The sequence below is a fragment of the Aegilops tauschii genome, chromosome 4 (genome assembly GCF_002575655.3).
Source record: "Aegilops tauschii subsp. strangulata cultivar AL8/78 chromosome 4, Aet v6.0, whole genome shotgun sequence".
Classification (NCBI taxonomy): domain Eukaryota; kingdom Viridiplantae; phylum Streptophyta; class Magnoliopsida; order Poales; family Poaceae; genus Aegilops; species Aegilops tauschii.
The window spans coordinates 106945734-107017021 of NC_053038.3; the positions used below are offsets into that span (position 1 = coordinate 106945734).

Below are 71288 nucleotides of genomic sequence, written 5' to 3' on the forward strand. Positions count from 1 at the left end.
GTCGGTATCATCATACCTAGTTCAATCTCGTTACCGGCAAGTCTCTTTACTCATTCCGTAATGCATCATCCCGTAACTAACTCATTAGTCACATTGCTTGCAAGGCTTATAGTGATGATCATTACCGAGATGGCCCAGAGATACCTCTTCGATACACGGAGTGACAAATCCTAATCTCGATCTATGCCAACTCAACAAACACCAACGGAGACACCTGTAGAGCGTCTTTATAATCACCCAGTTACGTGTGGCGTTTGATAGCACACAAGGTGTTCCTCCGGTATTCGGGAGTTGCATAATCTCATAGTCAGAGGAACATGTATAAGTCATGAAGAAAGCAATAGCAATAAAACTCAATGATCATAATGCTAAGCTAACGGATAGGTCTTGTCCATCACATCATTCTCCTAATGATGTGATCCCGTTCATCAAATGACAACACATGTCTATGGTCAGGAAACTTAACCATCTTTGATTAACGAGCTAGTCTAGTAGAGGCATACTAGGGACACTTTGTTTTGTCTATGTATTCACACATGTATCAAGTTTCCGGTTAGTACAATTCTAGCATGAATAAACATTTATCATGATATAAGGAAATATAAATAACAACTTTATTATTGCCTCTAGGGCATATTTCCTTCTGTCTCCCACTTGCACTATAGTCAATAATCTAGTTCACATCGCCATGTGATTTAACACCAATAGTTCACATCACCATGTGATTAGTTCACATCGCCATGTGACTAATACCCAAAAGGTTTTACTAGAGTCAATAATCTAGTTCACATTGCCATGTGATTAATGATACGTCTCCGTCGTATCTATACTTTTTGATTGTTCCATGCCAATATTCTACAACTTTTACATACTTTTGGCAACTTTCTATACTATTTTTGGGACTAACATATTGATCCAGTGCCCAGTGCCAGTTCCTGTTTGTTGCATGTTTTTTGTTTCACAGAAAATCCATATCAAACGGAGTCCAAACGGGATAAAAACCGACGAAGATTTTTTTTGGAATATATGTGAATTTTGGGAAATGGAATCAATGCGAGACGATGCCCGAGGGGCCCACGAAGGTGAGGGGCGCGCCCCAGGGGGTCAGGCGCGCCCTGGGCCCTCGTGGCCACTCCGTAAGGAGGTTGGTGCCCTTCTTTCGCCGCAAGAAAGCTAATATCCGGATAAAAATCATGTCCAAATTTCAACCCAATCGGAGTTACGGATCTCCGGGGATTTAAGAAACGGTGAAAGGGCAGAGTCAGGGAGCGCGGAAACAGAGAGAGACAGATCCAATCTCGGAGGGGCTTTCGCCCCTCCCATGCCATGGAAGCCAAGGACCAGAGGGGAAACCCTTCTTCCATCTAGGGACCAGAGGGGAAACCCTTCTTCCATCTAGGGGAAACCCTTCTTATGTTGCTGTCCTTTGGTGCCCATCATATGAGCGCGCGCGTGGATCACACCATAGGGTTAGTTGTATGTTGATAGGACTATGTATTGGAGGGCAAGAGTGACAGAAGCTTCAACCTAGCATAGAAATTGATGCATACGGGATTGAAGGGGGACCAATATATCTTAATGCTATTGTTGGGTTTTACCTTAATGAACATTAGTAGTTGCGGATGCTTTCTAATAGTTCCAATCATAAGTGCATAGAATTCCAAGTCAGGGATGACATGCTAGCAGTGGCCTCTCCCACATAAAACTTGCTATCGGTCTAGTAAAGTAGTCAATTGCTTAGGTACAATTTCGCAACTCCTGCCACCACTTTTCCACACTCGCTATACTAACTTTATTGTTTCTTTATCTAAACAGCCCCTACTTTTTATTTGCGCGCTCTTTATTATCTTGCAAACCTATCCAACAACACCTACACGGTACTTCTAGTTTCATACTTGTTCTAGGTAAAGCGAACGTTAAGCGTGCGTAGAGTTGTATCAGTGGTCGATAGAACTTGAGGGAATATTTGTTCTACCTTTAGCTCCTCGTTGGGTTCGACACTCTTACTTATCGAAAGAGGCTACAATTGATCCCCTATACTTGTGGGTTATCAATTAACACCCAAATAGTACTAAGGTGTGATCATGTTTTGCTTGTGAGAGAATTTTAGTCAACGGGTTTGTCACATTCAGATCCGTATGTATTTTGCAAATTTATATGTCTACAATGCTCTGCATGGAGCTACTCTAGCTAATTGCTCCCACTTTCAATATGTATCCAGATTGAGACTTAGAGTCATCTGGATCAGTGTCAAAGCTTGCATCGACATAACCCTTTACGACGAACCTTTTTGTCACTTCCATAACCGAGAAACATATCCTTATTCCACTAAGGATAATTTTGACTGCTGTCCAGTGATCCACTCCTGGATCACTATTGTACCCTCTTGCCAAACTCATGGTGAGGTACACAATAGGTCTGGTACACAGCATAGGATACTTTATAGAACCTATGACTGAGGCATAGGGAATGACTTTTCATTCTCTTTCTATTTTCTGCCGTGGTCGGGTTTTGAGTCTTTACTCAATTTCACACCTTGCAACACAGGCAAGAACTCCTTCCTTGATTGTTCCATTTTGAACTACTTCAAAATCTGTCAAGGTATGTACTCATTGAAAAAACTTATCAAGCATTTTGATCTATCTCTATAGATCTTGATGCTCAATATGTAAGCAGCTTCACCGAGGTCTTTCTTTGAAAAACTCCTTTCAAACACTCCTTTATGCTTTCCAGAAAATTCTACATCATTTCCGACAACAATATGTCTTTCACATATACTTATCAAAAAGGTTGTAGTGCTCCCACTCACTTTCTTGTAAATATAGGCTTCACTGCAAGTCTGTATAAAACTGCATGCTTTGATCAACTCATCAATGCGTATATTCCAACTCCGAGATGCTTGCACCAGTTCATAGATGGATCGCTGGAGCTTGCACACTTTGTTAGCACCTTTAGGATTGACAAAACCTTCTTGTTTGTATCATATACAACTCTTCTTTAAGAAATCCATTAAGGAATGCAGTTTTGACATCCATTTGCCAGATTTCATAAAATGTGGCAATTGCTAACATGATTCGGACAGACTTAAGCATCGCTACGAGTGAGAAAATCTCATCGTAGTCAACACCTTGAACTTGTCGAAAACTTTTTTTGCGACAATTTGAGCTTTGTAGATAGTAACACTACTATCAGCGTCCATCTTCCTCTTGAAGATCCATTAATTATCAATGGCTTGCCGATCATCGGGCAAGTCAACCAAAGTCCATACTTTGTTCTCATACATGGATCCCATCTCAGATTTCATGGCCTCAAGCCATTTTGTGGAATCTGGGCTCATCGTCGCTTCCTCATAGTTCGTAGGTTCGTCATGGTCTAGTAACATGACTTGCAGAAAGTATTACTGTACCACTCTGGTGCGGTCCATAATCTGGTTGACCTATGAGGTTCAGTAGTAACTTGATCTGAAGTTTCATGATATCATCATTCGCTTCCTCACTGACTGGTGTAGGAATCACTGGAACTGATTTCTGTGATGCACTACTTTCCAATTCGGGAGAAGGTACGATTACCTCATCAAGTTCTACTTTCCTCCCATTTACTTCTTTCGAGAGAAACTCCTTCACTAGAAAGGATCCATTCTTAGCAACGAATATCTTGCCTTCGGATCTGTGATAGAAGGTGTACCCAACAGTCTCTTTTGGGTATCCTATGAAGACACATTTCTCCGATTTGGATTTGAGATTATCAGGTTGAAGCTTTTTCACATAAGCACCGCAGCCCCAAACTTTAAGAAACGACAGCTTAGGTTTCTTGCCAAACCATAGTTTATACGGTGTCGTCTCAACGGACTTAGATGGTGCCCTATTTAACGTGAATGTAGTTGTCCCTAATGCATAACCCAAAAACGACAGTGGTAAATTGGTAAGAGACATCATAGATCACACCATATCTAATAAAGTATGGTTACGATGTTCGGACACACCATCACGCTGTGGTGTTCCAGGTGGTGTGAGTTGCGAAACTATTCCACATTGTTTCAAATGAAGACCAAACTCATAACTCAAATATTCACCTCCACAATCAGATCGTAGAAACTTTATTTTCTTGTTACAGTGATTTTCCACTTCACTCTGAAATTCTTTGAACTTTTTAAATGTTTCAGACTTATGTTTCATCAAGTAGATATACCCATATCTTCTCAAATCATCTGTGAAGGTCAGAAAATAAGGATACCCGCCGCGAGCCTCAACACTCATCGAACCGCATACATCAGCATGCATTATTTCCAATAAGTCAGTTGCTCGCTCCATTGTTCCGGAGAACAGAGTCTTAGTCATCTTGCCCATGAGGCATGGTTTGCAAGCATCAAGTGATTCCAAAAGTCCATCAGCATGGAGTTTCTTCATGCGCTTTACACCAATATGACCTAAACGGCAGTGCCACATATAAGTTGCACTATCATTATTAACTTTGCATCCTTTGGCTTCAATATTATGAATATGTGTATCACTATGATCGAGATTCAATAAACCATTTATATTGAGTGTATGACCATAGAAGGTTTTATTCATGTAAATAGAACAACAATTATTCTTTGTCTTAAATGAATAACCGTATTGCAATAAACATGATCCAATCATATTCATGCTCAACGCAAACACCAAATAACATTTATTTTAGGTTCAACACTAATCCTGAAGGTAAAGGGAGTGTGTGATGGTGATCTTATCAACCTTGGAATCGCTTCCAACTCACATCATCACCTCACCCCTAACTAGTCTCTGTTTATTTTGCAACTCCTGTTTCGAGTTACTACTCTTAGCAACTGAACCAGTATCAAATACCGAGGGGTTGCTATAAACACTAGTAAAGTACACATCAATAACATGTATATCAAATATACCTTTGTTCACTTTGCCATCCTTCTTATCCGCCAAGTATCTAGGGCAGTTCCACTTTCAGTGACCATTTCCTTTGCAGTAGAAGCACTCAGTTTCAGGCTTGGGTCTAGTTTTGGGATTCTTCATGGGAGTGGCCACTTGCTTGCCATTCTTCTTGAAGTTCCCTTTCTTTCCCTTGCCCTTTTACTTGAAACTAGTGGTCTTGTCAACCATCAACACATGATGCTTTTTCTTGATTTCTACCTTCGCCGATTTCAGCATCGCGAAGAGCTTGGGAATCGTTTTCGTTATCCCTTGCATATTATAGTTCATTACAAAGTTCTAGTAACTTGGTGATAGTGACTAGAGAACTTTGTCAATCACTATCTTATCTGGAAGATTAACTCCCATTTGATTCAAGTGATTGTAGTACTCAGACATTCTGAGCACATGCTCACTAGCTGAGCTATTCTCCTCCATCTTGTAGGCAAAGTACTTTGTCAGAGGTCTCATACCTCTTAACATGGGCATGAGTCTGAAATACCAATTTCAACTCTTGGAACATCTCATATGCTCCATGTCGTTCAAAACATTTTTGAAGTCCCGGTTCTAAGCCGTAAAGCATGGTGCACTAAACTATCAAGCAGTCATCATACCGAGCTTGTGAAACGTTCATAACGTCTGCATCTACTCCTGTAATAGTTCTGTCACCTAGTGGTGCATCAAGGACATGATACTTCTTTGCAGCAATGAGGATAATTCTCAGATCACGGAGCTAGTCCGCATCATTGCTACTAACATCTTTCAACTTATTTTTCTCTAGGAACATATCAATAAATAAACGGGGAACTACATCGCGAGCTATTGATCTACAACATAGATATGCAAATACTATCAGGACTAAGTTCATTATAAATTAAAGTTCAATTAATCACATTACTTAAGAACTCCCACTTAGATAGACATCCCTCTAGTCATCTAAATGATCACGTGATCCAAATCAACTAAACCATGTCTGATCATCACGTGAGATGGAGTAGTTTTCAATGGTGAACATCACTATGTTGATCATATCTACTATATGATTCACGCTCGACCTTTCGGTCTCCAGTGTTCCGAGGCCATATCTGCATATGCTAGGCTCGTCAAGTCTAACCCGAGTATTCCGTGTGTGCAAAACTGGCTTGCACCCGTTGTATGTGAACGTAGAGCTTATCACACCCGATCATCACGTGGTGTCTCGGCACGACGAACTGTAGCAACAGTGCATACTCAGGGAGAACACTTATACCTTGAAATTTAGTGAGAGATCATCTTATAATGCTACCGCCGTACTAAGCAAAATAAGATGCATAAAATATAAACATCACATGCAATCAAAATAAGTGATATGATATGGCCATCATCATCTTGTGCCTTTGATCTCCATCTCCAAAGCACCGACATGATCACCATCGTCATCTGCTTGACACCTTGATCTCCATCGTAGCATCATTGTCGTCTCGCCAACTATTGCTTCTACGACTATCGCTACCGCTTAGTGATAAAGTAAAGCAATTACATGGCGAGTGCATTTCATACAATAAAGCAACAACCATAAGGCTCCTGCCAGTTGCTGATAACTTCTACAAAACATGATCATCTCATACAACAATTTATATATCATCACGTCTTGACCATATCACATCACAACAAGCCCTGCAAAAAACAAGTTAGACGTCCTCTACTTTGTTGTTGCAAGTTTTACGTGGCTGCTACGGGCTTCTAGCAAGAACCGTTCTTACCTACGCATCAAAACCACAACGATTTTTTGTCAAGTGTGTTGTTTTAACCTTCAACAAGGACCAGGCATAGTCAAATTCGATCCAACTAAAGTTGGAGAAACAGACACCCACTAGCCACCTGTGTGCGAAGCACGTCGGTAGAACCAGTCTCATGAACGCGGTCATGTAATGTTGGTCTGGGCCGCTTCATCCAACAATACCGCCGAATCAAAGTAAGACGTTGCTGGTAAGCAGTATGACTATTATCGCCCACAACTCATTGTGTTCTACTCGTGCATATAACATCTACGCATAGACCTGGCTTAGATGCCACTGTTGTGGAACGCAGTAATTTCAAAAAAAAACCTACGATCACGCAAGATCTATCTAGGAGATGCATAGCAACGAGAGGGGAGAGTGTGTCCACGTACCCTCGTAGACCGAAAGCGGAAGCGTTTAGTAACGCGGTTGATGTAGTCGAACTTCTTCGCGATCCAACCGATCCAAGTACCGAACGTACGGCACCTCCGCATTCAGCACACGTTCAACTCGATGCCGTCCCTCGAACTCTTGATCCAGTTGAGGCCGAGGGAGAGTTTCGTCAGCACGACGGCGTGGTGACGGTGATGATGAAGTTACCGGCATAGGGCTTCGCCTAAGCACTACGACGATATGACCGAGGTGTAAAATTGTGGAGGGGGGCACCGCACACGACTAAAGATCAACTTGTCTGTTCTAGGGTGCCCCCTGCCCCCGTATATAAAGGAGGGAGAGGGAGAGGCAGCCGGCCCTAGGGGGCGCGCCAAGGTGTGGAGTCCTACTAGGACTCCCTAGTCCTAGTAGGATTCCACCTCCCACACGGAGTAGGAAAGGGGGAAGGGAGAGGAGAAGGAAAAGGGGCGGGGGGGCGACCCCCTTCTCCTAGTCCTAATCGGCCTCCTACCCAAGGGGGGGGGCGCACCAGCCCCTTGTGGGCTGGTGTGCTTCCCTCTTATGGCCCATAAGGCCCATAACTTCTCGCGGGGGGTTTCGGTAACCTCCCGGTACTCCGGAAAAATACCCGAATCACTCGGAACCTTTGCGATGTCCGAATATAGCCTTCCAATATATGAATGTTTACCTCTCGACCATTTCGAGACTCCTCATCATGTCCGTGATCTCATTCGGGACTCTGAACAAACTTCGATCATCAAATCACATAACTCATAATACAAATCGTCATCGAACGTTAAGCGTGCGGACCCTACGGGTTCGAGAACTATGTAGACATGACCGAGACACATCTTCGGTCAATAACCAATAGTGGAACCTGGATGCTCATATTGGCTCCTACATATTCTACGAAGATCTTTATCGGTCAAACCGCATAACAACATACGTTGTTCCCTTTCTCATCGGTATGTCACTTGCCCGAGATTCGATCGTCGGTATCATCATACCTAGTTCAATCTCGTTACCGGCAAGTCTCATTACTCGTTCTGTAATGCATCATCCCGTAACTAACTCATTAGTCACATTGCTTGCAAGGCTTATAGTGATGATCATTACCGAGAGGGCCCAGAGATACCTCTCCGATACACGGAGTGACAAATCCTAATCTCTATCTATGCCAACTCAACAAACACCATCGGAGACACCTGTAGAGCGTCTTTATAATCACCCAGTTACATCGTGACGTTTGATAGCACACAAGGTGTTCCTCCGGTATTCGGGAGTTGCATAATCTCATAGTCAGAGGAACATGTATAAGTCATGAAGAAAGCAATAGCAATAAAACTCAATAATCATAATGTTAAGCTAATGGATGGGTCTTGTCCATCACATCATTCTCCTAATGATGTGATCCCGTTCATCAAATGACAACACATGTCTATGGTCAGGAAACTTAACCATCTTTGATTAACGAGCTAGTCTAGTAGAGGCATACTGGGGACACTTTGTTTTATCTATGTATTCACACATGTATCAAGTTTCCGGTTAATACAATTCTAGCATGAATAATAAACATTTATCATGATATAAGGAAATATAAATAACAACTTTATTATTGCCTCTAGGGCATATTTCCTTCACTTCTATACGGCACAGAGATAAAGAGAATACAATTCTGGAAAGTTGAGAATACAAATCTATTTTAGTGGGCTCGGATCCCCATGCGACTGGATGCGCATGATTTCAGTGGATGTGGTCGCCGTGTACTCCTATGCAATTTCGGTCAACAAGCATACAAGGCAAGTAAGGTACGTGAATGAATTAACCGCAAACGACTCGAGGACGCGGATTTTGTTGGGGAACGTAGCAGAAATTCAAAATTTTCTACGCATCACCAAGATCAATCTATGGAGTAATCTAGCAACGAGGGGAAGGGGAGTGCATCTACATACCATTGTAGATCGCGATGCGGAAGCGTTGCAAGAACGCGGATGAGGGAGTCGTACTCGTAGCGATTCAGATCGCGGTTGATTCCGATCTGAGCACCGAAGAACGGTGCCTCCGCGTTCAACACACGTGCAGCCCGGTGACGTCTCCCACGCCTTGATCCAGCAAGGAGAGAGGGAGAGGTTGGGGAAGACTCCGTCCAGCAGCAGCACAATGGCATGGTGGTGATGGAGGAGTGTGGCAATCCCGTAGGGCTTCGCCAAGCACCGCGGGAGAGGAGGAGGAGGGAGAGGGGTATGGCTGCGCCGAAAGAGAGACGTTCTCGCGTGTCTGGCAGCCCCAAATACTTCCAGTATATATAGGGGAAGGGGAGGGGCTGCGCCCCCATCTAGGGTTCCCTCCCCAGGGGTGGCGGCAGCCCCCAAACCCATCTAGGGTGCGGCCAAGGGGAGGAGAGGGGGGCGCCACTAGGGTGGGCCTTAAGGCCAAGCTGGACCTAGGGTTTGCCCCCTCCCACTCTCCCTGCGCCTTGGGCCTTGGTGGGGGGCGCACCAGCCCACCTTGGGCTGGTCCCCTCCCACACTTGGCCCATGCAGCCTTCTGAGGCTGGTGGCCCCACTTGGTGGACCCCCGGGACCCTCCCGGTGGTCCCGGTACATTACCGATAACACCCGAAACTTTTCCGGTGACCAAAACAGGACTTCCCATATATAAATCTTTACCTCCGGACCATTCCGGAACTCCTCGTGACATTCGGGATCTCATCCGGGACTCCGAACAACAATCGGTAACCACGTACATACCTTCCCTATAACCCTAGCGTCATCGAACCTTAAGCGTGTAGACCCTACAGGTTCGGGAACCATGCAGACATGACCGAGACGTTCTCCGGTCAATAACCAATAGCGGGATCTGGATACCCATGTTGGCTCCCACATGTTCCACGATGATCTCATCGGATGAACCACGATGTCGGGGATTCAATCAATCCCGTATTCAATTCCCTTTGTCTATCGGTATGTTACTTGCCCGAGATTCGATCGTCGGTATCCCGATACCTTGTTCAATCTCGTTACCGGCAAGTCTCTTTACTCGTTCCGTAACTCACATCATCCCGTGATCAACTCCTTGGTCACATTGTGCACATTATGATGATGTCCTACCGAGTGGGCCCAGAGATACCTCTCCGTTTACACGGAGTGACAAATCCCAGTCTCGATTCGTGCCAACCCAACAGACACTTTCGGAGATACCTGTAGTGCACCTTTATAGCCACCCAGTTACGTTGTGACGTTTGGTACACCCAAAGCATTCCTACGGTATCCGGGAGTTGCACAATCTCATGGTCTAAGGAAATGATACTTGACATTAGAAAAGCTCTGAGCAAACGAACTACACGATCTTGTGCTAGGCTTAGGATTGGGTCTTGTCCATCACATCATTCTCCTAATGATGTGATCCCGTTATCAACGACATCCAATGTCCATGGTCAGGAAACCGTAACCATCTATTGATCAACGAGCTAGTCAACTAGAGGCTTACTAGGGACATGGTGTTGTCTATGTATCCACACATGTATCTGAGTTTCCTATCAATACAGTTCTAGCATGGATAATAAACGATTATCACGAACAAGGAAATATAATAATAACCAATTTATTATTGCCTCTAGGGCATATTTCCAACAGTCTCCCACTTGCACTAGAGTCAATAATCTAGTCCACATCACCATGTGATTAACACTCATAGGTCACATCACCATGTGACCAACATCCAAAGAGTTTACTAGAGTCAACAATCTAGTTCACATCACTATGTGATTAACACTCAATGAGTTCTGGTTTGATCATGTTATGCTTGTGAGAGAGGTTATTAGTCAACGGGTCTGAACCTTTCAGATCCGTGTGTGCTTTACGAATTTCTATGTCATCTTGTGGATGCTACCACGCGCTATTTGGAGCCATTTCAAATAACTGCTCTACTATACGAATCCGGTTTACTACTGAGAGTCATCCGGATTAGTGTCAAAGTTCGCATCGACGTAACCCTTTACGACGCACTCCTTTTCACCTCCATAATCGAGAAAATTCCTTAGTCCACTAGATACTAAGGATAAGTTCGACCGCTGTCATGTGATCCATTCCCGGATCACTATTGTACCCCTCGACCAACTCATGGCAAGGCACACTTCATGTGCGGTACACAACATAGCATACTATAGAGCCTACGTCTAAAGCATAGGGGACGACCTTCGTCCTTTCTCTCTCTTCTGCTGTGGTCAGGTCTTGAGTCTTACTCAATACTCACACCTTGTAACACAGCCAAGAACTCCTTCTCTGCTGATCTATTTTGAACTCTTTCAAAATCATGTCAAGATGTGCGTTCTTTGAAAGTATCATCAGGCGTCTTGATCTATCTCTATAGATCTCGATGCCCAATATGTAAGCAGCTTTATCCAGGTCTTCCTTTGAAAAACTCCTTTCAAACAACCCTTTATGCTTTCCAGAAATTTTTACATCATTTCGGATCAACAATATGTCATTCACATATACTTATCAGAAATGTTGTAGCGCTCCCACTCACTTTATTGGAAATACAATTTTCTCATAAACTTTGTATAAACCCAAAATCTTTGATCATCTCATCAAAGCGTACATTCCAACTCCGAGATGCTTACTCCAGTCCTTAGAAGGATCGCTGGAGCTAGCATCCTTAGGATCGACAAAACCTTTCTGATTGTATCACATACAACCTTGTTTTGACATCCATCTGCCAGATTTCATAAATGCAGCTAATGCTAACATGATTCCGGCGGACTTAAGCATCGCTACGGATGAGAAAATCTCATCGTAGTCAACTCCTTGAACTTGTGAAAATACTCTTTTCCACAAGTCGAGCCTCATAGACGGTAACATTACCGTCCATGTCCGTCTTCTTCTTAAAGATCCATTTATCTCGGATTTCATGGCTTCTAACCATTTGTCGGAATATGGGCCCACCATCGCTTCTCCATAGCTCGTAGTTCAGTATTGTCCAACAACATGATATCTCAGACAGGATCACGTACCACTCTAAAGTAGCACGCATCCTCGTCGTCCTACGAGGTTTGGTAGTGACTTGATCCGAAGTTCCATGATCACTATCATAAGCTTCCACTCCAATTGGTGTAGGTGCCACAAGAACAACTTCCTGTGCCCTGCTACACACTAGTTGAAGTGACGGTTCAATAACCTTATCAAGTCCCCACCATCCTCCCACTCAATTCTTTCGAGAGAAACTTTTCCTCGAGAAAGGACCCGTTCCTAGAAGCAATTACTTTTGCTTCCAGATCTGAAATAGGAGGTATACCCAACTGTTTTGGGTATTCTATGAAGACGCATTTATCCGCTTTGGGTTCGAGCTTATCAGCCTGAAACTTTTTCACATAAGCATCGCAGCCCCAAACTTTTAAGAAACGACAACTTAGGTTTCTCTAAACGGTGTCGTCTCAACGGAATTGCGTGGTGCCCCTTTTAAAGTGAATGCGGTTGTCTCTAATGCCTAACCCATAAACGATAGTGGTAATTCGATAAGAAACATCATGGTATGCACCATATCCAATAGGGTGCAGCTATGATGTCCGGACACACCATCACACTATGGTGTTCCAGGCGGTATTAATTGTGAAACACTTTCCACAATGTCTCAATTGTGTGCCAAACTCGTAACTCAGATACTCATCTCTATGATCATATCACAGACATTTTATCCTCTTGTTCACGACGATCTTCAACTTCACTCTGAAATTACTTGAACCTTTCAATAATTCAGACTTGTGTTTCATCAAGTAAATACACTCAGCATCTACTCAAATCATCTGTGAAGTAAGAACATAACGATATCCACTGCATGCCTCAGCACTCATTGGACTGCATACATCAAAGTGTATTACTTCCAATAAGTTGCTCTCTTGTTCCATCTTACTGAAAACGAGGCCTTTCAGTCATCTTGCCCATGTGGTTTGATTTTTCATGTCTCAAGTGATTCAAAATCAAGTGAGTCCAAACGATCCATCTGCATGGAGTTTCTTCATGCATATATACCAATAGACATGGTTCGCATGTCTCAATCTTTTCAAAAACGAGTGAGTCCAAAGATCCATCTACATGGAGCTTCTTCATGCGTTCTATACCAATATGACTCAAATGGCAGTGCCACAAGTATGTGGTACTATCATTACTATTTTATATCTTTTGGCACGAACATGTGTATCACTGCGATCGAGATTCATTTTAGGTGCAAGACCATTGAAGGTATTATTCAAATAAACAGAGTAACCATTATTCTCCTTAAATGAATAACCGTATTGCGATAAACATAATCCAATCATGCTCAACGCAAACACCAAATCTCGATAGTAGAGGGAGCATGCGATGCTTGATCACATCAACCTTGGAAACACTTCCAACATACATCGTCATCTCACCTTTAGCTAGTCTCCATTTATTTCGCAGCTTTTATTTCGAGTTACTAACACTTGGCAACCGAACCGGTATCTAATACCCTGGTGCTGCTAGGAGTACTAGTAAAGTACACATTCATACAATGTATATCCAATATACTTCTGTCGACCTTGCCTGCCTTCTCATCTACCAAGTATCTAGGGTAGTTCCGCTTTAGTGACCGTTCCCTCATTACAGAAGCACTTAGTCTCGGGTTTGGGTTCAACCTTGGGATTCTTCACTAGAGCAGCAAATGATTTGCTGTTTCATGAAGTATCCCTTTTGCCCTTGCCCTTCTAGAAACTAGTGGTTTTACTAACCATCAACAATTGATGCTCCTTCTTGATTTCTACTTTCGCGGTGTCAAACATCGCGAGTTGCTCAAGGATCATCATATCTATCCCTGATATGTTATAGTTCATCACGAAGCTCTACTAGCTTGGTGGCAGTGACTATGGAGAACCATCACTATCTCATCTGGGAGATTAACTCCCACTCGATTCAAGTGATTGTAGTACTCAGACAATCTGAGCACATGCTCAACGATTGAGCTTTTCTCCCTTAGTTTGCAGGCTTAAGAAACTTGTCAGAGGTCTCATACCTCTTGACGTGGGCACTAGTCTGAAATCCCAATTTCAGTCTTCGGAACATCTCATATGTTCTGCGACGTTTCAAAAACGTCTCTTGTGCCACAATTCTAAACCGTTAGCATTACGCACTGAACTATCACGTAGTCATCAAAACGTGTATGTCAGATGTTTCGCAACATCTACAGACGACGCTGAGGTTCAGCACACCGAGCGGTGCATTAAGGACATAAGACTTCTGTGCAGCAATGAGGACAATCCTCAGTTTACGGACCCAGTCCGCATAATTGCTACTACCAACTTTCAACTAAATTTTCTCTAGGAACATATCTTAAACAGTAGAACTAAAGCGTATGACATAATTTGCAAAGACCTTTTGACTATGTTCATGATAATGAAGTTCATCTGATTATTGAATGAACTCCCACTCAGATAGACATCCCTCTAGTCATCTAAGTGATACATGATCCGAGTCAAACTAGGCCGTGTCCGATCATCACGTGAGACGGACTAGTCATCATCGGTGAACATCTCCATGTTGATCGTATCTGCTATACGACTCATGTTCGACCTTTCGGTCTCTTGTGTTCCGAGGCCATGTCTGTACATGCTAGGCTCGTCAAGTCAACCTAAGTGTTTCGCATGTGTTCCGAGGCCATGTCTGTACATGCTAGGCTCGTCAACACCCGTTGTATTCGAACGTTAGAATCTATCACACCCGATCATCACGTGGTGCTTCGAAACAACGAACCTTCGCAACGGTGCACAGTTAGGGGGAACACGTCTCTTGAAATTATTATAAGGGATCATCTTACTTACTACCGTCGTTCTAAGCAAATAAGATGCATAACATGATAAACATCACATGCAATCAAATAGTGACATGATATGGCCAATATCATTTTGCTCCTTTGATCTCCATCTTCGGGGCACCATGATCATCTTTGTCACCAGCATGACACCATGATCTCCATCATCATGATCTCCATCATTGTGTCTTCATGAAGTTGTCACGCCAACGATTACTTCTACTTGTATGGCTAACGCGCTTAGCAATAAAGTAAAGTAATTTACATGGCGTTATTCAATGACACGCAGGTCATACAAAAAATAAAGACAACTCCTATGGCTCCTGCCGGTTGTCATACTCATCGACATGCAAGTCGTGATTCCTATTACAAGAATATGATCAATCTCATACATCACATATATCATTCATCACATCTTCTGGCCATATCACATCACATAGCACATGTTGCAAAAACAAGTTAGACGTCCTCTAATTGTTGTTGCAAGTTTTTACGTGGCTTGTATAGGTTTCTAGCAAGAACGTTTCTTACCTACGTAAAACCACAACGTGATATGCCAATTTCTATTTACCCTTCATAAGGACCCTTTTCATCGAATCCGTTCCGACTAAAGTGGGAGAGACAGACACCCGCTAGCCACCTTATGCAACTAGTGCATGTCAGTCGGTGGAACCTGTCTCACGTAAGCGTACGTGTAAGGTCGGTCCGGGCCGCTTCATCCCACAATGCCGCCGAAACAAGATAAGACTAGTAGCGGCAAGAAGAATTGGCAACATCTACGCCCACAACTGCTTTGTGTTCTACTCGTGCATAGAAACTACGCATAGACCTAGCTCATGATGCCACTGTTGGGGAACGTAGCAGAAATTCAAAATTTTCTACGCATCACCAAGATCAATCTATGGAGTAATCTAGCAACGAGGGGAAGGGGAGTGCATCTACATACCATTGTAGATCGCGATGCGGAAGCGTTGCAAGAATGCGGATGAGGGAGTCGTACTCGTAGCGATTCAGATCGCGGTTGATTCCGATCTGAGCACCGAAGAACGGTGCCTCCGCGTTCAACACACGTGCAACCCGGTGACGTCTCCCACGCCTTGATCCAGCAAGGAGAGAGGGAGAGGTTGGGGAAGACTCCGTCCAGCAGCAGCACAACGGCATGGTGGTGATGGAGGAGCGTGGCAATCCCGCAGGGCTTCGCCAAGCACCGCGGGAGAGGAGGAGGAGGGAGAGGGGTATGGCTGCGCCGAAAGAGAGACGTTCTCGCGTGTCTGGTAGCCCCAAATACCTCCAGTATATATAGGGGAAGGAGAGGGGCTGCGCCCCCATCTAGGGTTCCCTCCCCAGGGGTGGCGGCAGCCCCCAAACCCATCTAGGGTGCGGCCAAGGGGAGGAGAGGGGGGGCGCCACTAGGGTGGGCCTTAAGGCCCATCTGGACCTAGGGTTTGCCCCCTCCCACTCTCCCTGCGCCTTGGGCCTTGGTGGGGGGCGCACCAGCCCACTTGGGGCTGGTCCCCTCCCACACTTGGCCCATGCAGCCTTCTGGGGCTGGTGGCCCCACTTGGTGGACCCCCGGGACCCTCCCGGTGGTCCCGGTACATTACCGATAACACCCGAAACTTTTCCGGTGACCAAAACAGGACTTCCCATATATAAATCTTTACCTCCGGACCATTCCGGAACTCCTCGTGACGTCCGGGATCTCATCCGGGACTCCAAACAACATTCGGTAACCACGTACATACCTTCCCTATAACCCTAGCGTCATCGAACCTTAAGCGTGTAGACCCTACGGGTTCGGGAACCATGCAGACATGACCGAGACGTTCTCTGGTCAATAACCAACAGCGGGATCTGGATACCCATGTTGGCTCCCACATGTTCCACGATGATCTCATCGGATGAACCACGATGTCGGGGATTCAATCAATCCCGTATTCAATTCCCTTTGTCTATCGGTATGTTACTTGCCCGAGATTCGATCGCCGGTATCCCGATACCTTGTTCAATCTCGTTACCGGCAAGTCTCTTTACTCGTTCCGTAACTCACATCATCCCGTGATCAACTCCTTGGTCACATTGTGCACATTATGATGATGTCCTACCGAGTGGGCCTAGAGATACCTCTCCGTTTACACGGAGTGACAAATCCCAGTCTCAATTCGTGCCAACCCAACAGACACTTTCGGAGATACCTGTAGTGCACCTTTATAGCCACCCAGTTACGTTGTGACGTTTGGTACACCCAAAGCATTCCTACGGTATCCGGGAGTTGCACAATCTCATGGTCTAAGGAAATGATACTTGACATTAGAAAAGCTCTGAGCAAACGAACTACACGATCTTGTGCTAGGCTTAGGATTGGGTCTTGTCCATCACATCATTCTCCTAATGAAGTGATCCCGTTATCAACGACATCCAATGTCCATGGTCAGGAAACCGTAACAATCTATTGATCAACGAGCTAGTCAACTAGAGGCTTACTAGGGACATGGTGTTGTCTATGTATCCACACATGTATCTGAGTTTCCTATCAATACAGTTCTAGCATGGATAATAAACGATTATCACGAACAAGGAAATATAATAATAACCAATTTATTATTGCCTCTAGGGCATATTTCCAACAGATTTATCTCTACTAAGTTCACACTCTTTAAGGAGTGCTAATTGTCATTGAAGGGATGTTGAAGTCAAAGCTCCACAACCACCAAGTGGCTCACTGTATTCTCCGTACGATTCACCCCCAACGAATGAGGCTCAAATCACTCATTGTTGGTCTTGAAGACGACCACCACACCTTTATAAACTTATCGAAGCACACCACACACAAGGAAGCTTACGAGCCTTGACTCCTAACTGACCAGGAACCCAAACTCCAAGAGTAATAGGTGTTGATGAAGAAAATGAATAGGGAATACAAATTGGTTTGGTCAAAGTGTAGAGCAAGTCTTGCTCTCTCAAATCCCAAAGTATCAACAAATTTCGGTGAAGGGATCGAGAGTATTAAGCAAATCAAGGTGTAGCAATGGTGGAAGGCTCACAAGACATTAGGCTTGGGGTTGGAGGTAGGATAAGGGTTTTTATACCCCTCCTCAAGATGTAGCCGTTGGCTGCCTGAGGACCCCGTGTGCATGAGGTATCCAGTGGCAAAACCACTCTACCACATGTGCGCGTGGTGTTGAGAGAGGTCCAGCCCCAACCTGTGTACACGGGGAGGAGGCCCATGTGCATGGGGTGTCCAAAGAGTTAACACTGTCCCCGTGTGCACGAGCCTTGTACCCCATGTGCACAGGGTATGTAGTCAATGGGCACATACCAAGGGAGAGTATGGCATATTTATGGTGGATGAACTTGGGAGGGTTGGTGTATATGTTTGCATGTTTCCACCCTTTTCATCAGAGCATCTCGACCCTTTTAATAACGCGGTGATCATATGCCTCAAATAAACCAAAACAAAACTTCGAGTTATCGAAGAACCACACATTTTTCCTGTTTTGAAGCGACCAATGACCCAGGATAAACCTAGTGATCATCATTAGTCCCACCGGCCATATTGTCATCGCACCAAAAGATCATTTAGGGACAAACGCATTTTCACAGGTCCTTCGTTGGCGTCAGGTTGAACGTCATCGGGGTAGGGGAAGGCAGAAGAGACTTATTTCAACTAGAAGATAACTCATTCATTGTTACAAAAATCTCTAGAAGCAAAAATTCATATTGAGGAGTATGTCGAAAACTCAATCCCCGCGTCACCCTCCCCCTAGAGCGACTCGGGTGGAGCCCAGAAACCTAGCCGCCGCCGCCGCGAACTCCCTCCTCCTCTCCCTCCGCCACCGCCGGAGGACGTCGCCGGGCTAAGCCCGGGGGCTGATGGCGGTGGCGGGGAATCTCCTCTCTCACGCGTCTCCGGGGTGGGGGCGGATCCCAAGGCGGGTGGTAGCGCTGCCGATCTGGGTTCTACGGCGCGACGGATAGCTGCGACAGGCGGCGGGAGGCCGGCCCGTCCTCGAACGACGACGGCTTGGCGCTGCGGGCAGCCCAGTCACGGGCGCAGCGGCTGGCCCTTCAGGCGGCGGCAGCCTGCTTGGCTACGGTGGCGTGCATGCTACATTCAGATCGGCGACGGCGGCATGGAGGGCCTGGTGGTCTCATCGGCGGCACCTCCGATCAGATCTATTCTGACCGGTGCAGTCGATGGTGGTGGTCATCACTTCCGTCAAAGGTGGTCGGCCTGAGACTGGGTGTTCGGATCCCGGGTTCCGTCATCTAGTACTGCCTACAAGTTGGGGAGACGTAGTTGCCGGTGAAAACCGAGCCGACGACGGGTGATGGCGGTGTTCCGCGTCGTTACCTTGATGAAGGCATCGTCATGTGACTACTGTCGACCCACTCGTACTGCTCAGAGGAAAACCCTAGGATCTGGTCTTCCAGATCGAACGATGGTGGCATTGCGGCGTCGTTTCTCTCTTGTGAGCATCGTTTGTGGAGCAGCGCTGGAAGATAGAGGCAGGAGGTGGAGCGGCTTCGTCTTGCACGGAGCTTCGGTGAAAATGTCAAGTCATGCGTGGCCGACAGGTGCTACGCTTTGTCATGCCTGTTCGGCAGGTGCTATGCACGACAGATCTTCCAAAGACTTCAAGCTGTGTCGGCTGGTGGTACTTGGCGGCATGGTGCTGAGGTGTACCGGCGGCGACCGCGACGTGCTCAGGAGTTCGCACGCAGGGAGGTGGTGTCGTTTGGCGCCGTGGTGGCGTCGACGATAGCTAGACCGGGCAAGGTTGATGCGTCAGTACAACTCTGAAGATGGAGTGGTGGCAGTTGGCGGCGGCGGTCTCTGAGAGTGCGCCGGACCAGTTGTGCCTATACCCGGCAAGTGGCTTGATTGGGGCCTCAGGTCTTAGATGATAGGTTTGGTTGCGAGGTCTGTTGGGTATTAGGCCCTGACTATCAGCATCCCTGCATCAACTGGATAGGAGTAGCGACAGTTGTTGCCTAGACGGTGGCTTCAGACTTACTGTTGTATTTCTTTGTAAGGTCTTTGTGAATAATTAATAAAGTGGCTGCATGCATCGTCTAGATGCACATGCCGGGGGTCCTCCTCGTTTTCTTAAAAAATGTCGAGAACTCTATCCAGAGGAAAGAAAACAATGCTTTTAGTTATCACCCTTGTCAAATAAAAACAATATAAACCTTTAGTGATATCTATTCAAGATAAAATGGACTTGAACATTTCCGTGATCCTACATTTGGTCAGAAGATAACTAAAGATATCGATACAATATTAAAGAAAAAGCCAACATTAAGCATGTCATTTGCCAACAACTCTCTTATATTATGGGACGGAGGGAGTACTATTCAAATATTGATTGAAATCACTCAAAAAATGTAACTATGGAAAAGAATAAGCAATTCATCGAGGTTAATGGTAGCACCGTAGACTGCTAAAACATGGCATATTTTATGCCCGCGATAGAAGTTTCTTTACCCGAACATGCAATTTACCGACGAATAATGGTAACACGACATATTGCCAAAGCATGACATATTTGACACCCACAATAAACGTTTCTTTACGAACATGCAATTTACTAAAGAATAATGGTAACACCACATATTGCCAAAGTATGGCATATTTTATGCCCACGACGGAAGTTTCTTTACCCCCACAACTTATGATGACCTCAAAGCATGGGTTTTTTTAAATCATATCCCACTCTTTATTTACGATTCAACCAGTGTTACATCACTTAATAAGAGAGGGATGAGCTCGCTAGGAGACTCAACAAAAAACTATTACAAGACAGACCCTTAACCAAATTTGCTAATACATGAGGAACATAATTAACCTCTCTAGGGCAGTGCACAAATTAGGTATAAGGGAAGCTGCACGCTATATGATAGCAATCATCCAAGATTGCAGCCACTGGACCTGTAGATCGTCCTCCTTCATTCATCGTACTGATAAACTCAAGATTATCTGAATTGACAATAACCTTGTTGCAACCAATTGTTTGTGCTAGGCAAAGACCATATCTCAACACAGTAGCCTTTACTAGATAGCACATCATAATAGAAGTTAATTTTCCACTTCCCTACATTTATGAATTTGCCCCTACCATCTCGAATTATTGTACCAGTTATCCCCTTAAGAAGGTCCGGATCACATAAAGCGTCCACATTGAGCTTCACATGTCGATTAGGAGGTAGCATCCATCCTCCTGATTTCCTCTTGGCTTTTGGTTGCGCTGAGAAAGTGTAGTTTGATGCCAAGACTCGGACCGAAGCTGCAATTTGTTGGGCATTTTGAATTTTCTCATCATGGCGGAGCTTCCTTCTCTCCCACTATGGATACCAACAAGTGATAGCTATTATTTCATGCACTTTCCTTTGCCCTAACACAAATGTCTCCTATTTTTGAAACTCCAAGAGATATCCCAGCACACATTCTCCCGCTCTATCAATTAGACATGCATTACTAATAATGTTATCCAGTCCAAGTTCCTTCCAAACTTGCATCACTGTTGGACACTGAACAATGCGTGTAAAGTAGTATCAGCCCCTGTTCTGCAAGCATGGCATTGTGGTGATACCTTAAAATGCGTGTTTGAAAGATTAACGCCACAAGGTAAAGTTCCATGAAGAGTTTTCCAGACAAATATTTTTACCTTTGCCGAACAGTCCAAGCTCCAAATTCTTTGCCACACACTTCCGACCTGCATTGTTCCTTGTCCATTTGGTCGACGTAGGTTGCCCCCAAATTTGTGACCCCAGTCAACATAATATGCTGATTTCATGGAAAACCTATTTTTTTGTCATACCCCATGCAACAAAGTCCTCCATATCATAATTGAGAAGTAGAATTGCTGAGATTCGGTGAACTTCCACCTGCCAGAAGGTTTTCCTCACTAGTTCCTCATCCCACTGGTTAGTACTAGGATCAATCTTGTCCTTTGCTTTTGATATGATATGGTTGCCATGTACAATAACAACTTTTATGTTACATGAACCAGGAATCCATGGGTCATCCCATATATTGATTTCTGCCCATCACCCGCTCTCCAGATGCACCCATGTTTCAGAGTGTTCACCCCTGCCATAATACTTTGCCTAGTGAAGGAAGCTCCCTTTCCTAATTTATCATTGAGCAAATCTCCACCAGGAAAATACTTTGCCTTCAGAACAGCATCACACAAAGAATCTGGATTATCTATTAACCTCCATGCTTATTTTGCTAGAAGAGCCAAATTAAAATAGTGGATGTCTCTAAACCCCATACCTCCTTTGCACTTCGGCCACACAATTTTCACCATGCCATCCAATGCATTCTATTTTGGTTGTCAGCGTCCCCCCACCAATAGTGCGACATCGACCTCACGTCCACCAGCACAGGCGGTAGACATGTCGCGGACTCCTCTGGGGATGAGTAGGGCGTGTGAGGTGGCAGGGCCTTATGTCCCAAGTGGGCCGGTCCGTCTCCCATGTCCTACTCTTCCTCGCTGGAGACCGGACCTTCACTTCACGGGTCTTAAACCCCGTCTGCGCTCATGGAGACGGTGAGGACGTGGTCGCCGATGTGGAATACAAAGGAAGTGGATGACAGGCGTCGCCGTAGGATAGGTTTAGGTTCGACCGCTCTCTTTTTTAATGAAAAATGTCCTAATCGCAATGAATGTGTTTCGGTTTATATGGAAATTTGCCGGGTTTGCATGAATTATGTCTGGTTTGTTTAAACCTTGTTTGAAATGTATGCGGGTAGCATTGGATGGCTGGCTCCCACATCCATGTCCATGGACTGGTACCCCCTATCCGCGGACAGATGCGGGAGAAAATTTGGAGATCAGCGTTGAAGATGCCCTTAGTGGGTTGTAACTACTCCCTTCGTCCGAAATTAGATGACGCTCAAACGGATGTATTTAGGTGCATTTTAGTGCTTGATACATCCATTTGCGCGTCAACTAATTCCGAACGAAGGAAGTATTTAAGAGGAAGTGTCCTCGTCGCCATAATCTCGCCGACCCCACCACAAAATCAAAACTAATAGCATCTAGAGCAGGACTCCCCAAATTAATCGGGCGGACGTAAGGCCACCGACCGAACATGAGAGAGAAATATTTTTGTTGACCTAACTGGACCCCTCAAAGCTCCTTAAATGCCCGGGTTGTCTGGCCTTCTCATATTGGCCTCGTATATAAGATGAGTATGAAGAGTGTCCTGTCAGTGGTCCTGCATCCTCCTCGTATGATTCGGCCCACCATGGAGCATCCTTTTTCCTTTCTTTATTATTTCTTTTCGTTCTCTCTTTCTTCACCAATCATATGCATGTGAGCGAACCTATAAGGAAAAAAGTGAAAAACATGAGTGCATGGACGAACAAATAGGAAGTCAAAACGAACACACCCGGATACTAACCTGACGGTCCACGGACGTTTGAGGGGCCGCCTAGTCCGACGGCCGTAGATGCCTCAAAAGAAATAAGAACCTAGTAGTAAAACTGAAAATGAAAGGAGTGAGGGGCTGTTTGGATTGTGACTATATGGGGCTGTTTGGTTCTAGGCCTAGGAATGCCACATTTTGCCACACATTTCTTGCCACACTTGCCTAAGGTTAGTTCTTCAAAATAAAAGCCACAAGTTGGCAAGCCTAAGAGAATCTTGCCACACTTTTTGAGTGTATGCCATGTGAGGCCCTAGTGTGGCTAAAAGTATATTGCCTAAGGTAAGGATTGAAGCAAACACCCTCCTAAGTTGATCAAAGTTGCCTAACCTTAGGTGTGGCAACATGTGGCAACCATAGTCACAAACCAAACAGCCCCTATATTTGCCATATATTGCCACATGATTTTTGCCACACTTGCCACACTTGCCTTACTTGAGTTGCTCAAATTGTTAGCCACACTTTGGCTTGCCTAAGGGAATCTTGCCACACTTTTTGTGTCTATGACATGTGGGGTTCACTGTTTATAAAAATATTCTTGTCTTAGGTGTGGCTAGAACCAAACACCTACCTAACTTGGTCAAACTTACCTAAGATGAGGTGTGGTAAAGTGTGGCACTTTTTGTGTCTATGACATGTGGGGTTCACTGCTTATAAAAATATTCTTGTCTTAGGTGTGGCTAGAACCAAACATCTAACTAATTTGATCAAACTTACCTAAGATGAGGTGTGGTAAAGTGTGGTAAGGCGTGGCTGGGAACCAAACAGCCCCTTCCCTGGCTACCTATGGGGTGGGTCTCCACCCTTCTGGCTGCCGACGAGGCTGCCGGACAAGAGAGAGGAGGGAAACCTTGGGTGACGGCTAGTGCTACTGCTAGGAAAAGGCGACAGTGGACACAAGTAGTAGAAGCGTCCGGTTCCCCCCAACACATCAGTTGGTCCACCTGGCCCCCCTGGGTGACTAGAAACAGCGGAGCAAAGCTAGCAGACACGCACAAGAGACAGCCATGTGGGGCCCGGGATGCAGACTGTGCGTGCATCCTTCATCCTCCTCCACCACCACTCCTCCCCTCCTGTTTCCGCTCCGCTCCGCCCCCGGTAAACCCCATCCCGTCCCGATCCCCTCCCCTCCCCTCCCCGGAGGAATCTTTGCTCCCTCCCACTTATATAAACCCCTCTCCGCCACTCCACTCTCCCAGATCTACATCCTCCCTCCACCCCGTCTCGCCGGCCGCCCGGCCGCCCCCCAATCGTGCGTCGGACGAGGTGCGTACCCAGCGCGTCTTGTCTTCGATACAACCGAAGCTCCTCCCACCCTCTTACTATCCATTTCTGTGATCTAACCCACGTGAACATCGCCGGTTGCTCCGGACCAGGCCACGGCGATGGATCTCCTCTCGGACGCCCAGCCCCAGTGGCTCCTCGCCGGCGCCGCGCTGCTGCTCGCCACCGTCGCCTTCCTCAGGGTCCTCCTCGGCTCCGGCGGCCGCGGCAAGCGGGCGCCGCCGACGATCCCGGGGGCGCCCGTCGTGGGCGGGCTCCTGCGCTTCCTGCGGGGCCCCATCCCGCTCATCCGGGCCGAGTACGCCCGCCTCGGCCCCGTCTTCACCGTCCCCATCCTCACCCGCCGGATCACCTTCCTCATCGGCCCCGACGTCTCGGCGCACTTCTTCAAGAGCAACGAGTCCGACATGAGCCAGCAGGAGGTCTACCGCTTCAACGTCCCCACCTTCGGCCCCGGGGTCGTCTTCGACGTCGACTACCAGGTCAGGCAGGAGCAGTTCAGGTTCTTCACCGAGGCGCTCAGGGCCAACAAGCTCCGCAGCTACGTCGACCAGATGGTTGCCGAGGCCGAGGTGAGCTTTATTCTCTTCCTTCCTTCCCCTGTTTTGGAATTCTCAGTGATGCTGTTGTGGTTCAGTGGCGGAGCTAGCATTTGACACCAGGGTGGTCCGTCTTTTTTTTTTTCAAATCAAATATGGCATGTGAGCATTGGAACTAAGGTCATCTCCGAGTGGACGGATACGTGACCGCGTTGGATGGCAAAACACGTTTGAACGGCGCGGTCTGGACGGATATGGGTGGTTTGAGGATCCGCTTTGGAGATGCTCTAATTGAAAATACCACATAGAAATAGATCAATATGATCGTGCAAAACACATTAAAATTCTCATTCAAGTCTCATTTTTCATAAAAGTAGCCTACATAGTACATCATAGTTCTTCATAGTCGGATAGCCTTTTTAAGTTAAAAAGACTGTCCGGTTCTATTAACTTAGAAAGACTATCACTCATCCAAGGCCTACATAGTCTTCTACCTAGAGAAGTTAAAAAGACTATGTTCATGTCAAAAAAGGAAGAAGACTATGTTACCTCAAAAAATATCCAGCTCAATGTATGCGACTAGGCAATCATCCAAAAGACTATCAATCATCTTCAATTCTTCATAGCATGTCTGTGAAAAAGTTTTGAAATATATCCAGTCCTCTTTATTCTTCAATAAATTCAGCAATAAAAATTACTTCACATCAATCATATTGATACAATTGAACAGAATGCTAAAATTCTAAATTATGTGTGTGCTTGTTCATGCTCATGTACTATAGGAGTACTGGACAGTGCACGACACAACAAATAGCGAACCCTAAATGGTTAAATAAAAAATTGGGTAATTGTACCTCAAATCAGGCCGATCCGAGTGCCGGAGTGTGGAATAGGCGGCTGCCACCGGCTTGCAGGGGAGCCAAGCGTCCGGGGCAGTGCAGGGTCGCGGCCGGGGGTGGTGGCGCTGCTGGTGCCGAGCGCTGGGCAGGCTGCGGGCGCGACGAAGAGGCAGGAGCGGAGGAGCCTCTTGGGAGGCTGGTTGGCCGGCGACCAGCCAGGGTAGCGAGGTAGGCGGAGGTGGTTACGGGGCGGCTGGGCGTCGGGGTCTCCAGTGCATGGCTGCGTGTGCGTGGTGCGTATATTTTTTTAGGGGAATTGGGGACGCTGGTTCAGAGTGTTACTGAGCTATACTGGCCCATCTCAATATCCATAGATATATAGGCCTGTACAAAATTCCCGGCCCACCCTGGACAGCCTGTAGCTCCGCCCCTGTTGTGGTTGCTGGTAATTCTCAAGTGAGATGCTTCTTCTTGGGTTTGAACGAGTGTATCATAGTCAGAGGGGAACACCGGACCTCTTATGGCACCTTGCATCCTATTCCTTACTATGGAATGCCCTAGCAAAGGAAGATGTAGGATGTTTGATGTGCCTAATTTGCCGATGCTTATGTTAATCGAAGATAAAATATCAGTGGGGATTTAGATGATTCCAGTGGTCCGCTCGATTGCTAGTATTCGCTTGAATGCAAATATGCATTTCGCGTATGTATAATTAGAACTTAGAATAATGTCTTGCATGCATAGGTTTGATATATCTGGATTTCTGGATCAAAGGGAATATTTGGTACGTAATTCACTTGTAGCGAACCGTGGTGAGTAAGAGAAGTTAATGCTTTCGGCAGGTTCTCTAATGCAATATTTGCACTGGATTATCATAACTTAAGCTTGTTATTTCAGTACCTAGTTGCTTGTTTTGCAAGCATTTTTGTGTCTGAAAGGTGATAACTTGATGCTATTTACTAGTATGATACTAGAATCATGCAGTGGAAATCATTTATTTATTTCTGTAAGTACTAGCATTTATCGTCGCAGTTTATCAACGTGGCATGCTATGTTTGGTCCAATTTTGGCATCCTGCACAACAAACAATCGTGTAGCTTGTCCCGCAAAGTTGTATGTAAGTGTGCACTTTTGGTCAGAACCTTTTATAAAGCTTCACTCAGACCTGCATTTAAGGACTCCCTATGAACTCGGTGCTGAAACAGAACAAGGTTATGTAGATGTAAGCATTAACATGAACATCATGGTTAACTATTGTACTCCTATACACATAATGCGGCGGGACATCTGCAGAACCTCACCTCCCTTGCAACTAGTTTCATAATACTGATTGTCACCCTTATTTACAATGACAAGGTTTGCTACATTTTCTGTACAGCCTATGCTGCTATATGACCAGTATGATATTTTTTCTATAGAAATCATTGTCATGCTAATAGTAAACAAAGAGTTTGCACAAATAACATGGATCATCTTGTCAATCAGTTGCTCCACATTTGATTTAACATTTGCTATTCTTCCATGCTAGCATTTAATTTGTTTGTCAAGATAAGTCATATGTGCTATTCAATTATTTTTGTTGTTGTATAGGTTCGTTTGTTCTGGTCATTTTTTTGGGTGATTAATATCATTTGCAAATCCAACCCACCTGCAGGAGTACTTCTCAAAGTGGGGAGAAAGCGGCACTGTGGATCTGAAGTATGAACTGGAGCACCTCATCATACTGACTGCTAGCCGATGCTTGTTGGGAAGGGAAGTGCGAGAAAAATTGTTTGATGATGTTTCTGCTCTCTTCCATGATCTTGACAATGGGATGCAGCCAATCAGTGTCATCTTTCCCTACCTCCCAATCCCTGCACACCGTCGCCGTGACCAGGCACGGACACGTTTGGCGGAGATCTTTGCTACGATCATCAAGTCCCGCAAGGCCTCTGGACAGTCCGAGGAAGACATGCTGCAGTGCTTCATTGATTCCAAGTACAAGAATGGCCGCCAGACCACAGAAAGTGAGGTGACTGGGCTACTTATTGCAGCCCTGTTTGCTGGACAGCACACTAGCTCGATCACCTCAACCTGGACTGGGGCCTACCTGCTTAAGTTCCAGCAGTACTTTGCAGAGGCTGTTGAGGAGCAGAAGGAGGTCATGAAGAGGCATGGTGACAAGATCGATCACGACATATTGGCAGAGATGGATGTCCTCTACCGGTGCATCAAGGAGGCGCTCCGGCTCCACCCGCCGCTGATCATGCTGCTTCGCCAATCACACTCTGACTTCAGCGTGACCACGAGGGAAGGCAAAGAGTTTGATATCCCCAAGGGCCACATCGTCGCAACATCTCCTGCTTTCGCTAACAGGCTCCCCCATATCTTCAAGAACCCGGACTCGTATGACCCTGACCGGTTTGCAGCTGGGAGGGAGGAGGACAAGGTTGCGGGTGCCTTCTCGTACATCTCCTTTGGGGGTGGCAGGCACGGGTGCCTGGGTGAGCCCTTCGCATACCTGCAGATCAAGGCGATATGGACACACCTCCTGAGGAACTTTGAGTTTGAGCTGGTCTCACCGTTCCCAGAGAACGACTGGAATGCGATGGTCGTCGGCATCAAGGGCGAGGTGATGGTCAGCTACAAGCGGCGGAAGCTTGTCGTCGACAACTAGAGAGCGGGTGGTCCCATAGGGGGTGTTTGCTTCTGTATTTGTTCCATTTAAGTTTTTTCTATTCGCACGCCAACCTGTAGGGTATCTATCTTGCCATTGTTTTAGGGTACTTTGATTTGCTTCCAGTGATTATTTAGACGTGTAGCATCTGAGTGTTGTTTCTCTCTCCTTTCATCTTTGCTGCTGTCCATTCTCTTAGACGGGTTCAGACATAAAATGTGAACAGACAACCCTATGTAAGGAACACAACAACTGTGACTGAGTTCATTCAAAATGCAGTTCTTGCTGCAATGGTTTCTTGTGAAGAGAATTATCTTCTGTGGGTTTAGTAATCCAGGGGGGAAATGCATGCTGACAATCATCAGAAAAATCTTGAACATCGCTACGAAGTGAAACTCATAAGATCGTATACCGAATAGATGAAACGAATCTTTACTTTGCACCGTCTCAGCTTCTTATTCACTAGCTGTAGTTTTTAATCTTCATTTGCACGAAAAAGTGAGAACATCTTCACTGGATTTTTTTGCTGCTTTGTAAATGTGTGTACAGTATGGTCTGAAACCCTGCCTGTGAATATACTTCCACATAGACCTAACAGAAAACTTTCCAGATTTTCCAAAAGCCAAGACACTTGATCCGCCTGATGGGTCAGCTGAATCCATCTCCATTCTCTCCAACTTTAAAGTTCTTCTCGAAATAGGCTTTCAACCAACATGTCCATATACAACGAGCAGCAAGTCACCAAGATAAAATAGTCTGTCGGGGCATCAGCACAAAGCACACCCAACTTTAATGTTCTTCATAATAGAAGACAAGAAACTTGAGAATGCTATTCCCTCCGCTCACAAATATAAGATGTTTCAACTTTTTTGTGAACTGGATGTATCTCTACTCTTATAAAAGACCGAGTTGGTGATGATGGTGTGCCTGCTATCGTGTAATATAGACCGTCCGATCTATATCTGACGGATCGAAAGCAAACTATGGCAATTTTGTAAAAAGATACCCGCACCTCTCCACACTTGCAGATAAGGACTTCCCTCGTTCATCCTTACGCACGGGCATCTTGCTAGTATAAACACGTTTTACTGTGTTTGTTCACTCATCTCAGTCCGTATGTAGCCCATATTGAAATCCAAAACATCTTATATTTGTGAACGGAGGAAGTGCATTCTATATTTTCGCCTGAAAACAGCATCTACTCACTGAAAATGTTTAAAGATGAAAGGAAGTAACTTCAGTGGTTCATTAAGATAACTTGCAATCATGGCAAAAACTAAGTGTGATACCATAACAAACATGTACTTTTCTACTGTTCTGTTCAGGTAGATGCTTGTTACTTTGAGATCTCCCCATCAAGATGAGTCAGCGAACCTGGCCTTAACCTGAGAGCAGATACTATTCCCCAAGTATTTCCTTCTTGACATTTCTTGGCTCTTGCCATACCATTCCCATGTTCTAGTTTCCGTCATAATTCCCATAGAAGGTTAGTATCTTAGACCGTGGACATTGAGATTTAATCTTTTAAAACAGGGTGCACTGTTCACGATTGACTCTTATTTTTTCTTATCTCGGTCGCAAGGATGATTTTGAAAATGATTTTGCATGTTTGTTTACTTCACAGATGAACTTTGCGAGAGTATTTGGAGTATTATCTCAGATTACAAAGGAGGGCACACCATCCCTAAACCCAAAGCAATTTCCCACAGGAGGAAAATAGGATGATATCCAAAAACTGAGGTGTTGATTTGATGGAGTCTGCCATTTCTTGTGAAACTAGATGATACCCCGCGCGTTGCTACAGTAACTTTGTCAAAAAAATGCGTAAATAGTTGCTACAAAATAACTAAATCTAATGAAAAAAATATAAGCTTGAAAATCAATAAAAAAAGTCGCTAAAAATAGAGTATAAACCTTTGAATTACTGTTAAAAATATCATTTCAAACAAAAAATGTGATGACTAACATGCATGTATGATTTGGCAGCGTTACATGCACAAACTAATGCAAAAATAATTCTAATTTATAAGTTCACTTATGTGGCAGATTTTGCATGACTTAGTGGGAGAGAAGACTTAAATGCATGCATGGCCTTAGTGGGGACGTTCGTTTATGACAGATTTTGTATGGCTTAGTGGGAGAGACGACTTAAATGCATGGCCTTAGTAGGGATATTGAGGTGGACACTTTACATGTTGAGAGAATTGTGACCAACTTTTTAAGAATGTAAGATACCACCTCCGTCCTGGTTTACTAGTCCCTCTCATATTTTAATTCATATTTTGATCATAATTTTAACTAATAAAATATAAATTACATGTGGTAAAAATAATATCATTGAAAACTACATTCAAATACAAATATAACAATATAATTTTTGGTGACATGCATTAACATTTTGCTAGTTAAATATGTGGTCAAACTTTGACCCTAAATACGACGGAGACTAATAAACCTAGACGGAGGTGGTACTTTTATTTCTGACCTAGTGGTGATCCCCGTGCCAAAAAGCCAAAAAGGCCAACGCTGGGGTTGCGGTTGCTGAAGTGTGTTTGTTCTAAACTTATCTTACTAAATACCGTGGCAAAATGGTCACAAACACATGTAAAAGTTGATTAGTCAAAAGGTAAAATACGCAAAATTAGTTAGACAAACGAGATTATCGTAATATGGCGGGATAAGTGAGAAAGCCTCTGGGTTTTTCGAGACGAAACCACCCATCCTGAGGCCGTGTGTCGTCTAGCCCTAGGTGACATGGGTGGGGACCCTAATTGCGCCACCACTGCCCCCCTCACATGCGCCTTCCCCCTTGCCGCCGCCAGTAGTCACCTTCAGGCAAAGGCCATGCGGTGATGGCAGCGGCGGGGCTTTCTCTTGCGGCGTGGCGCTCGGCCCTATGGAGATTTGGAAGCATGGCACCCTCGCGGGTCTTCGGTGGCGCATTGGCGGCACAGGTAGTGCTTCGACAGTAGTGGGCACAGAGTTGGCTGGCTCTGGGGTGCGCGCTGCGGTCGCAACCTTGCTGGCTTGTAGGTCGGTGGAGGCGTGGTTGTGTTACAGTGTGTGGATTTGAGGGCGGCCAGATCTGGCCTCCCCATGTTCGGCAACTGCGGCGGCGGCAAGGCAGGCGGCATGGTTACGATCCAGTGGTCTCCAACAAGGGCAGTGGCTAAGTGCAACTCTCATCCGCTTGGGAGGCACGCCACTGTTGGTGGGTGTTTCGACGGTGACTCGCAATGTGTCACGTTTGGGCGTTGGCCGGGTGGATCTCGGCCGGCTTGATCAGGTCATGTCTGGCTCCCCGTCTTGGTTCCCAGCCGGTGTGACGGGAGAGTGCATGTTCTTTAGCTTGTTTGGCTCCGGACTCCTTCAACTTGTCATCCATCGACATGGGTATAGGCGGTGGAGTGCCCAATTGAGCCGAAGGCGGTGGAGCGTGCAACTTGGCCATCGGGCTTCACACGCCATGCTACCCCATGCCTCCCGCCACGCGCCACACGACAGGTAGTCTCCAATGGATATCCATTGTGTTTTGGTGATGGTCGGGGTGTGCCACACATAGGCGCAGGTACTAGCATGCTCAATGTTGTCTGCGTTGGCAGATCTGGCGTCTCAGCAAATGCCCGACATGTGGAGTTCACTCTGATCTGCGTTTCCATTGCTGATCAAGACATTACAATTAACATGACTTCTTCTCTTGCAAGTTGGTGGCGGCAACCCAGGGCACTTCGTCTATGGTAGTGCTCTTCGAGTACCAGGTCGCAAGTTTCGAGGTCAAAACCCTATGTCTTAGTTCTTCTAGTATTGCAGTGGCAGTTTACACTCTCTTGTTGAAGGCACGACATGGAGCTTACTCGATCTTTCTCTTCTAGGTGAAAACCCACGATCTGGCCTATGTGATTGGTTCAAGCGACGTCGTTCATGCACCGTCTCCTTGCTGAAAGGCATTGTTGTTGGGGAACCTTGTCGTCGTGCAGGTATTGTCAACAGCGGTGGTAGCACTTTGATGCTCTGTTGCAGCCCAGAACCTTATCGGTCCTTTTTTTTCCATCCTTTTTCTTGTTTGCCATGTGCATCCTTAGTCGTGCAAAGGTCGAGTATGTACTCGTTGTGTTTGTGTCCACTTGATGCGACATCACGAGTCAATAAAGAACGCCCTTTGTCAAAAAATTATCATGATACACCACAGTGCGAGATGGAGCCTAAGGCAGGCATGAAATGCTCTGGTCAGCAATATCTATATTAAACTTGGGAGCTGCCTGTCGGTGCCATATTAAACTGTATCAACCGCGCACTTAACTCATATATCATTAGTGCATTATTATTCTCAAAATCCCAAAAGAATGACAAGTGTTTTAGCTAGAGGAAATGAAGTGGTCAACCTGCTGCAATTAGCAAATTAGGCACAACAAAGGACTAATTTATAGAGCACCACACCACACAGGTAAACACCAGACACCACCTACTTCCACTGAGCATCTCTTCCTGCAGATGCCCTCTTGCAAGATGCAAAACAACAAACCAGACCCATTCTTCTCCCAATATATACCTCCTTCTTCACCTCTATCTCATCACCCCTGGTCTCTTCCCTGGCTCCTATATCTACCGCATGTCGGTCTGGCTAGATCTAGCTTTTCTGAACACCACAACTCACTGCTAAATATGTCGCATATTGATCGGTCATGTTCTTCATCATGTCCTAGATCTCAAGTATGTGCTTTTAGACTTCTGCGGGGCTTACGAAAGCAAAAGAGTGGGATTAGCTTGGTGTTATTTTCTTGATTTACTGATGCAAGTGGTAGGCTCATTCCTGATCTGAAGCTTTGTTTTGCTCCCTTCTAGATAGGAGAGCATGGGAATTGCATGCGATATGGGCATGCGTGTATAGCCCACATGTGTTTGTCTGTCTCCATCTACCTTTACTGTCCATAGTGATTTGATGATAGGTTCATGGGATGTGTTTGTATTGCTTGGATCGATCTTGCATCAATCTCAGTATATAAGCCTATTGTTGTTTCTTTCTCTCTTGTGCTTTTCGCCATGCTTTTGTGTCGATCTGAAGTTCTGAACATGAGATTAGGGTTTTCGACTTTAATTGGAGTTCTTCTGCAAGATTAAGAGCTGAGTACTGATTGACTTGCGGCGCGGTGTTTTCCCAGTGACCTCTCCTTTAGAATCTTTGATTGAAATGTTCAGATCATGATCAACATACCCTGGTACACTTTCTGCAAGACCTACATCTGTTTTGAATACCATCTCCTGTGGAAATTAGTAGTGCACAATTTCTTTGAGCGGACGAATTAAGGTAGCTTCATGCTACAATCTATTATCTTTAGTGGATTTTATTATCTGGCAACTTAAGCCAACTGGTTCCTGCCGAGGAGAAATTAGGCTAGCTGATGTTTGTCAATTAGATCTATTTAGTCTAATTTTCATGTATTCACATATAGCTTATTCTAATTCATTCCTCCACAAACAGAATCTTAACTTGGTTGTGCCCTTTGTTTGAAGTCATTTATTAGCCGGTTGTTCTGTTATTTCTTGGGGAAACCCATTTTCCTTCAAGATTTCCAATTCTGGTGCATGTTTATCAAGGACACCAAGTTAATTCTTTGTAGCTAGCTTGCGTAGATAGATATCTTATTTCCTTAATTATTTTCTATTAAACAGTGGCCATGCAAGACTGTTAACCAGCTGATGTAAAAAAAGGCACCTGATTTCATCAGTACATGCATAACCATGTTGTTAACGTTCTAAGCCTATCTAATGGTATAATGCGATTTTTCCTGGGGAAAAAATCTTCTGTCTACCCGTACGGACGGCTATATCTCTCTTTAGATGCAGTCTTTCCCTCTCGAATACTCTGTGTAGATGCAGTTATATATATAGCACCATCAATATTACTTGCAGTTCTCCATCTGATCTAAAAGGTCTTATACTAATTTACAGAGGGGGTACAAATTACTTATTTGTTGTATTAGTTGTTGAGCCATTAGCTAGTTTTTTGTTGGAAAAATGCAGGAGCAGCAGCAGCAGGATGAGGATGATGATGATGATGATGAGGATGATGATGTATTAGTTTGAGGGAGCTCACTTCAGTCCACTCATGGGAGGTAGCGGGGATTGAACGAGCTGCCGACTCATTCACTCGAGCACACAGTAGATATGAGACTAGTCCAGGGCATACCAGTATGTTACAATATGTACTGTGCGAATGAGCGAATGCAGCGGGAGATTGTTCTCTCTTTCCTCCTCCATGCTTGGACTGAAGGGAGCTCCCTCATCTCTCATCAGCTTCATCAGGAATATGAACAGACCGTCAACAATAATCCAGATTCTGGTACTACTTCCCCACTCGTGAATTTTATTTTCCAAACATTCAGCTAAGATCGCTGTTCTAGTGGCAGAGCCTTTTTCTTGTGCTGGCTTTGATGATCAATTCAGAGGCTTTGCTAATCATGCATGCATGGGCTGTTAATTAAATCAGAGTTTCTCACCAGCATATTGCAAGGGTTGTCTTAGGGCTCAATTAGGCCATCATCGTGCGCCTTACCTAGCTCTTTAGAATACACAGGCTACGGTGTGTAGAAAATATGCATAGCTAGGGTCATAGGCTTTCCATTAAGGTCAACACAGAACCTTAAATTACCCCCCAACAAAGCAAGCACAAAGATACTTGGAACTTGTCATGCCTCCCGGCTTTGTGATCTCCACCATCATTTTATATTCTCCTAATTGCATATCTAGGTGTGTCCCGTTGGCAGAAAGTTACCTAAATAATCAATACTCACCAGTTATTACTAATGCCTAAGTTTTTGTTTGAAATTTATACAAGAGTAACAATGTGGTTATTATGTTTCTTCTAATCAACCGCTGCACATATCTTGTTCTAATTTTCTTAAAAAGAAAATGAGATCACTGCAAGCATGTTAGTCGCCACCAGAATATTGGACACACCGATGCACTTAGCATTACGACTAGCAACATCTTACACCATCAACATAGTGCAGGTTTAACATAGGGAGGGGGAGGAACTGACCTGACAATACATGTTTGGGTATCTGCAAATTCAGGGCAATAATAGCCTTTTCACATGCTGGTGTGGTGATGGTGGCCTGGAAGAAAGGAAGCCCTTAAAAGGAGAGATCAAGCTAGCTGCACTGATGCTCCCCTCGTGCCACGGCGTATTGTATATGCCCTCCAAGTACAGCAGCAAGTGCGTCTGCTGCTCTACTTTTGATATACTCCTCTATGCTGCCCTTCCCCAGGTGTTTCCTCTCCCATCTATGGTCTGATGTTAAAGTACAATATGTTCAGGCATCGCAGCGCGTGCCCCCGTAATTAACTAGTGCCATATGTTCTGATGTCGCAGTACAATTCAGCTCTTTCTTTATGCCTGCACATGAAATCTTAGACCTATCAATGGCCGATCTCCACTTTCTCCAAGAGCATATATAGTGCCATCGTCCTTCCTGCAGAGAAAATGAGCGTGATCAAGGCATCAAGCTTGTGCCATCAAATGTTGCCTTGTTCTGGTAGAATTTACAGGTCAATGTCTATCTGTCTAGATTTGAAACATGCTAGATATCTCAGAACTCCTGCTCATGCATAACAATATGGCGCATGAGTTTATCTATCTTCCGGTAACTTCCTCCATCAGGCAGCCAGAAACGCTTGCATACACATGGACACTGGGACCGATTAGAGGGGTTCAAATCACTGCTGAATCGCACAACCCCCCTTTATTGGCAGTAGTATTCTCAAGTAGTAGCAGTTCATCAAGCACAGGAGCTATGATCTCATCATTCTGCGCATTGGCAATCATCTGCAATAATACTATGCCGAACCCACTGCACCGCCACCGGTCACATGCTTCAGAAAAGGGCCTGCAAACGGTACAACAAAATCAATAACCACTGGTCATCCTACACTGTAACGTTATCACCCCAAGCGTGCACACATCATTACTGGGACACTACGTCTAGTAGAGAAAGAAAAAAAAATACCATGGAGAATTCATCAATTAACGAAAAGATTAAGAAAAGAAAGATCCTACAGTACTTCTTTATCACTTGGTTGTCAATTTGCAGATACACTCACCCGAAAATCACTGAAGATAGTCACACTCATATGAACACATGTATCTGTACCCGGGTGGTCTCTTTTGTTTTGCTGTTAAGGGTTAGAAGTAGACAAGTACTAACTCTGTAAACTAATATAAGACTTTTTAGAGGGAGTAGTAGATAAAATATTATTGACTGGACCTAACTCAATTCAGCCAATGAAACGTCAAACACTCTTTCTAAGGCGAAATTCACCTATTTTACCAATTAAACACTCTTCTATGGCGAATAATACCTATTTAACTAATTAAACGCTCTTTTATTGCCAAAGTCACGCCTAACTCTGAATGAAAGTCCCCCAAAAAATGAACTATACTCGGTGTGCAAAGACAACATTATGGTTAGCCTAATTCGTTCATTCAGTAATGTTGTTGGAGTTGGGAGTTCATATGGACAACACGCAGCTTAGACAACATAATTTGACATGTCATACATAACATAAGGCCATCAACACATCGAATTTCCCGTTCTTATTGTGGACTCATCATTCGCCCTCTGATAGCTACGGTGACACTTCTCAAAAAAGAAAAAGGATAGCTACATTGACACAAAATGACGCCCATTTGAGAAAAAAGTTATAGCTACATTGTGACGGTGCTAATCCATTTACTAGTAGATGAGATCGATTTTGAATTAAGAGTGCCATGGCGAATTCCAGCGACAAGACCTAGCCGTTTTCGCAGTCAGGAAACGTGACCATACAAATTAACCTGGGCTGCGAGTGCCCAAGGGGGGGAGAAGTGAGAAGAGAAGATTACCACCACCATGGTGGCACGGTCGTGCCCGGAGGCGAGACGGCAGGCGAGCCGCGCGGGGCCCCCTCGCCCGACGGCTGGTGGGCGGTGGTGGGGGGGAGGCGCAGCCGCAGGAGTGGCAGCAGCGCAGCAGGCGCGACCGCGCGCGAGAGAGAGGCACGAAGGTGGGCCCTGCCGGGCCGGGCCGAGCCGAGCCATCTCAATGGCAATGGGCTGAGATTTCTCGAGCAGGCCCACTCTCGCTACGCTGCTTCTCCAAGTCCCCCAAACCCCATTCTACTATTTCTCAAAAAAAAAACTATTTCTCAAAAAAAAAAAAAAACCATTCTACTGCTACCTCTCACTCCGTCCGCCCTAAAAAAAACTCCGTCCGTCGTTGCGTTTTTTTTTGGTCGCGGTCCTCCGCTTCATCTGCGATTCCCATTCCTCATCGACATCGCCGTTCTTAGTTGCTCCCGCCATCTCATCCGGGTAAACCTCGTAGCCGATTGATCTCTCATTATCAGTGATTCTCGCAGCATTTGATCTATTCGCAGGGAGGTGATTACCAGGACAGAAGAAGACGGCGAAGGAAGGCCGAGATCCAGGGCCGCGAGTGTTGAATCCACTGAGGGCACATTCCCACAGCCAGGAGCTTTGGTCAACTTAGCTACGCATCGCCATGAAGCAGATGTTGGTCCTCCCACGACGGCTGGTTTAGAACATCGGTTTTGGTAACTATGGTGTTGAACAACTTACCTATGCTTCTCTAAATCATCATAGCGTATGGTTCTTAAAAATGTTGATACAAAAGTATGATGTGCAGCTGGGAAGAGTCTCATTTCGACCTGCAGCAAGGTTTGAACTGTGGAACAGAACGTGATTGCTGCCGGTATTTTTCTCTGTAAAAAGGTTGATACAAGGTTTGATCTGTGGAACAGAACAGAACGTGAGTTGTTACCAGATTCGGTCACCTATTTTCCTCACTACTTTACACAGTTCAACAGAGGCTGAGCTGCATCAATCAATGAACTCTCAAATTTCTAACCGTGCTTTCTTTTGTTCTTGCCTTGAGGCTTTTTCCATCTGATAACTCAGCCTTCAAGAGTCCATTGTTGTAAGTAATAATGTTTTTTTTTCTTCTTATCATTTGGTGACCAGGTACAAATTTTTCTCCTTTGTTTAAAATTATGCTTTGCGTCGCTAACGGAGAACCTATCAATCAACATACACGACACATGTATATTACTAAAAAGTCAACTGGGCTGAATACTGTCAGTAGATGCCAAGACCTGAAAGCAAGATAATAAAGAATCAAAAACTGAACAAGACAAAATAGCATTCATATCCTCGAGTCCCAAAACCGATGAGAATCTACTGGATTGCATAATGCACTATGTAGTAGTTGGACATGAACAAGGTAGCCACTTATCGTATATATTTGACAAGAAGTCTCCCCTCTCTCTCCTACTCTGTCTGTCTCATGGAGAAACTTCATCTGCTAGCTCTGCTTCTTCCCATACTTCTTGGGTTACCTCTGTTATACATCTGGGACATACTATGGATGAGGCCAGAGAGGCTAAGAAAGAAGCTGAGGAAGCAGGGTGTAAGGGGTCCCAGGCCTACTTTGTTCTATGGCAACACCCAGGAGATGAAGAGAATTCGGCAAGAGGCCGTTTCTGCGCAGAAGCAAGACACCAGTAACTACATATCCACCCTCTTCCCTCACTTCCTTATCTGGAGGGAAACATATGGTATGTAGTCAAAAGTTCAATCCATGCATGAATTTTCTCTGCAGTAAAACCACACCCTTTTGTTTGGTCTTTTTTTTAACTGTAACACATGTTCTTTGCTTAGAATTCACCTCTAGTATGATATTGATTAGATGGCTCATGGATGTTTTTATTCTTGTGATATGAGACTATAAGATCACAAAGTTCATATTTTACAGTTTGTTGGGGTGACCAATCAATCTTTCTAATATTCAGCATGAGAGCGCCACAACACAAAGCCTACAACACTATCTTGTATATGGCCTCTGTTCTCTGTTGTTCTTTATGCTTCGTAAATTTCATTAATGTAAGGCATCCACCCTAGCAACCGTATCGTCCAAAAGATAAAGCTACATTATACTGAGTTACATGTTCTGCACTGTGCAGTGTCACTCATAGTTCAGTGGCAAACAACATCCTTATCAACCTTAGCTGGGTTTGTAGGATGGTCTCTCAAAAGTCAGGAACAACTCAGGTCGTAGAAAGCTAGAAGCTTTCTCTTGATGTTGGAATTTACTCTTGAACATTGGAACTCTGATCATATAACAATATTTTGTTCACCCTAAACTTGTTTGTACAGTAATACTCCGTAGTATTTTGGTTAGTGATATAATACTTCCCATGGAATCTGGCATCCTATGAGAGCTAAGTGGCTTTTTATAGATCTTTTGTTTTGTCCTATCAAAATGCTGTTCAACTACGCCTTAACAAAATGCGTGACCAGTAGTTGGCTTGTTGCTTAAAAATGCTGGATTTTTTTTATTTATATGCTGTTTCATTTTAATGCATAAGACCATGTGTTTCTAGCTAATCTATACACTAAGAAATTTGGTCTAGTCGGAAGTATATTGTAGAAAAATACTTGCCAAATATAATGAGCTACTAACATATATTTAATATATAACTATTTGGTTTATGTCAATGGTATTTATAATACTTATACATGCTGTATTCCTTATATTGGTTCATTCTTCTCATGGCAATGCTATTGGATTGTGAGATTGGAATAGGCTCGGTATTCCACTACTCAACAGGAGCTGTGGAGATTCTGTTTGTATCTGACCCCGGCATGGTCAAGGACATGAGCCACTGTACATCATCTGAGCTCGGGAAGCCTATTTATATACAGAAATCTCGCAAACCGCTCTTTGGCGAAGGCATCTTGGTATCAAATGGCGATATATGGGCCTACCAAAGGAAGGTCATTGCACCAGAGTTCTTCATGGAGAAGATTAAGGTGCTGTGAACTGCTTAAGATAATGCTTAAATATGAGTTGAAATACTAAGAACATGATCAAGCATTATAGTTAATTTTTTGCAAAAAATCATTATAATTACAAGAATAATGTTTGCAGGTCATGATAGAACTAATAGGGGAGGCTTCTGTCCCACTGCTAGAAGCATGGGAGAGCATGCTTGATGATGCAGGAGGGAGTAGAGAGATAGATGTGGATGGTTATTTGCGGAATTTTTCAGCGGACGTAATCGCCAGGGCATGCTTTGGCAGCGATTTCACAACAGGGGAAGAAATATTCTACAAGCTCAGGCAGCTTCAGAAGGCGATTTCTCAGCAAGATACACTGGTTGGATTATCTGCAGTGTGGTGAGTATACAATATCTAACATAATGAGAAAAAGTAAAGAAAAATAGATGAAATGTGATTCTTCACCTGCATATTTGACTATTTGTGCATGAATGTCCGTTCAGAAGTCTTTAAACGGATTTGGGTAAATAAGGTTCATTCTCGTTCATTAGACAGGAACTGCTGAAATTGTGATGTAAATATCGTAATGTTTTTTTTTTCAAAATAGTCTGGTTGTTCAAATTTAGAGAATGTTTTGCCATAGTGCAAAGTTTAGTCCAGTCTTGTCATAAAATTAAGAGTAAATTCCGGAGTTATCCGCTAGTTGCGATCTTGTGAACTGTGACAACTTATTTACAAAATTTTGCCACATTTTACTCCTTAGTTGTGACCTTTGTGACGGCTCTTAATCTATTACCCTATTTAATTGACAAGACAGTTGACTAGGCAGACAACTCAGGTTCGAATTCGCTGGGGGTGTACTCCGATATGGAACAGGAGCAGTATGGTGCAGTTGTACAGCTAGCAGCACCTGTTCAGCAAAGCTGACTCGATTTCATAGAATTTGACTGAATCGGATGGATCTTTTTCCCTAATTTGGTATATATCTCCAACTACTACTATTTCTCTACTCTTATAAAAACCCGAGTTGGTGATGATGGTGTGCCTGTCATCTTGCAATATAGACCGTCTGATCTATATCTGACGGATAGAAAGCAAACTATGATAATTTTGCAAAAAGATACTCGCACCTCTCTTCACATTCGCAAATAAGGTCTTTCCTCGTTCATCCTTATCTTCCACAACCTCATTGTTGAGCAATTAAAAAAAAAGCCTCTCGAACAATCTGGCATGATGGCCGCTGCCAGCGTCGTCCATCCCCATGCCTCCGCTCAGTCCGACCACCAATCACCACCACGCCCCACTCCTCCTCACCTTATCTCTCCTCTTTCTCAAGATATCATTAGTTTTTACACATGAGATTACTCCCTCATGGGTCAATCACAACAGGTGTTTTGTAAAAAAAAAATGCATCTTGATGTTCCGTGCAATGCACGGGCATCTTGCTAGTTCCCAGTTATTTGTCAGTCAGCTGCCATGTCTTCCTAACAAGGGGATCTGGCTTTGCAGTTCGGCGAAAATAATAAAATGGGATAAAGGATGTCACAACTCACAACTAGGTGTAATTAAAAGATGAAACTTATTTCATAATTTGTTGTGTTGATTACAGGAAGTGTTTGCCAACCAAGGCCAACCGAGAGATACAAAAGCTGGAGCAAGAAGTTCGGCTACTCATCCTCGATGTCGCAAAGGAACACAGCCGCGGAAGCAGCAGCAGAAACAACGACGACGACAACGATTGCATAGAGACTAAACATAACAGCTTTCTGCGCTCGATTGTCAACAGCTCTCGGCATTGCCCGGCCAGCTACGGTGGCAGCGCCGAGGACTACATCGTCGACAACTGCAAGAACATCTACTTTGCTGGGCACGAGACTGCAGCTGTAACCACCACCTGGTGCCTGATGTTACTGGCCACGCACCCGTCATGGCAGGACCGTGCCCGCGCCGAGGCTCTAGAGGTGTGCCGTGGATGCACAAAGCTCGACGTCGATGTCCTCCGGCGACTGAAAACAGTGAGAAAGCATCCCTCCCGTTATGCATCAATCAGCGTTGAAGAAACTGGCTCGCCGTCGGCATAACCATTGCATTCTCTTTCTAGATCACCATGGTGATCCAGGAGACTCTCCGGCTGTACCCTCCGGCGTCGTTGATCGTGCGTGAGGCGCTGACGGACTTCAAGCTTGGCGCCCTCAACATCCCGCGGGGAACCATCGTCCAGACCGCCGTCGCGATGCTGCACCTCGACAAGGATGTCTGGGGCCAGGACGCCGGCGAGTTCCGTCCGGACCGGTTCACGAACGGTGCCGCGGCGGCGTGCGAGCCGTCGCACATGTACCTGCCGTTCGGGCACGGGCCCAGGATTTGCGCGGGGCAGAACCTGGCGATGGTGGAGCTCAAGGTGGTGCTCGTTCGCCTGCTGAGCAAGTTCGCCTTCTCGCCGTCGCCGGGGTACCGGCACGCGCCGCTGTTCCGGCTCACCATCGAGCCCGGGTTCGGCATGCCACTCGTCGTCACAAAGCTTCCATGATCTCTCACTGACATCTGTGGCGAGAATGTGCCGCGCCTGTTGATGAAAACAATGACGCCGCCACGTGTTTGTGATCGGCGAGGCATGCTTTCGTTGGTTGGTACTTTCTGCCGCTGAAGATTTAGTGAGTTGAGGCGCATTGTAAGAACAAAGTATGCTTATCTGCGTAACTGCGTTCCCTGAAGATTGAAGTCGGTCTCGTATGTTCTACGCATGTAAAATAATTTTCTCTTGCTAATAGTCTTGTTGATTCCTTGCAGATGTGGTCCATACTCTGTGCATGCTTGAAAGAGATAGTGTCATTGCCCACTAGTCATGTTCTTAAAAAATACTCCCTCCGTCCAGAATTACTTGTCGTAGAAATGGATAAAAATAGATGTATGTAGAACTAAAATAAGCCTAGATACATCTATTTCTTCGACAAGTATTTCTGGACGGCTCACCGTTGATTTTCAGGAAGCTCTACTTGTTGATTCCCACGGGCAAATTTTCAGGAAGCAGTCAGGCCGATCATGCCTTTGAGGATGAAGGATGGCTGGAAATTCAATTTTTTCTTTTCTATTTTTGGAATGATGGTTGGAAGGTGATTGTGATGTGAGTCTACATCAGAAAACTGCAATGCTCACTGAATCAACGAGCCAGGTAATAGCTTTACTAATAAATAGATTATTGTTTGTGAAACAACAGCAACGTCAGGATGGCCGAGTGGTCTAAGGCGCCAGACTCAAGTTCTGGTCCTCTTACGAGGGCGTGGGTTCAAACCCCACTTCTGACATAATAATGTTTTGCTTTTTTTCCTGCTATGGTTTAGAGTTATGCTTTTTTTCCTGCTATGGTTTAGAGTTTTGCTTTTTTTCCTGCTATGGTTTAGAGTTTAGGGTTTAGGCTCCCGTGCACCTTTTCTGCTTTGTGGTGCTGCATGGTTGCATGCATGCATTTAACTTATCTACTGATGTATCCTTAAAAAAAAGCCTTATCTACCGGTGTCTTTTTTTTGTGCTCTCTTAGGCGAAAGTCCTACTCCGTCCGGAGCCGATGGTGGCGCCGCGTGTGGGTACTGCTAACTTTTTTGGAAGCATCGCTGTCATGGTGGCTTCATTCTCAACCAGACTTCGAGGGAAAATCCTGCTCTAGGTGTGCTCGGAACAGACAATGGTGACACATCCCGCGTCGCACCCTTTCTTGAAGGCATTGTCTGGGGGTTGGCTCTGTTGATTGGTGTGGTGCATGTTTGTTGTGGGTTTGATGGCCGTGGCATTGGGGTCGATGGTGATTGTTCGGTGGTGTTCTTCAGGGTTTGGTGGCGTGCCTTTGGCGACGTAGGACGGCCGTCTGTTTTCCCTTGTGAAGGTGCCTCGCCGATGTTGTTGTGCATGCTCAAGACCCTCTCGTGGCTGTCGTTGTGTTGCGGCAAGCTTCGCGCTCTTGGTGATATCTCGGTTTATCTTTGCCCATTGACGGCGGAAGATGCCTCCTCGAACTTGCTAATCGTTCCGAATTTCTATGGCGGAGCACCAAGTAGAGGTTCGTGTTCAATTGTACTTGTTGATTGTGGGTGCTTTTGAGTTGTGTCATGGAGCTCGGCACATACGCCAATGCGGTGCGTTAGGCTGCTTGCAAAGTCTAGTATCCCTCGACGACACTCCACATCTACGTGTGTCATTATGTCTGCTAGCTAAGCGTGCCTTGTCCTGAGTGTTATTTTTTAATATTCTTTTCCCTTGCTATTTGTATTGTTTTTTATCCGGTTTTCCTCATAAATAAGACCAGCTTGTTTAGGTTTTTGAGTCGGTTTTTCTTATAAACTGGATCAACCAAAATCATGGGATAACTATGGTCTTTGGCAGCTTTTGAGCAGTATATATATTCACGTGGGAGAATTCTCCCCTCGGTGATTTCCTAACAAAAAGAAGAAAAACTACACTATTATGTTCAAGTCATAGCTTATCGTCAAATCAGATAGAGAGAAGTGCATATTTCAACCTCAAACTCTTGCCCTAGTCTAATTTACAACCCCGAACTTCAATACCGTCTGAATTACAACCCCCAGGTCTCAAAACCGATCAGGATTCAACCCTCCTCTCCATGTTGACCGGTTTTGACCTGGGGTGACTAGTTTTGACTAGTCAACGGGTCCAATCAGCATGCCACGTCAGTTTTTTTTCAAAATTTCAAGAAAAGGTAAATAAAAATATGTAACACCAGGGAAAAAATATGAGAAAGCAAAATTCCAAAAAAATTGTTCGTGAAAAAAGCTAGGAAAAATAAAAAATGATTTTTTTTGTATTTTTGTTTTTTCCGGAAATATATTTTTTGGGAATTTGAGTTTTTGGGGTTTTTCTGGATTTTTTTGGAAATTCTTTTTTATTTTCCCTGTTTTTCGGAAATTGGATTTCTTATTTGTTTTCCTGGATTTTCTTCGATTTTACAGATTGTTTCCTTGGAAATTTTGCATTTTTTGCTGACGTGGCATGCTGACTGGACCTGTTGACTGGTCAAAACTGGTCAACCAGGTCAAAACCGGTCAACAGAGAGGGAAGGGTTGAATCCTGGCCGGTTTTGAGAGCTGGGGTTGTAATTTAGACGGTATTAGAGTTCGGGGTTGTAAGTTAGACTAAGGCAAAAGTTCAGGGTTGAAATATGCACTTCTCTCGATCAGATACAAATCCCCAATCTCGCACGAACGTGTAGAACACACGCATCGATTTTGCGGGAATCCGCTGTTTAAAATTCAATCCTCCATTGTATCGAACGTGTAACCGCACAGGGGCACACCAAACTCCCCTGTGCGCTAGCGTGGCTGCACGTGGCGCCTCCTTCACGGCCATGCCTCGCACCCAATCTTCTCCGGCGAGATCCGGCGATCATCGGAATTCCGCGATCATCGGGTCAGAGCTTGGTGCTGCTGTTGCACTCGTGGCTCTGGACGCGCATCTCCATGACGGCGAACACGAGCCTGCACTCGGAGTATGCCACGGCGCTGCGCCTGAACAAGCCGAACAGCAGCACCGTGCCGGGGACGGTGGTGGCGGCGTCTAGCGGCATCGCCCGGCTCTCCACGTCCTCGGCCAGCTGCCTCACGTCCCCGGCGGCGACGAACCGGTCCGTCTCCAGCGTGAGCGCGACCCGGACCTCCGCGTCCCCGCGGCTCGGAACGGCGCCCGGGTCGATCTGGGCGTCCCCGACGTGGGCGCCGCGGTACGATAGGTTGGTGTGGCCCCCGCCGGCGTAGGTGAAGGAGGCCGGGTTGGGGTTGTGGACGGACACCGTGACGAGGAGCGTGAGGTTGAGGCGGAGGGACGGGGTCGGGAGGAGCGCGAAGCGCGGGGCGGCGCCCACGAACTGGGTGGACACGAGGCGGATGGTGGGGTCGCGGACGCGGAGGACGGTGAGGAAGAGCACGGCGAGGACGACGGCCAGGGCGAGCAGGACGGCCGCCGTGGCGAGGAGGCACCGGCGGCGGCGGCGGCGCGCCTGGTGGTTGCTCGCGGAGGACGGCGTGGGGGGCTTGGAGGACGCCATGGGGGAGCTCGATTTCGATTTAGGGGACCCCATGCCCATGCGAGGATGAGGATGCGATGGCCTAGGCAAGTCCGGGGAGGGAACTTTGACGAGCTGTTGACGATGGACGGTACCGTACGTACGTGGACAGCACCGCACAGCGTGGTGCCGTTGCGTCTGAATTGGTTACCGCGCAAACAGAATTGGTTAACAGGAACGAAAAAAAACCTTCATAGGTTGCCTGCTTGAAATTTCTTCAAATCTCAAGCATTTCTTTGGGTCTTTTGATTATCATCCAGACATTTGCATTCTTATCTTGGGAGCAAATCCAACTCCAACGCGTGCTCCGGCTGCTCCGGGCCAGGATCGATGCCAGGCTCGGCCACTTGGCGAACTCTTCGAGCTCAGACATCCTCGTCGGCCTTCTTGTGGGCCTCGTCGGATGCCTCACCTGTCTCCCCCTCAACTGCCACTGGTGGACTAGGAGCACTTGACGCGGTGGCGAAGAAGGACCGGCGGCGCGCATCATGCTCGTCCACTAACCAGGTGTCCCAGTTCGGCTAGTCGACGTCGTATGTCGGGTCGAGGATGAGGAGCTCGCGCGCGCGACTGGAGGCGGGGACGGCCGGCACCGAGACCCTCTTCGGGTTGAGATACCCCCCGTTGGGCAAGTGGACGTCGAGCCACAACACGAAGATGGCCCGATCCTAGTGCCGCTGGCACTGCTCGACGTCGACGTAGACTCCTCCCGACGCGCAGCGGCCACAGGTGGCGTCATGGTCAAGGTCGCCACGCAGCGGCGACCTGAGGAGGAGCCGGGCTCGTGGTAGTGCGCTCGGGGCGTCCACTTCCGAGGCATGGCCGGCGGCAACAATGGCTAGGGTTGGGCACTATCAGGCGGCTGGGGGCAGAGAGAGGAGAGAGGGAGACCCCCCCCCCCCCCCCCCCCCCCGCCACCCCCATATTTGAAAGGACTATAGGGCAGACACCGAGCATCTCTTGTTCGTGTGGATGCAAACCCGGCCCAAATTTAAGACAGATTTGCATCCACATGGACACAAAAATGAATTTGTATCCGTGCATTGGTCTGTGATTTCTTTCAGCGAAGATCTAAACAGACAAAATGCATTCGTGTGTTGGAGTTGCCCTTAGGACTTCTTCTGCGGTTCACCAAACCAGCCCCCAAATGTCCACAGATATGTCCAGGGGCGTCCACAAACATTTGGTCGGGAGCTGGCATCCAACCCTATACCTCAAACAAGGCAGACGAAAGTTCATAGTCCTTTTTAGCATGACAATTTGGCAAAGTGGTGTGTAATTTTAGCATGACTTTTGCTAAACCGGCCAGCTCATAGAAATGGCTTGTATTTTTGGATATGCTCATTACAGTTCCCGCGCCTTGGCTGGCCATATGTCCCCGCCAGAATCATGCTTTATGTTAAATGTCCACATCAAATGCTAACTATTAGCTCCTTCCACGGACACACGCCTCTCACCACTTCGCAGCTCCAAATAACTTCACTTGTCATGAAGCAACATTTTCTTAACAAATACCAGTACTACCTTATTATGCTACACAAATGTCTATTGTCCGCAAACCCATCTCATCAAACAATTCCGTACAGAGCAAATAAAACTCCTACATGATCTGAACAAGTATCTTCAGTCAATAATTCTCAAGGCAAATCAAGTGCTGGAGGTCTAGGAGACGGGCGCTCATGGGAGCCAACTACCAGCAACACGCCGTTGCTGATTGTAGGTAGATGAAACATGGTTTCGTGCGTTTTCAGCATCGATCTCATGGCGGAACAAGTTGGCGAGCAGAGCACACACACCAAGTTGAGAAAAATCACACGGTAGCTAGAACAGCTAGAACTGAGACTTGTCGAGGCTGTTGAAATAGGGATGCTCTAGCGCAGCTTTGGCTGAGATCCTGTTCGCCGGGTCGAACTGGAGCATTTTCTGCAAGGAACGAGACATGGAAATGTAAGCCCATATAGCTAGACATACTTGATGCAGCCTTGGCATATGAATGGAAAACTCAACTCAAGTGCATCAAAATAATGTTCAGCAGAATTAACATCATAAGATAGCAGACAAATGACAGAGAATGGATGGTTAAGCATATCCCCATAACTTGAATTTGTTGAGTTGGAGATGATTTTCCAGTGAAGAGAATGAAGGGCTAGCATTTAAGCTTTTTAGCGTACCGATAACAGGTCAATTCCTTCTGGTTCCAGTGTAGGGACTGCACGCGTCAATCTTTGTGCTTTCCACTGAGGAAACTCGTGCCAGTCCCTCAGAGCAGTTACTCCAGGCCAATCCTCCTCGGTAGGAGTTCCCAACAGCCTGATAAGGAGCACTTTTAATTAATGGTTGAATGCATGTACAATATAAATTGATAGAAGAAATATTAACTAATAAAATACGACATAATGTATGTCGCACTGGTGCTAATTCGAATCAGAAGTTCTCAGTTATTGGAGCAGACAGAGTCTGACAAAGAACAGTTTGATAAAGTCCACCATCTCAAATTGGGACAAGTTTTGCTATGTTTCCAGATTGTGGCAAGCATCACCTCATGGAAAATCCGGCATGTTTTTCAACAGAACAGTACAATAAATAAGATTGTTCTGAAAATACTAGCATGATATTCTTGCAACTAAGAAAAGTAGTTTTATCATGATAAGTTGACAAATACATATTCTCAGTACTAATGAGAAGCAGGAGAGAGAGAGAGAGAGAGAGAGAGAGAGAGAGAAATACTTGAAAATGTGAAGCAGTTGCTGTAACTCAGAGTCACCAGGGAAAAGAGCCTGTTTTCTGACCATCTCGGCTGTACAGAATAATAAAGAGTATAAACATCAAACGGTGGGGGCGGGGAGGGGGATTCAATCAAAAGTGGAAAATATGTCATCTTGTAAGTTAAGGAGAGCAAGGAAAAACTGAAGGAGTCGGCCAGAAATGCAAAGGCATGAGGCCCATGTGAAATTGGAGCTTAAGATCTTGGTAGTTGACTCTTAAACTGCAATACTTCATACGTTGAAGGCTTTAGAATTGCTGCTATGGTAATACCTTCGTTCGAGCAGATGCAATTTCCACTGATCTAAAGCACAAAACCACTCATCTACTATTTCATATAGACAGGAGTGACCATCAATTCCCTAGTGTATTTTTGCTGTGATTGTACAGGTGTGCTTTCTGTTTCAGTACAATTATATGCCACAAAAATTATGCAATGAAAGCTTCTTTCAAATGTGAATCCAATGGTGTATTTTTAATGCATGTAACTTATAATTTTCTCACTAAATTGGTGGTCAAAGTTAGGCTTAAGTACGAGAGGGGCTTGTAAACCAGTCCAGAGGCAGTATTCAATAACATAGACCAAAATTAAGGAATATTGCCATACCAAAGATGCATCCGATGGACCAAATATCAACACTGGTTGAGTAATGTGTTGCTCCAAGCAGTACTTCAGGAGCTCTATACCAAAGCGTCACGATCTACAACAGAAAAAACAGGGAATAGGACTGAGGAACATACTAAACCATGCTGATAAATTATGTCGAACTAGTGTTCACTGTCCAATTTTACAGATGAATAGACGAGTAATCAGTACCTCATGGGTGTAGCTTTTCATAGGAACAGTAAAAGCTCTACTTAACCCAAGATCTGCAATTTTCAGTATCATCTTCTCCTTGTCAACCAAGAGATTTTGGGGCTTTAAATCCCTATGATATCAAAGAGGAACAATCACAAATCACATCAGCAACAATTGCAATTGTATGGGCCGATAAGTACAGCAACATAAATCAGAAAACAAAGGTCTAACCGATGAAGAACACCATGGCCATGGCAGTGTGCAATTCCTTTGCATAACTGATACAAAAAGCTCTACAAGAAAGTAAAGAAAGTTATCTATTGGCCCGAAACAGACCTATCAAAATTAAAATGGAGTCCGCCATCTGCTATCTAATGAAAATTAACAATAGCATCCTCAAAATAATGACATAAAGATGAATTGATTCCAAAGCTACCAACAAAGTTATGCTCTAGATTTGGAGGGCCCCCTAATTTGTACTTGAGTGTATGCAAAATACAGAACGCCAGCAGCAGTCGACATTGAGTTTCATCCATTATAGCACTTCTTAGTTCCTAATTTAGTCTCCTGCAAGTAGGCTAGAGTAGTAGAGTTTGAATAATTATTGACGAATTCAAACCAACTACAAACGCATACTACCATATGATGTTCTGATTTCACATTTCATCGGCATTTAAAATGGTTCAATGTTTTCATTTCTTCAATTTATTGTCAAGATTAATCATGTCAATTACGAATTAAAATTTACAGTGTAGTTCGCTCTGACTGCATATCAATGTTCTGCACGTTTCCGATGCAAAACTCAGAGGAAGCGCCCAAGACTCAGCCGACGTAGCATCGGCGGAAAGCCAAGTGGAGCAGAGCAAATCAGCCTCAAAACGAATTAAAATCGCTACCTTGACGACCTGCGTTGGGAGCGGCTTAGGGGCGGGTCCACGGCGGTAGGCGTCGACGAACTTCTTGAGGTCAGTGTCAAGGAACTCGAAGACGAGGTAGAGGACGGGCTTCCCTCCACCGCCGGCGCCCCCGCCCTTGGTGGCCTGCTCGACGGCAAGGAGGCGGACGACGTAGAGGGAGCTGGAGAGGAGGCGGAGGAGGGAGATCTCACGGAGCGCGGTGGGCGGGATCCCTTCGTCGTCCATCTCCAGGCGGGTCTTCTTGAGCGCCACCACCTGGCCCGTCGCCTTGTCCTGCGCCTTGTACACCTTGCCGTAGGTGCCCTCCCCGACCTTCTCCAACTTCTCGTACTTCTCCATGGTGCTTCCGACGGTCCGAGGTCGGCGTCGTCCCCCTCGATGCGGCTTGTGTGATGGGGGCGGAGGGAGGAGGCGCAAACCCTAGGTGGATCTGGAAATTTTGAAATGGGGAAGAGAGGGAAAAAAGATGGGAAGAAACGGGTGAAGCGGGTCTGCGACTCTGCGTGGCAGCCTAAGAATGAAAGTGCCGAGTTGAAGATGGGCTGGGCGCCTGGGCCGCTGCGTGTTTGCCCATCCCCTCGCTCAATCCCCTGAAAAAAAGAATCAATCCCCTCGAGTTAGGGTTCTCTCTACTCTCAGCGGCGTCCTACCGACATTAGAGACTATCCTCCCCTTGTGTCTTCTCCCCCATTCTACACGGCTCAAACTGATCAAGGGGCGCTCTTTTGTAGTGCTGCATGGTCTTGGTTGGGGTTCTGACGGGCATAGGGAAATCTAGGGTTCCGCGGAAAAACTCGTAGGTTCAAGTTCGGCCTCGGTTTGTCACGCATGTCGAACAAAGCTTCTGGATCAAAGGCGCCGGTAGAGTACATGGCAGTAACAGAGATGATGGAGGAAATAGGGTTGGGGATGAAGATTTGGATGATGTGATATTTGAGGAGGTGGAGCCGCCGTGATAACCCATAAGTGTAAGGGATTAGTTGTAGCATTTTTGATAAGTAAGAGTGTCGAACTCAACGAGGAGCTAAAGGTATAATTAATATTCTCTCAGGTTCTGTCAAACGTTGATATAACTCTACACACACTAAATGTTTGCTTTACCTAGAACAAAGGGATAAAACTACTTTACGAGAATAAAAAAATAGCTTTGTGAGATAATAAAAGAGTAGGTGTTGTGTTAATAAAAGATAATGAAGTAAATGGTTTTGAAAGAACAAAAAAGAAAATGATTGACCCTAGATAACTGGATATGAAACGATAGTGATACTCATCATACTTATAAGAAAGAAGCCTAAGCTAATATACTTTTTGTACTTGAGTCATATGTTCTTATATTGGAACTCTAGCAAGCATCTGCAACGATTGAGGTAAACCACAACCATAGCACTAAGTTCTAAATCCCATTTAATCCCATAAGCAACAATTCGCGAACTCGGGTTTAGGTTCCTATCACTCCCACAACCCACTATAAGCAAATTATTAACATGTTGCAACACCCTACAGCGGGAACCCCACATGTTTGTGCGAGATGATGGGCACCAAAGGACAACACCAAAATAACATACAACTCATATCAACCATAGCATATCACAATTAACGATAGGACAAGAAGAAACTACTCACACATAACAGAGATGCAACACATCATCGGAATCAAACACCATGTTTAAGTAGAGATTGCAGCGGGGTGAGAGAGAGTACACTGATACGTTCATTTTGCATCATGATTTCCTACTGTTATTTACAATGTTTTTATATATAATAATGCTTTTTTGATTATTTCTAATGTCTTTTCTCTCATAATATGCAAGGTTTACACAAAGAGGGAGAATGCCGACAGCTGGAATTCTGGACCTGAAAAAGCTACGTCAGAGTTACCTATTCTGCACATCTTCAAATGAGCTGAAATTTTACGAAGAATTGTTTTGGAATATATGAAAAATAATGAAGTAAATGAGGGGGCCACCCTGGTGAGCACAAGACACCAGGGCGCGCACTGGTGGGTTGTGCCCTCCTCGGCCCACCTCCGATGCCCATCTTCTGGTATATAGGTCATTTTGACCTAGAAAAAAAATCAGAGGGGGACTTTCGGGACGAAGCGCCGCTGTCTCGAGGCGGAACTTGGGCAGAAACACTTTTGCCCTCCAGCGGAGCGATTCCGCCGAGGGAACTTCCCTCCCGTAGGGGGAAACCATCGTCATTGTCATCACCAACAACTCTCCCATCTTGGGGAGGGACATCTCCATCAACATCTTCAATAGCACCATCTCCTCTCAAACCCTAATTCATCTCTTGTGTTCAATCTTTGTATCGGAACCTCAAATTGGTACTTGTGGGTGACTAGTAGTGTTGATTACATCTAGTAGTTGATTACTATATGGTTTATTTGGTGGAAGATCATATGTTCAGATCCATTATGCTATTTAATACCCCTCTGATCTTGAGCATGATTATCATTTGTGAGTAGTTACTTTTGTTCTTGAGGTCACGGGAGAAGTCATGTTGCAAGTAATCATGTGAACTTGATATGTGTTCGATATTTTGATGATATGTGTGTTGTGATTCCCTTAGTGGTGTCATGTGAACGTCGACTACATGGCACTTCACCATATTTGGGCCTAAGGAAATGCATTGTGGAGTAGTTATTAGATGATGGTTTGCTAGAGTGACAGAAGCTTAAACCCTAGTTTATGCGCTATTTCGTAAGGGAACGATTTGGATCCAAAAGTTTAATGCTATGGTTAGATTTTATCTTAATACTTTTCTTGTAGTTGCGGATGCTTGTGAGGGGGTTAATCATAAATAGGAGGTTTGTTCAAGTAAGAATAGCACCTAAGCACCGGTCCACCCACATATCAAATTATCAAAGTAGCGAACGCGAATTAAGACAACATGATGAAAGTGACATGGTGAAATTCCCATGTATCCTCAAGAACACTTTGCTTATTATAAGATACCGTTTTGGCATGTCCTTTGCCACAAAAGGATTGGGCTACCTTGCTGCACTTTATTTACCGTTACCGTTAGTTACTTGTTACAAATTATCTTGTTTCCAAACAACTTGTTATCGACAATTTCAGTGCTTGCAGACATTACCTTGCTGAAAACCATTTGTCATTTCCTTCTGCTCCTCGTTGGGTTCGACACTCTTGCTTATCGGAAGGACTACGATTGATCCCCTATACTTGTGGGTCATCAAGGCTCTTTTCTGGCGCCGTTGCCGGGGAGTGAAGCGCTCTTGGTAAGTGGAAATCGGTAAGGAAAACATTTATATAGTGTGCTGAAATTTATTGTCACTTGTTACTATGGAAAACAATCCTTTGAGGGGTTTGTTCGGGGTATCTTCACCTCGACCAGAAGCACAATTAGTTTCCCCTCAACCTACTGCACCTACTGAAAATATTGGTTATGAAATTCCTTCGGGTATGATAGAACAACTGCTAGCTAATCCTTATGCAGGAGATGGAACTGAATGATGTGGCTCGAAGCTACGTCGGTATTTTCCCCAAAGAGGAAGGGATGATGCAGCACAGCAGCGGTAGGTATTTCCCTCAGATATGAAACCAAGGTTATCGAACCAGTAGGAGAACCAAGCAACACAACGTAAACAGCCCCTACACACAGATAACAAATCCTCGCAACCCGACGTGTTAAAGGGGTTGTTAATCCCTTTTCGGGTAACGACGCCTCAAGATAGGCAAACAGACGTGAATAAAATTGTAGTGGATTGATAGATCGAATGCCAAATAAAATAAATAGGAATAAAACGCAGCGAGGTATTTTTGTATTTTTAGTTTAATAGATCTGAAAATAAAAGGCAAATAAAATAGATCGCGAAGGCAAATAATATGAGAAAGAGATCCGGGGGACGTAGGTTTCACGAGTGGCTTCTCTCGAGAAAAATAGCAAATGGTGGGTAAACAAATTACTGTTGGGCAATTGATGGAACTTCAAATAATCATGACGATATCCAGGCAATGATCATTATATAGGCATCACGTCCAAGATTAGTAGACTGACTCCTGCCTGCATCTACTACTATTACTCCACACATCGACCGCTATACAGCATGCATCTAGTGTATTAAGTTCATGGAGAAACGGAGTAATGCAATAAGAATGATGGCATGATGTAGACAAGATCTATCTATGTAGAGATAGACCCCCATCATTTTATCCTTAGTAGCAACGATACATACGTGTCGGTTCCCTTTCTGTCACTGGGATCAAGCACCGTAAGATCGAACCCACTACAAAGCATCTCTTCCCATTGCAAGGTAAATAGATCAAGTTGGCCAAACAAAACCCAAATATTGGAGAAGAAATACGAGGCTATAAGCAATCACGCATAAAAGAGATCAAAGAAACTCAAATACTTTCATGGATATAAAAATATAGATCTGATCATAAACTCAAAGTTCATCCGATCCCAACAAACACGCCGCAAAAAGAGTTACATCATATGTATCTCCAAGAGACCATTGTATTGAGAATTCAGCGAGAGAGAGGAAGCCATCTAGCTACTAACTACGGACCCGAAGGTCTACAAAGAACTACTCACACATCATCGGAGAGGCACCAATGGAGGTGGTGAACCCCATCCGAGATGGTGTCTAGATTGGATTTGGTGGTTCTGGACTCTGCGGCGGCTGGAATTGATTTTCGTCGACTCCCCTAGGGTTTCTGGAATATTGGGGTATTTATAGAGCAAATAGGTGGTCCGGGGGGCACCCGAGGTGGGCACAACCCACCAGGGCGCGCCTGGGCCTCCTGGAGCGCCCTGGTGGGTTGTGCTCTCCTCGGAGCACCCCCAGGCGCAGCCTTGGCCCATTAGGTGTCTTCTGGTCCATAAAAAAACTCCGTAAAGTTTCATTGCATTTGGACTCCGTTTGGTATTTATCTCCTGCGATGTAAAAAACATGCAGAAAACAGCAACTGGCACTTGGCACTATGCCAATAGGTTAGTACCAAAAAATGATATAAAATGACTATAAAATGATTATAAAACATCCTAGATTGATAATATAACAGCATGGAACAATAAAAAATTATAGATACGTTGGAGACGTATCAAGCATCCCCAAGCTTAACTCCTACTCGTCCTCGAGTAGGTAAGTGATAAAAACAGAATTCTTGATGTGGAATGATGCCTAACATGTCATACCATATTCTTTTCTTTATAGCATGGACATTTGGACTTTTATATTGTTCAAAGCAATAGTCTAGTTTTGACATGACAACTTAAATACTCAAGCATATCAACAAGCAACCATGTCTTTCAAAATATCAATGCTAAAATAAGTTATCCCTAGCCCATCATGCTCAATCATTGATCCACTCATGAAACACACTCGCATATTAGCTACACCCAATACTCAAGTACGATCATATTGCCTCCTAGTTGGTGCTTTTATAAGAGAAGATGGAGACTCAAATTCAAAAATAAAAATTGCATAAAGTAAAAGAAAGGCCCTTCGCAGTGGGAAGTAGGAATTTGTAGAGGTGCCAGAGCTCAAAGCGAAAAACTTAGAGATAAAAACATTTTGGGAGGTGTATCTGTCGGCGTCCTAGGAACGGGGGTACCCAGACTTGCCTGCCTGCGGCCCACGGCGTGGCTCTGTCAACGGCCCGGTACGGCCTAGCTTCAGCAGCAACAACTCAAGACCCTCGTGAGGGGCCAAGCCTCGCGAGGCAGACGGCACCAAGACTTCCCTGAGGGTGGCCTCACTAGGCTGGCTCCTGAGGAGTGGAGATATCAATGCAAGGTGGACCTCGCGAGGTTCATATGACGTGAGCCATGATGACCAAGGCCAGGCGGGCGCCAGCGGGCACAGTGTACCAGTTTCCTCTTTGGTGCTAAGGAGGTAAGCGTAGGGGCGGAGTCCCGAGGAATCAAGCAAAGGTTTCCATATCGGTGCTGTTGGAGACATGCCCTAGAGGCAATCATGTTATGATGATATTTCCATATGTATTCATGAGTCCTTTGTATTGTCCTTGAACATCATCAATGATATGTATCAATAAGTATGTGACTTGTTTGTGGAACTATGTGAAAGTGCTAGTTATCGACTAGAGGGGGGGGTGAATAGGCGATTTTTATGAAAGTCTTCAAAACACGGGGGCTTTGAAGACAAACAGTAGAAATAAACCTATTGATATGCAGCGGAAGGTAGACTACACTAGACCGACCATAGTCAAGTAAGCAATGAAGTGAAAGCAAGAAGACTATTAGCAGCTAAGTAGTATGGATCAGGATGGAAGATAGTATGAAGCCAAACAACAACAGTTTTCACTCAGTGAAGACAATCAGATCAAACAGGCAGGCAATGACTTCACGAAGACAAACTGTATGTAAAGAGAGGTAAAGGATATAACCAGTTGCTTGGTGAGGACAAGGATTTGTTGGACCAGTTCCAGTTGCTGTGACAACTGTACGTCTGGTTAGGGATGCTGAGATTCAACTTAGAAGACCGCGTCTTCACCTTATTCCCCTTGAGCTAAGGACACTTAGTCCTCGCCCAATCACTCTGGTAAGTCTTGAAGGTAGACTTCCAAACCTTCATAGACTTCGTTCACCGGCAATCCACAATGACTCTTGGATGCTCAGAACGCGACGCCTAACCGGCTGGAGGATTCACAATCCTCAAGTGTAACAAGTCTTCAGATCACGCGGACAGAAAGACTTCAGTGATGCCTAACACTCTTTGGCTCTGGGTGTTTTAGGCTTTATCCTCGCAAGGATCTCTCTCTCAAATGCTTCGGAGGTGGGTCGCTCTCAAACGACAAAAGCCGTGCACTAACTCTGAGCAGCCACCAATTTATGGTGTAGGGGGTGGGCTATTTATAGCCAGGAGGCAACCCGACCTGATATGTCCAAAATGACCCTGGGTCACTAAGGAACTGACACGTGTCGAACGGTCAGATTTCAAACACACGCGGCAGCTTGACTTGGGCTACAAGTAAAGCTGACTCATCCAGCTCTGGATAAGATTTGCTCTCATTGTCTTCGCTCGAAGACATAGGATTTGGTTGAGCATCACATCAATCACTCTGACTTTGTTCACTTGGACCCCACTTAACAGTACGGTGGTTCCTATGACTCAACAAAGAAGAAAAGGAAACTACGAAACAACTATGTCGTCGCACTCCATAGTCTTCACGCGATGTCTTCTCATGTCATAATCTTCAGTGTGAATATCTTCACTGACCACCATTGTCTTCAATGTCTTCACACATTTTTAGGGGTCATCTCTGGTAGGTAAACAGAATCAATATGGGACTACTACCTGTGTTATCCTGCAATTCTCATAAACACATTAGTCCTCAACCAAGTTTGTCGTCAATACTCCAAAACCAACTAGGGGTGGCACTAGATGCACTTACAATCTCCCCCTTTTTGGTGATTGATGACAAACTGGTTGAAGTTCTCAATGGGGATAAAAGTATGTGAAAGTTAAGAATTCAGGCATTGTCTTCATAAGAAGTGAAAGGCTCCCCCTGAAGATGTGCATATATGTAGTTTGCTTTTGAATGCAAATGCACATGGTAGGTTTTACTTTGTGGAGATCCTCTTCAACTTATGAAGACAATTAATCATGCATATAAAAAGATAGCGAAGATAATGACATGCATAATGAAAAATGGACGTCTGCGGAATGACTTCATGCGGGATTTATCATCGCATCACAAAGTGGCAAAAAAGTAGCAGACGACCATCGAGTTTAAGTGTTACAACTCAGAGAACCAAATGTTTCAAAAGACGAGAGTTGTAAAAACTTAGCAAAAATAATGCAACCACCCATAAGGACCCGCTTGAAGACTATCAACTCATAAGCTTCTCCCCCTTTTGTTAGTAATGACCAAAAAGGTTTGAAGACATAGAGTATCTACTCGTTCCCATCAAGAGTAGATGAAGGTGCAGGGTCGACCCTGGAGTTCGGTGGTGCAGACGGCCCTGATGCAGTGTCGAGATGCAGTGAAGCCATGGTTGGTGAAGTGGCATCGTCTTCTTCATCAACGACTCTCGCAACAATAGTTGCAGCCGAAGATGAATACTCAGAATCTTCTATTGCGGGAGTGCGACGCCAACTTGCATTTTGGGGAGGCCTGGAGTCAAATTTGAAGTCCTCAGTGAAGCCATCGTCGCGAAGATCAGCTTCAGGACAGAGTAGTGTGAGACTCTTCCAGGACCGCCGACAGGCCTCATGGGCAACAAACGAGTTCTTGGTGGCCAAGTTCCGAATGCGATTGACATCCACCAAGATACTCTGCATCTGACGCTTGAGCCAGTCATGATGCTTATCCTGTTTCTGATGTAAGGCCACAAGAAGCTCTCGGTCATTGAGTACACGAGAACGCTTCCGAGGCCTTTGAGCAATTGTACTGTCAGTGGCTTTGGTGTTTGCATGATGGGGCACACGCATGTTGCCAGCCAGAGGATAAGCAGGAGTTGCAGCATTAGGAACAAGAATTCCCTCCATTGGCTGTGTGAAGCTTTGATGATCAGCATTATGAAGATATAGCGGCTCCTTGACAGGCTCGGGGGTAGATGGCTTCAACGGATAGATCAACCTCGGGTAGAAAGACAAGATGGTTGCGCGCTGAGGGCTGATAGTCAACAGAAGAATGGAGCTTGATCACGCGCATCACCCATGGAGCATAGAACTTCAGGCCAAACAGATCAATCCCAGATGCAGCAAGTTGTCTGATGAAGAAATCGTGGGTGTTGAATCTGATGCCATTGACGATTGTCGGCGTTCTGGGAATGGGGGTCCCCAGACTTGCTTGCCTGCGGCCCACGGCGTGGCTAAGCCAGCGGGCCGTACGGCCCATCTTCATCAACAAGGCATCCAAGACCCTCGCGAGGCGGACGACGCAAGACCTCCTCGGGAGTGGCCTAGCCAGGCAGGCTCACGAGGAGCAGAGATATCAAGGCAGGGCAAACCTCGCGAGGCTCTCGTGACGTGAGCCATGACAATCGGACCACGCGGGCGCCAGCGCGCACAACGTCCTTATTTCCTCTTTGGTGCTAAGGAGGCAAGCGCAGGCGAGGAGTACCGAGGCATCAGGCAAAGGTTGCCATATCGGTGCAACGAGACCAAGACCAGAAGGACGGCAGGATGGAGGTCACCATGGAGCCCAAGACGGCGTCACCACCAGAGCCTTTCGCAGGCGAAGACCACTTTTGTCAGGATAGCTTGTACTAGTTGTGCCCTTTCAAATTTGCCCACCGTTGTTGGCTCCCTTCCCGCTCAATATTTGGGGAAAGGACCAGGGCCTATATAAGTAGAACTAGCCACCACAGTAGGGGGAGATCTCTTCTGATCAAGTCCTCACTCACACAAGTCCGGCAAGCACAAGAACACCTCAACCTCAGGAGGCTGTTCTTCCCCTTGTACTGTTCATCATCAGCCCAAGAGGCAATCCACCACCACACACACTGGAGTAGGGTATTACACCACAACGGTGGCCCGAACCAGTATAAATCTCGTGTCTTTCTGTGTTGCGAGTTCGTCGAGTTCATCCGCGAGATCTTAGCGAGCTAGGGCATGGATCGGTAGGAGGGAAAGACTTCGCGCGCACCCCAGAGTTCGAACCTTAAGGGCCTGCCGAAACCCTACATCCGACATTTGGCGCGCCAGGTAGGGGTGCGTCGTAGCTTCCCTTCCGTCGGTTCGCCGCTCCGTCGTCTCCATGGAGGACGCTCGCCGTGATCGAGCTGAGCGCCGGCTGCCCTCACCGCCCGCGTTGCTCAGATGGCTCCCGTCGGCAGGCCACCTCGTTGTTCTCCGTCTCCCGCCGCCAACGCCGCCACCGGCCCGGCAGGGAACGAGCAGCAAGCATCCTCGCTGCATCCATCGGTGCGGCAGGACGGCCGCATCGCCACTCCGTCGCTCACCCCGACCGGTTCTTCGTCTCACGCATGCCGCGTTCCCATGGAGGCGCGGGCCGCACTCCTCGCCGCGAACGAGCTCCTGCGCTACCGCCCGGTTGACGACCTCTACGAGGAGTGGCTCGACCACGTCGCCGAGCTCGTCCACGCCGCAGGGGGCTCCCCAACGTCGTCCCCCTCTCTGCCTCACCCTCCGCCAGCCACAGGCGATATGGCTCATGGCGCGCCTCCGCCACCTCTGCCCCAAGACTGTGCCTTGGCGCCAAGGCGCGCGGCCCCACGACGTGATCCTCCACGTCCGGTGCCCGCGCGCGAAGAGAGAAGCTGCCAAGAAATCCCTCGGCCGCGAGAAGCTGCACCTGCGTTCCCCGCGCCGCCTCGTAAAGACCGCGCGCCGCCTGCGGTGGCGCCGCGCGGACCTCATCAAGACCAAGCTCCACCTCCAAGGCGGGCCCCGGCAACCACGGCCGGCTGCCGCGCCTTCACCCCCGAGCTGTGTAGCGTCGCCTGGCCAGGCAAGTTCAAGCCCGATCTGCCTCCTCGCTACGACGGCACCGCCGACCCCGCGGAGTTCCTGTAGCTCTACGAGTTGAGCATCGAAGCGGCCAACGGCGACGAGAAAGTCATGGCGAACTGGTTCCCTATGGCTCTCAAGGATGGTGCCCGCTCCTCGCTCCTGAACCTGCAGCACGGCTCGATCTCCTCCTGGGATGAGATGCGCGACCGCTTCGTCGCCAACTTCCAGGGCACCCGCGACCGCCCGCCGGCCGCGGCTGACCTGCGCCGCATCAAGCAACAGCCAGGGGAGACCCTCCAGAAGTACATCCAGCGCTTCAACAACACTCGCCTCAAGATCCCCAAGGTCACGGACGAGGCCATCATCTCCGCGTTCTCAGACGGCATCCGTGACATCAAGATGAAGGAAGAGCTCGCTATCCATGAGGAGTTGTGCACGTCTCAGGAGCTGTTCAACCTGGCGACCAAGTGCGCAAGAACTGAGGAGGGGCGCCTCTCCCTCCTCGAGCTGCCAGCCGCGGGCACAGAGGAGAAGAAAGCCAAGGCCAAGGACGTGAAGCGCAAGGAAGCGGCAGTGCTAGCAGTGGAGCCCGACACCAAGCGGGGCAGAGATCAGCCCGAGTCATCCAAGAATAGCTGACCGTTCTACGCCTTCCACAACCTGAACACCCACAACACCAGTGACTGTCAAGAGCTCAGAGCCATTCGCGAAGGACGTTTCGGTCGATGCCCCGACCGCAGCGACCGGGGCCACGGCCGTGGAGGAGGACATGGAGGCGGACGCTGGGACGACCGTGGCCCGCGCTAGGAGTGGCGCGACAGGCCTCGTGAGGACCACTGGCAGGACCATCCTCGCGAGGGCGCCTGGAGGGACCAGCCTCGTGAGGATCGCCCTCAGGGCAACGCTGGTCTTCCCTCGCTGCCGCCACCAAGAAGGAACGATGATCACCATCAGGATGAGGGGGCTGGGGGCTTCCAGGAGCAGCGTGCAATCGCTTGCATCTTGGGCGGCGCACAGGCCCCAGCCTCTCAACGCATCTTCAAACAGTTCGCTCGCGAGGTGAACGCGGTGCTCCCCAAGCTCGAGGCCACGCGCCCGCTCAAGTGGTCCCAGTGCGCCATCACTTTCAACTCGGCAGATCAGCTCAAGTGTGCGGCCACCGCCGGCGCCCTCCCGATGTTGTGCTCCCCAGTCATCAGCAATGTGCAGGTTACCAAGACCCTCATCGATGGCGGCGCAGGGCTCAACGTCCTGTCAGTCAACACGTTCGACAACCTCCAGGTGCCGTATGGCCGTATGAGCAGCTTCAGCCTACCAAGCCTTTCTCAGGAGTAACCGACGGCTCCACTACACCGATAGGGCAGGTCCGCCTGCCTGTCACCTTCGGAGAGCGCAAGAACTACCGCACCGAGCTCATCGACTTCGACGTCGCACACATCCGCCTGCCGTACAATGCCATCCTCGGGTACCCGGCCCTGGCCAAGTTCATGGCAGTCACCCATCACGGCTACAACGTCCTCAAGATGCCAGGAAGCGGCGGGATCATCACGGTCCCATGTGAAGAAAGAGATGCAGTGTGCTCCCTCGAGCTCGCCTTCCAAGCCGCAGCAATCGACGACCCCGACAGCAGAGGTGAGGGCCCTCCGGAGGCCCTCCCCAAGTAGAAGAAGCAGCTACGCCGAGCAGGATCTCAGGAGGGCGGCGACGCAGCTGGAGCCTCATCAGGATCAGCGCCCGCTCCAGGGGCGCCTCCCTCTGTCGCATAGGAAGGCGCGTCCTCCTCGGGCAGGGCTCGGGGGCTCTCTTCTGGAGGGCCTCAGACATTGCCAACCTCACGAGGGAGGCGCTTGGGCACCACTTGGAGGCGTGCTTCGCGGCACGTTTCCCTCGGGATAACACAGGGCAAGGAGTGCCCACCACTCAGGAGTTCATCACCAAGACCACTCAGGAACTGCAAGACGCAAGAGCCATGCGCGGCGACAGCCGCTCACGAGGCGCAGCTCCCCATCCAGGCGAGGATGCCGGGCTGCGTGTCTGCATCGACGTCCCAGGGCTCAACAGGGCCGCATCTCAGGAGCGTTTCTGGCCTTCGCGTGTGGGCCGTTGCGAGGGCCCGCCACACAGCTACGTTCGTGTGCCCTTCGGCTTGCCGAGCGTGGCGTCAGCCTATCACCGCAACATGCGGCGTGTCCTGGCGGCTCCGGAGGCCAGGTACCATGCCGTCCTGGAAGAGATGGAGACGGTCTTCAGGGAACCTCCCGAGCCCCCAGAACCTCCCGAGGCTCAGGGCCCCGGTGGCTCGTGAAGAGTCATTCCTTCGACGCACGCCTTCAGCTGCACCAACTCTACTTCGTCTACAGAACCAGGTGACATTTTCCAAGCTCGTTCAGCTGGGAGCGCCCCTCGGGCTGCATTATTCCCAGGCCGCATGGGTCCGTCCCTGTGGCATGTATCCCTTTTGCTTATGTCTTTAGCTTACCTTGCTGGGGGCTCCCCTCGGGTGTCAGGACCCCGATTCCAAGTCACATCGATCTAGCCAGTAACACCTCATATCACTTTGTGGCCTCACGCACGGTATTCCCACGGGTGTCGCCTTACCATGGCCCGGGACCGTTTGCGCCTTTTGGCTCACGTATATGATAGTGTCGCTAGCATCCATATGACAGAACCCGGGCCGACATGACTAGTCGTGAACCCAAAGTGGCACTAACTTACGGGGACAGGCATACATGAATCAACATCGAGCATGTCGGTCAGCAGCGTGCGAATCCGGGCTGTAGCACTGGGCTAACAGGACTCCGGGAACCTGGGCTGTAGCAGGCTAGGCAGGACTTCGGATGTCACCGCGTGACATTTCCCCGAAGGGACAGACACAGGAACGAAGTGAATCACATGCCGGCCAGTCAAGTGTTTCGGAGCAGTAGTGCTGGGCTAGCAGGACTCCGGTGAGCCGGGCTGTAGCGGACTACTATGGCTCATGGAAGCACAAGACTACATTTCCCCATAAGAGAGGCTACCAAGGATAAACAACTAGGTTGTCGGATCCCACACATACCAAGCATTTCAATCATACACACAATATGCTCGATATGTGTAAATACAACATGGCATCACAACATAACTCTACGACCCAAGTACTTATTCATTAGGCTCCGAGGAGCGAGATATTACAAACATGGGTCTCATGACCCAACATTCAGAGCATACAAGTCAAAGCACATGCAGAAGCTTAACATGTCTGAGTATAGACATCTACAAATGAAAAAGGCTGAGAAGCCTGACTATCTACCAGATCCTGCCGAGGGCACAAGATCGTAGCTGAGGTATCAAGCTAAACGTCGAAGTCCACACGGAACTACTAGCGAGACTGACGTCTCTCTGCAAAACATAAAATAGGCAAACGTGAGTACAAATGTACCCAGCAAGACTTACATCAGAACTAACTACATATGCATCGGTATCAACAAAGGGGGTAGTGGAGTTTAACTGCAGCAAGCCAGCTTTGACTCAGTGGCTAACCTGAACTACTACTGCAAGCAACTCTTTTGAGGTGGCGCACACGAGTCCACATATTCACCATATCAATACACCACTATGGATCCGCTCCCGTCTCCCTACGAGAACGCCATCCATAGCACTCACGCTTATCTTGCGCATTTTAGAGTACCCACTTTCACTTGTCTATGAATTGTACAGGCAACCCAGAAGTCCTTTTCCGCGGACACGGCTATTCGAATAGATGATGTTAACCCTGCAGGGGTGTACTTCTTCACACATGCTCTCGCCACTTACCACCATGTACACGTCGTGTATCTCGGCAACCTTCAAGCGGAAGCCTGGCAAGGGAGTCGGCCACGACCTGACTAACCACACAAGTCTCTCGTCCAGGTTTATCGCCTATTCGGGTTCCATCCGCAAGGAGATCCGGCCGGGGTGTCGCTCACGGCCCCAAACGATGTGTGCAGGGTTCCCAAGCCCACCATCCGGGTGCCACTTGGTACACCGGGCCACTGTGCCTAGTCTGTCCCAAGCCCACCCGTACCGGGTGCCACTTAGTAGACTACTAGCACTACCTACAAACACCAGAAACTAGTTGCAACTCCTGGACAGAGATCATGTTGATTAATAAGTCGAGAGGGGTCGAGTTACCGGAACCCAATGTGTGGTAGTAACTGTTCATGGATCACAAACACAGAACTCAGTTCCTGAGGACGGCTGGAATGAGACAACCCACCATGTACTCCTACATGGCCTCTCACCGCTACCTTTACCAAATCGTGTTCACACACTTAGCTCTCACACAGTAGGACATGCTCACCACATTCCAATCCATCCCCGATGAATCAGACCTGACACAACTCTAAGCAATAGCAGGCATGACAAACAAGCATGAATGAGTAGGCACATCAGGGCTCAAACAACTCCTACTCATGCTAGTGGGTTTCATCTATTTACTGTGGCAATGACAGGTCATGCAGAGGAAAGGGGTTCAACTACCGCAGCATGTAACAGTTGAAACGTTGCTGTCCTAATGCAGTAAAAGAGAGCAGGAGCGAGAGAGTGGGATTGTATCGGAATGAACAAGGGGGTTTTGCTTGCCTGACACTTCCGAAGATAGTATAGTTCTCCATCGGTGTCATCGATCACATCATCGAAGCAACGTCTACTGAGAGGCGACAATTACCGGCAACAGAGAGAAAACACAATCAATGCAATGCACGATATGATGCATGATCATGACATGGCAATATGAGTGTGTTGGGCTAATGCAACTACAACCAGAAGGTTTTGAGCTTATTTGAACCAAAGATTCAAATACAAACTCAAGTTATGGGTTCATATAAGTGCATTAACATGTTTGACCTAAACAGCAAGGTTAAGTTGCTCTAACATGCATGAAACCAGTACAGATGGATAGATTGGATTTTTTTGATCATTTTCCATATATAACTTATTTCATTCTGAGTTATGGTTGATTTTATATGATTTTTAGAAGTTTATAACATTTTCTGAAATAAATAAATCATTCAAGATTTATTTAAATTCCAGAAAGAATTACTGCATCAGCATGACATCACTGTGATGTCAGTGGTCAACAGGGCCGGTCCAGGTCAAACCTGACCAGTGGGGCCCGCCTGTCAGTGGCTAACTAAACTAACCTAGTTTAATTAGCACTAACCTAGGTTAAACTAATTAAGTTTAAACCTAAACTAGATTAATTAGCCGGGCGGGGCCCGCATGTCAGTGTGAGAGAGGGTCAAACCCCTGGGCAGACGGGGCAAACCCAGCCGGTCAAAGCGGTCAACCCGCCGGCGTTTAGCCGCCGGCGAGGCCGGACGCGGTGGAGCGCGTCGGGATCCACCTACAGTGGCTCTTTTGGCGCGTAGGGAGCAGCTACGGGAAGAGGGTGGAGTGGCGCACCCAACGGTAGCGGAGGCTGGGGTGGCCGGGAGCAGCGCCGGCGACGAGGTTTGCGGCGGCCGGAGCTCGGGTGCAAGCGGGGATGGGGCTGCGGTGCGCAAATGAGCGTGACGAGGTGCTAAGAAGGCTCTACACGATGCGGGGAGCGCGTTGGGCGCATGCCCGGGACCAAATGGTCACCGGAGCGTCACCGGCGATGAGCGCGGGCGGCGGCGCGTGCGGGTGAGCGCGGTGCAGTCGCTACGGCGCACGAGGAAAGAAAAGAAGAGGAGGGGGAAGGTCAATGGCTCACAGCGGTCACGTAGAGAAGCTCGGTGGGCTTGGGGAAGGGTTGGTGACGGCGTGCGGTCGCCGGCGATCTCGGCGGACCGAGGTTGAAGAAGACGGCGTTGGCAGCGTTTTAGGGCTTCCGGCGTCGCGCGGCTCGGTGAGGAGGAAGAGAAGGTCAGGGCGGAGCACGGGAACACGTCGGAGAGGCACGGGGAAGGCGGTGGCCACGTCTGCGGCGGTCGGCGGCGGCGAGCACGCTCGGCTGTGGTGGGGAACAGCGAGAGAGAGGCGGAGAGGAAAAAGTGCGGTGTCCAGGGGGGTCGAGGGGAGGCCGAGGAGGCGGTTCAGGCGTCGCGGTGGCGAGGGACACAGGCAGGCAGGGAGGTGGCGTGTCGCCACGGCGCGCGCGTGCGCTGTCTCCCTCCTCTGCCTACTGGCAGAGGTAGAGGATGACTGGCATGGGCCCTGGTGGGCTAGGCCACCAGCTGGGCCAGCCAGGTGGGCTGCCAGGTAGGTCCAGGTGAGTGGCCCAGTGGCCTTCTCTCTCTCTCTCTTAATTGTTTCTGTTTTCTATTATATTTCTCTGTTTTGAATTAGTAAAAATACTAATTCGTTTTGTAAGATCCTGAAAATAATTGTGGGCACTTTTGAAACTATTTCCAACAGCCCTCAAATGCTTTCAAGATTATTTGGACATTTAAAATATTTTATAGAATTTAAATGTCCAAATTCAAATACTTATGATTTAATTCAAAAATCCAGAATGTCCTAGAAAAGTGTGCACCATTTTTGCCAGGGGTTTTAGCCCAATCCAGAAATGATGAACATTTTGTGAAGGGCATTTTGGGTTCATTGAAACCAATTTTAGTAAACCCTAGTTGGTTTCAGGGGGGTGCTGGGGGTTCTGTCATCCCCATTTCAACTTTCTTTCAAGATTAAAGATGATGCACACATGAGGCTAGCCTAGTGCATTACCAGAAGCTAGGGATGTGACAACTCACCCCTACTAAACAAGAATCTCGTCCTGAGATTCAAGACGTGTGGTAAGAAGACAGAGGGGACGCAAAGCTAACACGATCTTCATGATCCAACTGTCCTTCTCGAGGATGTTGATTCATTGCATCATCTTGATCTCGACATCTTGCTTTGAGAACTTCATCCGACACGGGGACAGAAGAGCAAGATAACTCCACAGGAATGGATCATCTTAATGATCATAGGATCAACCCACGGAACAAGACGTAGAAACATCTCTTGAGCTGAGGGGCAAAACACATATGAGGGGCGATGGAAAGAAGCAGGTGACGAAGGTTCAGATTAGAAGGCAACGATTCCATGCTTAGAAGATGGTGCATGGTTTCAAGATAGCGAGGAAATAATCGCCATGATTCCCTAACAGGGCACCTTAGGAAAGGTGACTCATGGAATTATTCCCTTAAGTGGCAAGAAGAATTACTTTTGATACATAGATCATTGAGACTTGTTATGCCAACCTAAGGCAATCAAAATCGATCATTTGAAGGAGTTCAAAAGAATGACATACTCGGACTAGAATGGATGATGTGGACTACCTTGTTGACGACAACGCAGGGAAAGATTTTTGCTTGTCATCGGAAATGGATGGGACCCATGGTAGGACCACTCTTGAAGGTGATCCTAAACAACAATTACTGAGAGGGCAGCCCATGGAAATTGGCACAATGGCGGTGCAAGCTGGGAACAAAAGTAGATGTTGGGAATGTTCCAACCATCATATCTGCCTGAGATTCAGATCTGGTTGGTGTCAGGATATTCCAGACTCATCTAGTCTAGAGAGAAAAAAATGAAAGATTGCAACACAAATCGACGAGATGACGTTGCGAGATTCTCAGGGAGTGAACTACAATAGCAAGCTCCAAAACATGAGCTGGTTCTGCTACAAACCTGTGAACATGTTGTCCAAGACAATAATGACCACATAATAGTCTTATAATAAAACACTATCGAGTTCTGGTTAGGATCCATCATCAAGGATTTCGAAGTCTTTACGCGCGCTAGACTTCTTTTCCTTGAACAATTCAATCAGTAGCTTGGGTGCTAGGAATTCATATGTAACGAAGATGATCAGTCTAACATACCACATAATACTTTGCACGTGCATGGCTGACTTGGGATGATTCCGGAGGAAGCAAAAACAATCTTTCTCGAATTCATGGCGGCAACTTGCACCTAATGCACGTGAACTTGGAGGAAGTCACTTCTTACACCAAACATGTATTTCATGAACGGGACATGAATATAATGCTTACAAAAGTTTCCAACATTAGCTTGATGTTCAACATGAATCATGGAGGAGATGAGATGCTGCTGATGGGCTCAATAGCAACTCATCGGAATTTCCATATCACTGGACTTCCACCATCATGTGAACACGGTGATAGCATTGGTCAGACCAAAAGATGTAATGGTGTATGCTCGAGGGATCAACCACGAGTAAGACAACATTATGAACATCGTTGGTTCTGATTTGACTTGACGATAGCCCATACTCAAGTCAAAGTTCTGACAAGGCAATAGATCCAACAACTGATCACGAGGACCAATCGATGGAGCTATCATCTTTCTTCAACACACACACACGCACACACAAAAGATATCCCTTAACATGAACTAAGTCGGACAAGCTTTTATCTTCCAACTCTCCAAGTTGTTGTTTAGCTTAATCAACTAGTTCAGGGGTATCCAACACAGATTCTTGGAGAATGGGTGGTTTGGAGGAAAACCAACATGATCACGAACTCAACATAGCGGTCAGGTGACAACCTGGTAATACTTCCGAGAAGATATTCGGAACATCACGAACCACCGATATGTTACTAAGTTCGAGAACAATCTTGCTTTTCAGGGCAAGACGATATGATCAAATAAGCAAAGTTTGACACTATCCTAACTCATTGATCGAAAAGTGCATCGGAAATAAGGACTAGGTAGCACGATAAACCTTAGGGTGATGATTCAATAATCAACACGCTAAGGATAAGATTATTGGCCCTTAACTACCAAGCAACACAGTTGCTAGGAGTATTGATTTCACACATCACAATTCACTTGTCGGTATTCCGGTTATAATAACACGGGGACCGAGGAATGAACGATGATGGCAAGGAGTATCACTAAATCAAGAATTCATAAGAGGTGGTGCAATTCTCATGACACTCTTGACATAAAGATGGTAACACTCCAAGGTAGAACAGAACAAAAACTGGATTGGCATTTTGATCCGTGGAATACAACTACTTTGACCCAATCCTAGATATGGATCAGGTACCGGAGTTTGTTTCTCCTAGTCATTCCGGAATAGAATGGCTTGACAGACCACAAGAATAATAGGCATCGACGAACACGATCGCACACATACCCTTGACTATCAATTGATAGATGAAGGTCGGAATACAACTAAAGAGGGACAACCCAAAAGAACATATGATTATCTGAGTTGTGGATGCATGGATTAGTATGTCGAACAAGTTCAACATATTTCTTCCGGATAACCCATGCAGAAGAAGAAGGACTGGCAGATTCACAATGTGAATGGAGAACTCGTCAAGAGCACTCTGGTTGTGATCTTTCGGTTCAAGAGAAGTTCTGCCATAAGCAGTTCATGGTATTTGGAAGAAGGAGAATACCACGGACCTCGAGGACTATCGCAAAGGTGACTAATATCCTAAAGGAACTAGCAAACACTAACAACATGAAGTAATTAGGGTGAACCTCAGGTTCAAGAACCCAGGAGTAGAATGCCTACTAACTAAATGGCATCACGGGATGCTTTCGAGAATGACGGCCAGAATCATCACACTGGGACACAAAACATAGCTAGGTTACTAGATGATCCCCTAAGGAACCTAGGGTCATAATAATAATTCCAACATATATGTCAAGGCAAGGGAGTACCGCAACAGACCGTTTAGTCCGCTTAATCTGGCCCAAAAGAACATCAGAAACTGGGAGGAAGGATTTGCAAATGCATCAGATTCTTTAGAAACCTGGGATAACTCGGACAGCATAACAGCTGTAAATGCTCAGAAAAAGATTTGAGACATTCACAAGGATTTGCATAGTCACTTAACAACATCATATCAAGGTTCTGGTTCAACTGACAACATACTAAAAGT

General features: G+C 46.4%; 4 protein-coding genes, 1 long non-coding RNA gene and 1 other non-coding gene across 11 annotated transcripts; 4 read left to right on the forward strand and 2 right to left on the reverse strand.

Annotated features, from left to right (window-relative positions):
• Nucleotides 1-24412: 24412 nt before the first annotated feature.
• On the forward strand, nucleotides 24413-28963 carry LOC109759976 (obtusifoliol 14-alpha demethylase). 2 transcript variants are annotated; one of them, XM_020318809.4, is made up of 3 exons: nucleotides 24413-24601; nucleotides 24712-25191; nucleotides 27652-28963. In XM_020318809.4, exons 2-3 carry the CDS (start codon nucleotides 24721-24723, stop codon nucleotides 28651-28653), a joined length of 1473 nt encoding a protein of 490 aa, XP_020174398.1. In that variant the 5' UTR covers nucleotides 24413-24601; nucleotides 24712-24720; the 3' UTR covers nucleotides 28654-28963. The 2 variants fall into 2 exon arrangements, with proteins under 2 accessions (XP_020174398.1, XP_020174397.1); XM_020318808.4 differs by having other exon boundaries at nucleotides 24470-25191.
• A 4157-nt stretch (nucleotides 28964-33120) lies between these two features.
• On the forward strand, nucleotides 33121-36024 carry LOC141021219 (uncharacterized). Of its 2 annotated transcripts, none has more exons than XR_012181502.1 (2): nucleotides 33121-34993; nucleotides 35664-36024. It is a non-coding gene; the product is annotated as an uncharacterized lncRNA (long non-coding RNA). The 2 variants fall into 2 exon arrangements; XR_012181503.1 differs by having other exon boundaries at nucleotides 35727-36024.
• Nucleotides 36025-37884: 1860 nt separating this feature from the next.
• Nucleotides 37885-43272, forward strand: LOC109759975 (cytochrome P450 714C3). 4 transcript variants are annotated; one of them, XM_020318807.4, is made up of 7 exons: nucleotides 37885-38244; nucleotides 38337-38459; nucleotides 38672-39264; nucleotides 40293-40519; nucleotides 40638-40885; nucleotides 42096-42501; nucleotides 42588-43272. In XM_020318807.4, exons 3-7 carry the CDS (start codon nucleotides 38922-38924, stop codon nucleotides 43014-43016), a joined length of 1653 nt encoding a protein of 550 aa, XP_020174396.1. In that variant the 5' UTR covers nucleotides 37885-38244; nucleotides 38337-38459; nucleotides 38672-38921; the 3' UTR covers nucleotides 43017-43272. The 4 variants fall into 4 exon arrangements, with proteins under 4 accessions (XP_020174396.1, XP_073352469.1, XP_020174394.1 ...); XM_020318805.4 differs by having other exon boundaries at nucleotides 37900-38002; nucleotides 38068-38244; nucleotides 38337-39264; XM_020318806.4 differs by having other exon boundaries at nucleotides 37905-38002; nucleotides 38083-38244; nucleotides 38337-39264.
• Nucleotides 43273-43707: 435 nt separating this feature from the next.
• Nucleotides 43708-43791, forward strand: TRNAL-CAA (transfer RNA leucine (anticodon CAA)). Its single transcript has one exon. It is a non-coding gene; the product is annotated as a tRNA-Leu (tRNA).
• A 1880-nt stretch (nucleotides 43792-45671) lies between these two features.
• On the reverse strand, nucleotides 45672-46687 carry LOC109759978 (uncharacterized). The gene has a single exon (XM_020318811.3). It carries the CDS (start codon nucleotides 46575-46577, stop codon nucleotides 45906-45908), a length of 672 nt encoding a protein of 223 aa, XP_020174400.1. The 5' UTR covers nucleotides 46578-46687; the 3' UTR covers nucleotides 45672-45905.
• Nucleotides 46688-48016: 1329 nt separating this feature from the next.
• LOC109759977 (cyclin-dependent kinase B1-1) lies at nucleotides 48017-51726 on the reverse strand. The gene is made up of 7 exons (XM_020318810.4): nucleotides 51015-51726; nucleotides 50350-50411; nucleotides 50137-50248; nucleotides 49927-50020; nucleotides 49284-49353; nucleotides 48728-48866; nucleotides 48017-48479 (listed from the first exon to the last, which is right to left on the reverse strand). Exons 1-7 carry the CDS (start codon nucleotides 51372-51374, stop codon nucleotides 48387-48389), a joined length of 930 nt encoding a protein of 309 aa, XP_020174399.1. The 5' UTR covers nucleotides 51375-51726; the 3' UTR covers nucleotides 48017-48386.
• Nucleotides 51727-71288: the final 19562 nt, after the last annotated feature.

Coding starts and splice junctions, on each gene's coding strand:
- LOC109759975 (XM_073496368.1), top strand. CDS start 38,922: ATGAACAAGGTAGCCACTTATCGTATATATTTGACAAGAAGTCTCCCC. Junction 39,265..40,292: donor TATCTGGAGGGAAACATATG/GTATGTAGTCAA, acceptor AGATTGGAATAG/GCTCGGTATTCCACTACTCA. Junction 40,886..42,095: donor GTTGGATTATCTGCAGTGTG/GTGAGTATACAA, acceptor TGTTGATTACAG/GAAGTGTTTGCCAACCAAGG.
- LOC109759976 (XM_020318809.4), top strand. CDS start 24,721: ATGGATCTCCTCTCGGACGCCCAGCCCCAGTGGCTCCTCGCCGGCGCC. Junction 25,192..27,651: donor AGATGGTTGCCGAGGCCGAG/GTGAGCTTTATT, acceptor ACCCACCTGCAG/GAGTACTTCTCAAAGTGGGG.
- LOC109759978 (XM_020318811.3), bottom strand. CDS start 46,577: ATGGGCATGGGGTCCCCTAAATCGAAATCGAGCTCCCCCATGGCGTCC.
- LOC109759977 (XM_020318810.4), bottom strand. CDS start 51,374: ATGGAGAAGTACGAGAAGTTGGAGAAGGTCGGGGAGGGCACCTACGGC. Junction 50,412..51,014: donor TCCCAACGCAGGTCGTCAAG/GTAGCGATTTTA, acceptor ACTTTCTTGTAG/AGCTTTTTGTATCAGTTATG. Junction 48,480..48,727: donor AAGGAATTGACCTGTTATCG/GTACGCTAAAAA, acceptor CGTTCCTTGCAG/AAAATGCTCCAGTTCGACCC.